Source organism: Salvelinus fontinalis, chromosome 8 (genome assembly GCF_029448725.1).
Source record: "Salvelinus fontinalis isolate EN_2023a chromosome 8, ASM2944872v1, whole genome shotgun sequence".
Lineage (NCBI taxonomy): Eukaryota > Metazoa > Chordata > Actinopteri > Salmoniformes > Salmonidae > Salvelinus > Salvelinus fontinalis.
Genome location: NC_074672.1, coordinates 24,866,555 through 24,927,502, shown reverse-complemented (window position 1 = coordinate 24,927,502; position 60,948 = coordinate 24,866,555). Strand labels below are relative to the sequence as shown.

The 60,948-nt window shown below is 44.2% G+C and overlaps 1 pseudogene; it reads right to left on the bottom strand.

Moving 5' to 3' along the window:
• Positions 1–6,744: 6,744 nt before the first annotated feature.
• LOC129861447 (polyhomeotic-like protein 2) lies at positions 6,745–44,485 on the bottom strand (annotated as a pseudogene).
• Between the last annotated feature and the right edge of the window lie 16,463 nt (positions 44,486–60,948).

The following is a 60,948-nucleotide window of genomic DNA, read 5'->3' as shown; positions in this document are numbered from 1 at the left end:
TCTGACTTGCCTAGTTAAATAAAGGTTAAATAAAAATGCCATGAGACTGCAAAGCTGTCATCAAAGCAAAGGGTGGCTTCTTTGAAGAATCTCAAATACAAAAAATATTTTGATTTGTTTAATACTTTTTTGGTTACTGCATGATACCATATGTGTTATTTCATAGTTTTGATGTCTTAACTATTATTCTACAATAGTAAAAATAAAGATGAGTAGGTGCGTCCAAACATTGACTGGTACTGTATATGTATAATGTTCTAGTCCTGCAAATGACTTACTTGTATAGGAAATTGAGAAAAGTCTTCTGGGAAAATACTCATCCAGTTAGAATACAGTTGGTGGGGATTTTAATATGGTTTATTCTAATGAGACATAGATTGCCCCATAGGCCTAACATTGGTGTGAACAAATTGGTGAATTTCTGTCAAAGCCTGGACTTAATTGACATATGGAGAGTTAAAAACCCTGGAGAGAAACAGTACACATGTAGTAATAGAGATTGTTCAGTACAATCAAGAATTTACTTATGGGTGATAACCTCTAGCCCTGAGCCCAACACTGTAGAGGTAAAAATACTGCCTGCAGTCCTGATGGATCATAACGTCATATGGCTGTCTGTAATAATGTACAGTAATGATGGTAAGAAATACTCTAGTTGTTATTGGAAATTGAATAACTTGTTGTTATTACATGATGATTTCTTAATGATGATTAAGAATATAATTTCTGTTTATTGGAAATTAGCTACCTCTAATGCAGAATATGGGAAATATTGGGAACTGCAGAAATGTAAAATCCGCTCAACCTGTATTACTTATGGGAAACAGTTTCCTTAATAAAAAGGAGATGTGAGGTAGCTGAGCTAATAATAAATAATAATAATAAATAAATAATAATAAATCTAATAAAATTGCTGATATCACAGAGATTGAGCATTTTAATCATAATGAGAAAGCTAAATTGAATGATTTACAAAAAGAACTAGATACATTTTATGAGGAAAAAGCTAGAGGAGCCTTCATAAGGTCCAGAAAGTCCAGTAAATACTTTTTTAAAGAGGAATTTAACACACTTTGGAAAATAAAGATTAATGGTGTAAACTCTGAGGATAGAGATTTGTTATCAGACTTTACCACTAAGTTTTATGAGAATCTTTGCTCCATAGATAACAGTTTCAGTGACTCTAAGGATCTCCTTGATTCTATAGAGAATGTTAACTCGGTTAGTAAATCATTCAATCGGTCTTGTTGTCAAGAGTTATCCATTATGGACATCTGTTACGTCCGTTGTTAGATGAATGAGACCAAAGCGCAGCGTGGAAAGTGTTCATGATTTTTAATACTGAACTCCGACAAAACAACAAAATACAAAACCGAAAGTAACGTTCTGCAGGGCTAGACAGCAACTATGCAAAAACAAGATCCCACAATCTAAGGTGGGAAAAAGGGCTGCCTAAGTATGATCCCCAATCAGAGACAACGATACACAGCTGCCTCTGATTGGGAACCATACTAGGCCAACAAAGAAATAGAAACATAGATTTGCTCACCCAAATCACACCCTGACCTAACCAAATAGAGAATAAAAAAGGCTCTCTAAGGTCAAGGCGTGACAGTACCCCCCCACCCCACCCCACCCCAAAGGTGAGGACTCCGGCCGCAAACCTGAACCTATAGGGGAGGGTCCAGGTGGGCATCTCATCTCGGTGGAGGCTCCGGTGCGGGACGCAGACCGGGCTCCGCTTGAGGCTCCCCCCACTTCGGTGGCGCCTCTGGTGCGGGGATCGTCGCCGGGGACTCCGGACCGTAGATCGTCGTCGTGGACTCCGGACCGTAGATCACTGCTGGAGGAACCGAACCACCGATCATCGCCGGAAGCTCTGGCCTGGGAGCCCTCGCTGGAGGCTCCGGACTTGGGACCGTCGCTGGAGGCTCCGGACTGGGGACCGTCGCTGGAGGCTACAGACTGGGAACCCTCGCAGGCGGCTCTGGACTTGGGAACCCCCGCTGGAGGCTCTAGACTGCAGACAGTCGCTGGAGACTCTGGACTGCATCATCACTGGAGGCTTCGGGCCATGGATCATCACTGGAGGCTTCGGGCCATGGATCATCACTGGAGGCTTCGGGCCATGGATCACCACTGGAGGCTTCGGGCCATGGATCATCACTGGAGGCCGGGTGCGTAGAGCTGGCACAGGACGCACCGGGCTGGAGAGACGCACTGGAGGCCTGGTGCGTGGAGCTGGCACAGGGCTTACCGGGCTGGGGAGACGCACTGGAGGCCTGGGGCGTGGAGCGGCGGGACAGGGCTTACCAGGCTGGGCAGACGTACAGGAGACCGGGTGCGTGGAGCTGGCACAGGATGTACTGGGCCGCGGAGACGCACCGGAGCTCTGGACCGCAGAGCTGGCACAACCCGTCCTGGCTGGATGCGCACCCTAGCCCAGCAACTGCGGGGCGCTGGCACAGGACGCACTGGGCTGTGAAGGCGCACCGGAGACACAGTGCGCAGAGCCGGCGCAGGATATCCTGGGGCGAGGAGGCGCACTGGAGGTCTGGAGCGTAGAGCTGGCACAACCCGTCCTGGCTGGATGCCCACTCTAGCACGGCAAATGCGGGGAGCTGGCACAGAGCGCACCGGGCTGTGGATGCGTACCGGAGACATAGTATGTGTAACCACAAAGCATGGGAAGGGTCACACGCTCCTCTCCACTGCCAACCACTCCTCGCTCAAACGCACCGATGACCACGTCATCTGCCCCCCCCAAAAAAAAAGATTTGGGGGCTGCCTCTCGGGTTTCCATCGTGTCCTCTCCTTCTGACCACGCTGCTTGGTCCGTTTGTGGTGGGATCTTCTGTTACGTCCGTACTTAGATGAATGAGACCAAAGCGCAGCGTGGAAAGTGTTCATGATTTTTAATACTGAACTCCGACAAAACAACAAAATACAAAACTGAACGTAACGTTCTGCAGGGCTAGACAGCAACTGTGCAAAAACAAGATCCCACAATCTAAGGTGAGAAAAAGAGCCGCCTAAGTATGATCCCCAATCAGAGACAACGATACACAGCTGCCTCTGATTGGGATAATGCATATTCTGGAACATATATTGTAAGCAATATCGAGGTGAATGGCATAGGTTTACTAGATAAGCAATTCAACAATTGTTTATTAAGGGATATTTTCTACAGGAATTCTATTCCATTTGCTATACTTTGTTGGGCTTCATCATTTGATGTGAAATGGTGCCGTGTTTGGCTCACTCCACACATATTTAAAGTGACCAATAAAGTAAAGGAGATCTACTTTAAGATTATCCATAGATTCTTCCCGTGTAATAGCTTGATTTCAAAATATATACCTGATGTTACCAGTGAATGCAGTTTTTGTGAACTAGAAACTGAATCTATTGAATACTTATTTTGTAGTTGTTTACATGGTGAGGTGTTCTGGACTGATGTGAAACTCTATCTTGGCAACAAAAGGTTTACAACCATTGAAATATCTAAGTTTGACATATTATTTTACAACACTGATTCCACAATTGAATGTCAGTATGTCATAAATCTCTTTATTTTATTAGGAAATATGTTCATACACAAATCAAAATGTATGAAAAAAATGCCCCTTTTTTTATTATCTGATTTGGAAAACCATTTATAATCATTAAAACGTATGCAAAACAAAATGTCAAGAAAATGTAATCCCTACATGTCTGTATTTGATTTGGTAATCCCTCTGGGTGTTCTGTTTTTTGTGTTTTGCATGTTACTGTTTAATAAAATTTAAGAAATAGTAGATTACCACTAGCTAACAGTGAATAAATCTGGTAGGTAGTCAAGGTAGCCAAAAGGCGCACAGAGCGTGAACAATGGCAGCAGCAAACCCTAAACCACCAGTGTTCGGTCAATATCGACAAAACCCCATATGGGATAATTTTGAGTACATTGATGTGAGAGACACAAGTAAATGTATTGTCGGGTTAGATGGTAGCCTGTGTGGTATAGAGTTCACCTGAACAGCGTCCACAAAGAAGCATTCAAATAATTAGAGGAAAAAGACTAAGTGAAACAGCCATCAGGTAGCTACATATCAACTATGCAAATGGTTACCTCTTCCCGCAGACAACAGAGCAGAAACCTGGAAACCTCAAATCAATGAGTATAGACAGTGCATTCGGAAAGTATTCAGACCCCTTGACTTTTACCACATTTTCTTACGATACAGCCTTATTCTAAAATGGATTAAATAGTTCCCACCCTCATCAATCTACACACAATACCCCATAATTACTAAGCAAAAACAGGTTTTGGGATTTTTTTGCAAATCTATAAAAAATAAATAAAATGGAAATATCACATTTACGTAAGTATTCAGACCCTTTACTCAGTACTTTGTTGAAGCACCTTTGTACAGCCTCGAGTCTTCTTGGGAATGACATTACAAGCTTGGCACACCTGTATTTGGGGAGTTTCTTCCATTCTTCTCTGCAGATCCTCTCAAGCTCTATCAGGTTGGATGGGGAGCTTCGCTGCACAGCTATTTTCAGGTCTCTCCAGAGATGTTCGATCGGGATCAAGTCTGGGCTCTGACTAGGCACTCAAGGACATTCACAGACTTGTCCTGAAGCCACTCCTGCGTTGTCTTGGTCGTGTGCTTAGAGTCGTTGTCCTGTTGGAAGGTGAACCTTCGCCCTAGTCTGAGCTACTGAGCACTCAGGAGCAGGTTTTCATCAAGGATCTCTCTGTACTCCGTTGACTAGTCTCCCAGTCCCTGCCGCTGAAAAACATCCCCACAGCATGATGCTGCCACAACCATGCTTCACCGTAAGGATGGTGCCAGGTTTCCTCCAGACGTGACGCTTGGAATTCAGTCCAAAGAGTTCGATCATGGAGAATCTTGTTTCTCATTGTCAGAGTCCTATAGATGCCTTTTGGCAAACTCCAAGCGGGCTGTCATATGCATTTTACTGAGGAGTGGCTTCCGTCTGGCCACTCTACCATAAGGGCCTGATTGGTGGAGTGCTGCAGAGATGGTTGTTCTTCTGGAAGGTTCTCCCATCTCCACAGAGGAACTCTGGAGCTCTGTCAGAGTGACCATTGGGTTCTTGGTCACCTCCCTGACCAAGGCCCTTCTCCCCCGATTGTTCAGTTTGGCCTGGGGGGGCAGCTCTAGGAAGTCTTGGTGATTTCAAACTTCTTCCATTTAAGCATGATGGAGGTCACTGTGTCCTTGCAGACCTTCAATGCTGCAGACATTTTTTGGTACCCTCCCCAGATCTGTGCCTCGACACAATCCTATCTCTGAGCTCTACGGACAATTCCTTCAACCTCATGGCTTGATTTTTGCTCTGACATGCACTGTCAACTGTGAGACCCTATATAGACAGGTGTGTGCCTTTCCAAATCATGTCAAATCAGTTGAATTTACCACAGGTGGACTCCAATCAAGTTGTAGAAACATCTCAAGGATGATCAATGGAAACAGGATGCACCTGAGCACATTATCGAGTCTCATAGCAAAGTGTCTGAGCGTTTACACAAATAATCTGTTTTTCATTTTTTATCAATTTGCAAAAAAATATAAAAACCGGTCTTTGCCTTGTCATTATTGGGTATTGTGTGTAGATGAGGAACATTTTAGAGTAAGGCTGTAACGTAAAATGTGAAAAAGTCAAGGGGTCTGAATACTTTCCAAATGCTTTGTATTTCTCTGTTGTGGTTTTTCCAAAAGCACTCCTAGAGAGTGAGCTGGGCACTACAATGCACATGGTGCCTAGCTGCTGCAATGATCCATTTTTGTATTCTATTTTCTCCATAGGAAGGAGACTTCATATTCTCTCTGGAAGTGAAGCGACCGTTAAGCAGAATCCTCGTTTGGTGCAGAATCCTCATTTGGCAAAGACCAACACAGTGGCTGTGTGTGCTAAGTCCTCTCTAACCGAAGAATTCATGCCTTTGTGCCAGGCTAGGTGAGTTGAAGCTGCACTCCATAACATTTTCCACTAGGGGCACTCATGACTGGATCAGGGATCCGCGGCTTGGGGTCCAGGTTGGGAACCATGCTAATTAGCAACTAAGCTCCCAGACTAATTTTAAAGGACGTTTGAGGGAGTCACGAGAAGAGGTAACCCGAGGATCGATTGGCTGAAAATATTGGTATTTTCACATTTCTCTTCAAAAGGATAATAGTGTTGTGTAGTCCATTTGCTGATGTGGATTCTTACTGTAATCTTGTGAGCACCGATAAATAGTGTATGCTTGTGTAAATACTTAAGAATATTCAGTGGTAATTTGAATGGTTGTGAACAACATTTGTGACTGCCCATCATGACTGATATTTGCATGTTTGCTGCTTGTACTGGCTGTTGAAATAGACAGCTGCCAACCTTAAGACATTCTAGATATATTTCATTTTTCTTTACAAATTGTCAGCTTCTTCCATAATATGTCTGATTGAAAAATATTAATCTTCAATTGCTGTTTTCTCAGGTCTTATTTTGATAAGCTTCGTACTCTTGTACATCGGTCATGGCTTTTCAAGTTTATACAGTAGAGGAGCATATTTGTGAAAGATGTTTCTATTTTTAAAATCAGCCAGTTGAATAGGTCTTATTAACTGATTAGTTGTATGGGATACACCACCCAAAATGTATTTCAATGAAACATTCACAAACAGTCAGATTTTTTCATTTGGATTTGTCACAATTGAATACATTTGTAATAAATGACAGTATGGTCTGGTGCAGAAGAGTAAACACAATAATTTAAATGTTTTATTTTTGAAGTACAAAATGTGGTATGAGAGAACTAGTTCCATAAATACAAATACTCAACCAACAAGTTTAGAACTTGAAAAACGCAATGTGAGTTTCTAATACTAAACATCAGATAAACATGATGATGCTTTGGTTTAAGCGTTACAACAGGCTTCAATAAAGTCTATAAATGCCTACTAGACATGTTGCAGTGATGACCAAAAAAACTAAATTCAGAGCGATTTAAATCTAATAACATCTGCTTTTCCTTGTGTGAACTAACCCTTTAATTCAATACTGAGTACCAAATGTTATTGGGAATGGTGATGGTCTGGTAAATCAATTCCTTTATCATTTTAACCCACCAATCTATTCAAAATGTCAGAGGTATTTCATCCACAACAGGTGAGAGAAACTGAACGTCCCTCCACAATGTTCCTGTCAAATTAAACCTCTAATAGTACATCACACAGAATAATTCAAAGTTGGAATGAGTCTGTAATTTTTATCATAGGTACACGTCAACTGTGAGAGACGGAATCTAAAACAAAAATCCAGAAAATCACATTGTATGATTTAAGTAATTAATTGGCATTTTATTGCATGACATAAGTATTTGATCACCTACCAACCAGTAAGCATTCCGGCTCTCACAGACCTGTTAGTTTTTCTTTAAGAAGCCCTCCTGTTCTCCGCTCATTACCTGTATTAACGGCACCTGTCCCCACACTCAATCAAACAGACTCCAACCTCTCCACAATGGCCAAGACCAGAGAGCTGTGTAAGGACATCAGGGATAAAATTGTAGACCTGCACAAGGCTGGGATGGGCTACAGGACAATAGGCAAGCAGCTTGGTGAGAAGGCAACAACTGTTGGCGCAATTATTAGAAAATGGAAGAAGTTCAAGATGACGGTCAATCACCCTCGGTCTGCGGCTCCATGCAAGATCTCACCTCGTGGGGCATCAATGATCATGAGGAAGGTGAGGGATCAGCCCAGAACTACACGGCAGGACCTGGTCAATTACCTGAAGAGAGCTGGGACCACAGTCTCAAAGAAAACCATTAGTAACACACTACGCAGTCATAGATTAAAATCCTGCAGCGCACTTAAGGTCCCCCTGCTCAAGCCAGCGCATGTCCAGGCCCGTCAGAAGTATGCCAATGACCATCTGGATGATCCAGAGGAGGAATGGGAGAAGGTCATGTGGTCTGATGAGACAAAAATAGAGCTTTTTGGTCTAAACTCTCCACCATCCCTACCGTGAAGCATGGAGGTGGAAACATCATTCTTTGGGGATGTTTTTCTGCAAAGGGGACAGGACGACTGCACCGTATTGAGGGGAGGATGGAAGGGGCCATGTATCGCGAGATCTTGGCCAACAACCTCCTTCCCTCAGTAAGAGCATTGAAGATGGGTCGTGGCTGGGTCTTCCAGCATGACAACAACCCGAAACACACAGCCAGGGCAACTAAGGAATGGCTCCGTAAGAAGCATCTCAAGGTCCTGGAGTGGCCTAGCCAGTCTCCAGACCTGCACCCAATAGAAAATCTTGAGGGAGCTGAAAGTCCGTATTGCCCAGCGACAGCCCCGAAACCTGAAGGATCTGGAGAAGGTCTGTATGGAGGAGTGGGCCAAAATCCCTGCTGCAGTGTGTGCAAACCTGGTCAAGAACTACAGGAAACGTATGATCTCTGTAATTGCAAACAAAGGTTTCTGTACCAAATATTAAGTTCTGCTTTTCTGATGTATCAAATACTTATGTCATGCAATAAAATGCCAATTAATTACTTAAAAATCATACAATGTGATTTTCTGGATTTTTGTTTTAGATTCCGTCTCTCACAGTTGACGTGTACCTATGATAATAATGACAGACCTCTACATGCTTTGTATGTAGGAAAACCTGCAAAATCAGCAGTGTATCAAATACTTGTTCTCCCCACTGTGTATGTGTTTATATATATATAATATATATAAAACATACTTAATTACAACATTTCAAGGCATGAACTGTAAAATACAGTCCTAGGCAGGTTTTCAATCACTTTCCACCAAGACCAATGCTCTAAACACCAACTTCCAGTCAAGAACCAAAAATATATTATCTATGGAAAAGTTATACGATGCAACTACCTCACAATTGTTAGAAACTGACTACTAGTAATGGCATTTCTGTACTTAAGTACCACGTTGTCCACTTAGAGTCTGGCTGGGTGAGCTACTTGTGCACAGTACAACATCCACAGTACAACTCATACAGTAGCTAACAGTTCCTGCATTGACATTGGAGACAGTCCAGAGTCAAAGCTCTAAAATTCAATAGCGCTGTCAATATCCTGTGGACCATCATCTTCTATGGGACAAACACAAGCTTCGTCCATCCGCCACCACCCTGGAACGCACCTGCAACAGCAGTAGGCTTGAGCATGGTCTGAGTTGAGGGGTCCAGAGAACATTGCAGGAAAAGACAGTGTGTAGCGACTCCAGAGAGGGGCTACGAGTCTCTCAGCACACTGATCTGGGCAAAGATCTTGAGCGCGGGCCCCAGTTTAATGTTCATTGTGCCCATAAGGTGGTCCTCTTTCAGCAGCAGCAAGGACTGGCCGTCTATCTCCTGCGAGCGGAACTCCTCGGCTATCGCCAGGCAACCTGGGAACAAATCAAACAGCCACTGCATTGCTGGGAAAGAGCTTGGAAGGAAGCATTTCACTCTGTTTTACACCTGCTGTATCATGTGCAAGATAAACGTTAACTTCAACCTCTAAATAAAGTTTGATTTCATTTTGATTTGAACTAAGTATGTTGGCTGAAGTAGTTGTTTTACTACAGGGCTAAAACAAAAGCCTGCACATCTCCAATACCAAAGTTGGTGACCACTGCTGTATGTGCCTGCTACTCTGCCATTTTGGCTGATATTAAGCATCTGTTGGGGTACGTGGAAAATGTGGCAGTGCCAACCTGGCAGGGAGCAGATGAACCCGTAGACGTCCTCCACGTTCCACTTGGATGGATTGCTGGGCAGGAAGTGCTGGGTGAGGGGCAGATTTTGTCCACAGCCTTCCACGTGCTCGGGCCCTCTACCCACCTGAGGCCTGTGAGCACCGGAGCTGGCAGCAGACAGAGGGGGCGAAGGAGGACCCTCATAGCTAGACATGTCCGAACACTGGCTGGACTCCCCGTGAGAGGGGTGGCTGGACGTCAACGATCCACCCCCAGTTTGTTGGCCAGTGGTGGGAGTCTGAAAACACAGGAAGGGTTTAGCTTTTAAGTGATCATATAGGACAGGTCTGCTTTCAACCTGCCTTGCAAAGAGGGCATCAATGGAAATCAGTTTTTAAAGTCATTATGCATTTATTCTCTATATTTTGAACAGTGCCATTTCACCCGTTTTTTGGTTTCTGAACTTGAGTTCTGTTGGTTTCCATCTGACATTCTTTGCTTCTTCAGTTTCTCCATGGTGGTTTGTCGATTTGGAAAGAGGCCCATTCGCTTTGTACACCCCACATTATACCTGCACAAAAATGAAATTGTGTGTGGGGGTGGAGAATGGACAATGTATCAACAAGTAGCTTGGGTAATCAAGTATGTCAGAAGCTAAGCAAGCCATTAAATTGTGGGTCTACATTTGTTCAGAGAAACAAATTATAGGCTAAAGTAAAGAACAAGCCATTTATTTGTTATTTCTGCACATATACATGTGTACTACTGCTATAATTACTACAGCAACAACTGCTGACAAACATGTCATTTAGAAAGCCTGAGTTGTATTATTTAGACCAGGGGTTCCCAAACTTTTTCACTCTAGGCCCCCCTTCCAGCATTGGAGAAAATCCTGCTTCCACCATGCACACACCATGTCTATTTCTATGGGCACAAGCACTGTTCATGACAACTTGTTGATGTTGAGATTTGGAAGTCTGAAGGTTATTTAGTGTAATTCTACACATTTTTCTTCTTGCAATTCTATACATTTTGCCAAGTCTATAGTTTATTCAACTGATACTGTATTTGAGTGACAAAAAAATAGACAAAAAAACAAGAAAAACAGCTGGCATGGGCTAGTTGATCTGGACATTTCTGATAAGTTAAATAGCTCTAACGTATACAATGACTAACATGACAAGAGGAAATGATGCAATAGCCAATTTTGAAATTGCACATTCTACTATTGCAACTTTCAAGAGTAAGTTTAAAGCTGGACTAAGGGGCACACCCCCTACAGTTTGTGAACCACTGCATTAGACCACACCGTAGCAAAATGTTTTACAATGGGAAAAGAAAATTGGTTCAAATAGTTCCTCCCTGTTGCAGTCTGTGTCCTTCCAGTTGGTGCCTAATGAATACACCTCAGATTTCAGTCCCAGCATGTTCTCTACCCAGGCCTTACCGTTTGGCACATACTGTGGAGCAGAACCTCTTGGATCTCTTGAAGTTGTAGGCAAAGTCCACTCTGCCACATAGCTCACACGTCAGGGTGGGCTCCTCCTGCTGCTTCAGCTCTGCCCAGCAAAACAGATACACATCAACAAATGGGAACCAGGGATGCAGTGGTAAAAAATACGGTTGGTATGAACACTGAATCCCAGTTGACATGGCAGGCAGTGAGTGGCATGGTTACATGGCTCAGACATTTGGCTGATTTGACACATAAATAAAAAAGGTATACAAGGCATTCGTACAGTATGTGCCAAATATCAAGGCACTTAAAGTGCCAATTTGTGCCAACAATGAGCCAATGAAATTCCAGCAAAAGTGAGATTATGAAGCCAGGTAGCCAATGACACTATGAGAAACTTGTAGTTCTGGGTTTAGAGTGGGCCAAGCAAGATGTCCTCCTTGGGCTGCACGATAAGGGCAAAATCATTATTATAAAAAAAAAGTAACAAAATATTGCAATCGGGATTTGACTTGCTGACGGGCCGCCCCCAGGTGGTGAAGGTAGGAAACATCTCCACTTCGCTGATGCCTAACACCGTGGGCCCCACAAGGATGAATGCTCAGCCTCCTCCTGTACTCCCTATTCACCCATGACTGCGTGGCCAACTCAATCCTCAAGTTCAGACGACAACAGTAATAGGCCTGATTACCAACAATGACGACAGCCTACAGGGGAGGTGAGAGCCCTGGCAGAGCGGTGCCAGGGAAAATAACCTCTCCCTCAACAAATTGAAGGAGCTGATCGTGGACTTCAGGAAACAGAGTAGGGAGCACCATATATATATATATATATCTCTTTTATATATATATATATATATATATATATATATATATCTTATATATATATATATATAAATATATAAGAGAGCGAGAGAGAGAGAGACGGGACCGCAGTGTAGGTGGAAAACTTCAAGTTCCTCAGCATACACGTCACTGAAAATCTGAAATGGTCCACACAGAGTGTGGTGAAGGCGCAACATTGCCAGGAGGCTGAAGAAATTTAGCTTGGCCCCCCAAGACCCTCAAACTTCTACAGAAGCACAATTGAGAGCATCCTGTCAGGCTGTATCACCACTTGGTACAGAAACCGCAGCGCTCTCCAGAGGGTGGTGCGGTCTGCCCAACGTATCCCCAGGGACACACTGCCTGCACTTCAAGACACCTACAGTACCGATGTCACAGGAAGGCCAAAAAGATCATCAACCACCCGGGCCACGGCCTGCTCACCTGCTATCATCCAGAAGGCGAGGTCAGTACAGGTGCATCAAAGCTGGGACAGAGACCAAAAAACAACTTCTCTCTCAAGGCCACCAGACTTAAATAGCCATCACTAGCCGGCTACCACCTGGTTACTCAACCCTTCACCTTAGAGGCTGCTACCCTATATACATGGAATCACTGTACACTTCAATAATGGAACACTAGTCACATTAATAAATGTTTACAAACTGCTTTACTCATCTGTATGTATTGTGTTCTATTCTACTGTATTTTAGTCAATGCCACGCCAACATTGCTAGTCCTAATATTTATACATTTCTTAATTACTTTATTTTACTTTTAGATTGGTGTATTGTTAGATACTTTGCACTGTTGGAGCTAGGAAAACAAGCATTTCGCTACACCCACAATAACATCTGGTAAATATATGTGTGACCAATACTTGGATGAACTGGAGTCATAAAAATAGCCATTTACATTAAAGCAAAATGTAGAATCGTTCTTGTTTGGGACAATCTGTTGACTGCATTTGACCTATAAGAACATCATGCAAATTTATAGTGAATCTAACAGCGAGGAAGAACTGCACTGCTTGAGTGACAGTGGGCAGGGCTTTGTATGTGTGGGAAGCAGCCGCAAGAAAAGGGAGAGACGACAAACGGAGTAAACAAAATATTGCATGCGATACGATCTTTCAATATGGATATTGCACATGTCAATATTGCAATTTTGATGTGAATTTGATTCATTGTGCAGCCCTATGTCCTCCAGGCGGCCCTTTACCTTGGTGTGATAAGTCCTCCATCTCAGAGTCTGTGGTGCTATTGGAGGAGGTATTTTTCTCGGAGTCGGAATGTGTTTGCTGTTTGTGTTTCTTCAGGTTCTCGATCAGCAACGACAACGGACGTTCCACCTGAAAGGACAGACACTTTAGACATGCTGCTTTACCCCATAGTAAAATGCTTAACAGTACAGAATGGAGGTTTTAGTCAAATGTTGTCCACTAGAGGGAAGTGCACTCCTTCTCGTGGACAGGGCTAACTGTGTCCTTATGGTTCAGTTGAAAGCCCACCTTACATATTTTGTGGGTTTCTGAACAGCCATGTGCCCAGTGGGTGGAAAGCTTCTTCATTATCCTACAACTTACTGGGAAAGGCTCGGCTCCCTCCTGGATCACAAATCCCTCAATGACGTGGGTGAGGATCTGGGGTTTCACTATTGCCTGGGGCGGTTTGCTCTCGCCATGAGGGGTGCTGCCGGTCACCGTGGGCGCATTGTTCCCATTCCCCGAGGTCATGACTGGAAGCGAGCCTGCACCTGGTTGCGCATTCAGCCCCTCGGCGTCTCCCTTACCTGCTGGGAATAATAATATTCGAACGCGAGTAAATACAATTATATATTGATATGTCAAATGACTGACATCATGCAAGAGTCGGTACTGATATATACAAAAATAAGATAGTTAAAAGTGAATGACCACTCATGTCGTTGATTAATCTGTTAACATTTTATGCAGTGGAGAATAATTTCAGCAGAATATCTGGACCACTTTGGAAATTGTTGATGTACTTTTCTTCCCACTTAATTCTACACCTAGGCCAACAAAAAAACAATTAGTTGTATTTCATACAATGAATGTGTACTGTAACAACTAAATGATTTTATGCAAGTTGATTATCCCAAATTCGTATTGTTAATCAATAACAAAAAGCAAATGTTTCATCGACATCTGCTTGAAGAGTAAATGTGACCACATTTGAACACTAATTTAAATTGAGAAACCTGCCACAAGAAATTACAAATAGGGGATCTGATAACTGATTCAAACGCCCTGACAATGGTCAACACGGAGCGAAAGAACACCCTTTTGTTCCACTGCTCCAAACAACCTTTCCTTTCATATCCTCTCTGCCTAGGCAGCATGAAGCAAACAAATCATGTGCTCAAAAACCTCAAATATTCCGTGGAAATACGCACCCGTTACATTAGTAGAAGTTACACAAGCAATGCAATCATTCCAACGTTTTAACGTGCTTTCTTCTGTTTGTTCGGTCGCTATATTACCCCTGCAGCAAATACACAGTACACTCTGTAATCCCTTTGTATGCGGGAAGTGAATAGGAAATAAAGCGCCCCCACCATTGGCCCGTGCTATTTGGAATGTGATCCAATGGCGGCGAGTATCTCAAACGGACTTCCTCTCTGATTGGTTGGACTGGCTGACTATTTTCACCTCCCACTCATTTCCAGTTTATTCTACCACATTATTTGAGAAATATAGTGGCAAAACAGAAGTGAAAGTCTATGTAAAAATACAGTTTTCCTTGATTTAGAGACAAATCATTGGAATGGGAAATGTTGAAATATGGATTTTCTCAACTTTTGAGCTATGGCCCTAGAGTTAGGGCCTCTAATGTTTTCATATCTTATCATTATATCAAAAAATGACATAAATGGTAAAGACAATGTTCATTGTATGTCAGACAAGCAGACATGCTGGCCCTTGAGAATTAGTCCAAGGCACCACTGGTCTTGCTAGATCAAGGCTATAATATGGACCACCTAATAATAACACTTAGAGGAGGAGTGCCCTGATCACATGGTGTTCTAACTCAAAGCAGCCAAGTGGCACTGTTGGACACTTCAGTATATGCTGAGTAACAGCCTCCTGGCCTCTTGAAAGTACTGTATATCACAGGAGGTTGGTGGCAAGTTTTGGGGAGGACAGGCTTGTGGTAATGGCTGGGGCAGTATAGGTGAAATGGTATCAAATACATGAAACATGGTTTCCATGTGTTTGATGCCATTCCATTTGCTCCGTTCCAGTCATTATTTTGAGCCATCCTCCCCTCAGAAGCCTCCACTGCTGTATATTATTCATGTTTGAATGTGGATGGGCCTTGCGCGTATACACCTGCCAGACATTACAAGTGCTCCTTTCTTCCCCCTAGCCCATGGGGAGAATGACAAAGCCCGGCCCCTCTCCCCTAATTATGGCTAAAGCTGTCGCGTTCCCCCAAGTGGCAGGGCAGAACAATGGACTTTGGGGCGTGACAGATTTAGTCTTCCGCTTGAGGGGAGTGCTGGAGTGGGGATGGCCATTGTGCCTGGGCTGCCTAGGCCTACAGACGGAGTGAGTCTGAGGGAGGGAGGGAGGGAGTGTGAACCCCTCTCTGCCATGTGGGTGGACCTTCACATTACTGTATCAAATTGAACAGCTTCAGGGCTTCTGGTCGTCCATAAGTCCAATGACTTTGAGATGCAACCTTATGTGAAATATAAAATATACAGTAATATCTACCTCCAGTGTGTGTGGTGTGGCTGCTGGGGTCTGATGGGTATTGCTCAGTAGTGATGACCTCAAGAGTACAAGGGGCTGTTGGCTGCTGTACGAGGGAAGTGAAACTGTTCTCCGTGACTACCTCAGATGTGGGCAGCTCTTTGCTGGCACTGTCCTGAACCAGCTGAGAGTCCGGGGCAGAAGCTGTTGGCTGGATTTGGAGGTTGACTGCAGCCAGCTTCCCTAGCTTAGCATTGGGCAGAGGGGCAGCCTGGGTCTGGCACATTGTGTGTAAGGATCTGGGAGCTGATAGTGGAGATAGTGGCCTGCTGGCTGGGAACAGGAGCATAAACAGGGGATTTGGACAACACAGGGACAGGGCCCTCTTGGGCTGGTGCTGGATAAACAGGGCCTGTAGCATCTGGGCTTGAGAGTGGCTGTAGGATGTGTACAGCACTAGGGCCTGGCCCCTCAGAGGAAGCTGCTGGGTCTGGTGATGCTGGAACAAACTGCTGCTGTTTATGCTGCTGCAGGATCTGGTATGTCTGGATTTATGTGTACTCTTTAAAAACAACACAAATCAACATTAGTCTTTGCTTTAAACTAAGAAATGTCAGGATTCTTTCACAAAATGAACTACAACCAGTCCTTGTACACAATTATAAGTTGAGCACATTGAGTTAGGATTTGGCCTCAAGTGTGTATTCCTATAAAGCCCCAGGTATATTGTACGATGGTTACCACAACAATAACTTCCCAAACAGACAGACACCCCAGGGCATGTTAAGTCTTGGCTTTAGTCGGTGAAGCCTGGACTGAGGCTTCCGCTCATAGAAACTGTTGTCTGTAGCTTGTGAGGTGTGGAAACACTTTGTTGCTTTTATGAATTTTGTTTGCTGCCTTTTGTTCTATGTTGCTCTGTCTTTATGCTATGTCTTGCTTGTCCTATGTTGCTCTGTGTAACGGCTGTCGTAGTCGTTCTCCTCCTCAGACGAGGAGGAGCATGGATCGGACCAAGATGCGGATTGGTAAGTATGCATTATTTAATGGAAAAACAACAAACACTACAAAATACAAAAACCAACAAACGTGACTAACCCGAAACAGTCCTGTGTGGCCCAAACACTGACACAGGAACAAACACCCACCAAACACAAGTGAAACCCTGGATGCCTTAGTATGATTCTCAATCAGGGACAACGATTGACAGCTGTCTCTGATTGAGAATCATACCAGGCCGAACACAAAATCCCAACATAGAAAATCAAACCTAGACCAATCCACCCAACTCACGCCCTGACCAACTAAAACAAATACATGACAAAGGAAAACAGGTCAGGAACGTGACACTCTGCTTGTGCTCACTGCTCAATGCTTGTCTATATTGTAATTGTTTTTAATAACCTGCCCAGGGACTGCGGTTGAAAATTAGCCGGCTGCCTGAAACCGTCACTTTTACTGAAATGTTGATTAATGTACACTGTCCCTGTAAAAATAAAATAAACTCAAACTCAAAGTGTTTATAAACCAAACAATAGAAGCCCTGAGGCCTAACACATTGTCATGGTCTATGGAACTTAACGAAAACAAACATCTGGGGATAAAGATTTAACTGCTTTTAATAAACTGATACTTCAGCTAGCAATATCCTTGTGTAGCCATCCAATGCCTTCTAACTACCCCCATCCTCGCATAGATTGCTGGGTAACGTAGTCTTCACATATGAACACATTTTCTCTCTAACTAAACATGTCACATATCAAATCTCACATTTGTTTACTCAACCTGCATAATATTTAATTTTCAATAACATACATTTCTTCCTTTTTCTTTTCAAAATCGCTCTCATCAATTAAGAGGAAATAAACATTTTTATTTTTCAACTAAACACATTCTGTCCAACAATACTCTATTGGGGCTCTATTTGTTTTCACATAAAGGAAAACATTCAGTCCAGGTGCTTTTTTATTTTTGAGCAATTCTCAATAAGCCTTTCTGGGGCTCAGACAGTCCTTTTTGGTTGTTCTGCTGAAGTGCATACTGAAACAGTTGGACAGTGGTCGTTGTCACACAGGGTTGTTCTGACTCTTTTCTCCATTGGTAAAGACACTTCAGCAGTATCCTCCTGATGATCCTCAGTCTCCTACGTGAATGGCTGAAGCCTTAGATCCACTCTGTTTCGTCTCAGTTGTGATCCATGCTCCGTTTGGATCTCATAGGATCGCAGTGCAACTTGTCTCTGCATGTGTCCTTGCTGCATTCAGGTTCCTGTAGTGATATCTCAGAGTCATACATGATCTCCAGGTTTCAGTTCAAAGAAATTTCTTGGACTGTTGTCATGTCGCTGTTTTTGTTTGTCTTTGTTTTTGTTTTTCACTTTGGGAGTGAAATGTGCCCCCCCCCCCCCCCCCCCACCTGTGAGTACCTCTGGGAGTTAGCATGTCCTCATGGATGGGTAGGTTGGTTCTGATGCAACGTCCCATCAACATTTGTCCGTTCTGCAGCTGTGCGCTGCGGTAGATCAGACTTTTTATTTTTACGATGGAAATTCTCCTTTCCATCGTGTGCCTTTTTCATCAGACCTTTGACAATTTTGACTGAACTCTCCGCTAAGCCGTTGGACCTTGGGTAGTTGGGGCTGGAGGTGTTGTGTTGGAATCCCCAGTCGTAAGCGAACGATCAGAATTAGGAACTTGAGAACTGCGGGCCATTGCATAATCCAGAATCACCAGGCTTTATTGGTGCCCTCGGATGCTCTTGGGTAGAGGTCCCACCAGGTCCATTGCGATCCTGCTGAAAGGGACTGAAATAATGGGTAGGAGAATTAAGGGGCTGATAAAGTGTGGTTTTAGAGACACCTGCTGGTACTCCAGGCAACTGCGGCAGTAATCTTCCACTGCTCTCTTCACACCTGGCCAGTAAAATCATGCCTTGATCTTGTCTAAGGTCTTCTCCACCCCTAGGTGAGGGCCAAGAAGGTGGGAGTGCGCCAACTGCAGGGCAGATTGTACAAAGGGACGGTGCACCAACTACAATGCCATACATTCGTCATTCTTCTTCATGACCTGATACAGCAATTTCTTGTTTTTTGAGAAATATGGGGCTAGGTGATCTGACTTACCCCCTCCATGGGCTTTCCATCCACTATGGCCACCTGCTGTAGAGCGCTGGCCAGGTTAGGATCCTCCAATTGGGCCGTGCCGAACCGGCCCGCTAGAGAGGTGGGCTCTGGCACCAACTCATGGTCCATCGGGAACATGTCTTCCAGACTCGCCACACCTTCCTCCAGTCTTGCTTCACCCGAGTCACCCTCCGAGAGGGGTTCTGTTGACGCCTGGGGGTAAACATCCGGGCATCCCTCATTCTGGCATCCCTCCCACCTCTCCGGCTTCCTCCTCCCTTCTGGTTCCCCACGTCTCCGGACATACTGGTCCACAGTTGGCGGAACATCAGGAAATCCCTCCCAATAAGGACCGGCACAGGCAGGTTCGGGGATGACTCCCACTGGCCCTGTGTGTTGTTCCTTAGTGGTCTGTAGATGGAGGAGTGTGGTAGGGTAGTCCTTGGTCTCACCGTGTATGCACGTGATGGCCACAGTGTCAGTCAGGTTTGATCAGGGTCACCATACTCCCGGAGTCCAAAAGTGCTGTGGTGTCCTTTCCGTTGGCTCTTACCGAGGTGACAGGGGAAGAACCACTCTCCTTAGCCCAGCATGCCATCAGCAAGCCGCAGAGACTCCCGGTGGCTACCTCAGTGGCTAAGGCATCGGGACATCGCGGTTTGGACAGTTCCAGGTGCTGTGTCCCGGCTCGCTACACTTGTAGTTCTTCCTCTTGTCCAGGTTCAGGAAGGGGCGTCGTCTCGGGGAGCTGGCTGTTGTTGGGGGTCCCGGCATGGTCTTTGGCCGGGGTCCCGCCGTTGTCCTCCGCACTTTTCCGCTCCATTGGGCGAGTGGAGGGTTCAGCCTTCCGTGGTTGTCCGCTGCGCAGGACCTCCAAAGCCACCTGTTGACCTTCCACCAGTTCCACCAGCTGATCTGCGCTCTGCGGGTTAGCTTGCTAACTTTTTAGCTTTGAACTGGATAGAGCATAGAAATGTATCTATGACCACTTTCTCAATGGGGGTGAGCGTCAGTGGTTCAGCAGTTAGCCAGCTCTTGGCCAGCCTAATTAGGGTGTAACCATACCGGCTCAGGATTTCCTTTTTCCCCTCGTAATGCATCACCTGGTCAGCCGTCAGATCCTGATAGGTCTTCTGTGCTGCGCCTGACAGGAAGGGTGCTAGCAGGCTGGCCCATTGCTCATGGGGCTATTTCTCCGTAGCCGCCATCCTCTCAAAGGCTTGGAGGTAAGCTTCGATGTCGTCAGCCTCTGCCAGCTTCAGTATAAACCTACTGGGTTTGGGACAAGAGACTACTGCGCCTGCAGCCATGCCAGCCTGGGCGGCTGTCAGCTGGCTGAGTTCAGCTCACAGGAGAGCGGTCTGCTGATGCTGTTCCTCCAGCAGCTACCAATGCATAGCCTGCTGCGCTAGGTTCACCTCCACCAGCTGTTTCACCAATGCTTCCATTGTGTTCCGTATCTGTTTAGTTATTGAGCTTGGTATGCCCGCATTCTCCACCACATGTAACAGGCTCAAGGGGGGTGGGGTTTCCACATTACCAAGTTCAATAACCAAAAATGCACACAAAGCACAACTAGAATACAAATAGGCAATTTATTAGGGAGATTTGCACACTGTAGGAAGGGGGGGAATTCAGCAACCAGTCCATAGTCTGTTGTCGTTGTCCGTTCCATTCTCCAGGGGTAATCCTAAAACTCGGATCCTCAGCCAAACCAGTTCGGTATACAGTGGGGGGGTAATTACACGGGTAATTACACAGCTAATTCTCTCTTCTCACACTCTCCATAACACTCTGAATCCTCTCCCAATAAGTGCAGCCCGCTTACTCTTTTATCCCCAAGCACTCCATGACTTAATGATGCACAGGCTTGCCTCGTTGGGTCAGGAAGTCCATATAAGGCACGAGGGTGGAGCCAGCGGGTTGCAAGATATCTCCCTTCAATCACCACTCCCTTCATCTCTCCCTGCCATATATTTAAAATCAAATACTTTTACTCAAGTAGAATTTTACTGGGTGACTTTCAACTTTTACTTGACGATTGGGTACTTTTTCCACCACTGATCGGCTGTAGCTGAGATTCTAACGTTAGCTAAATCCAACTCTTTGTTTTCGAATCCTCTTCTCTATATTCTGTTTGAATATAGAACATCAAAAAATAGTGATGCACCGATATGACATTTTTGGCCGATACCGATATCCGATATTTTTCTTGCCAAAAAAAAACAAAAACCTAATACCGATAACCGATATAAATTTTTTTTTGCATCCTTATAAGCATTCTATTACAGTTAAATAGTTAACACACTGTCATGACGTGCCCTGGGGGGAGGATCATAGCCCCCCCCCCTCTCTCTCTCGCTCCACAGTTTTATGACTTTACGACAGGTCATAAATACCTGGTAGAAACTGGCATGCAGCATTGAGAGAGTCTAAGAGAACAAAGACCCTCTCTTGGCCAAACTCCTAAACCCCAAAATGGGAGAATTAAACAATATTTCTACTTTTGAGAATGGTCCGTGAACACATAGGGGACAGTTATGACGAGTGTGTTTCATTTGGTGATCTCATGAAGGACAGGAAACACACATAACTGCATCTCTTCAAGTGTACATTTCCCAGCTGTTAGGTTTACATCTAAATTTTGTGAAACATATGTGATTAAACATGAAGCTATTTGTGAAAAGATGTAGTGTGATGTTAACGTTCTAAATGAGAGTATGGGGTTTCATATACGGTTAACCAAATCAATGGCCATGCCCACGTGAGCGTAGACATCAGGTTGAGAGCTTCAAATTCCTTGGTGTCCACAACAACAAACTAGAATTGTCCAAACACACCAAGACAGTCGTGAAGATGGCATGACAAAGCCTATTCCCCCTCAGGAAACTAAAAATTGTCAAAGACCTCACTCACCCCAGTCGTAGACTGTTCTCTCTACTACCGCATGGCAAGCGGTACCGGAGTGCCAAGTCTAGGACAAAAAAGCTTCTCAACAGTTTTTACCCCCAAGCCATAAGACTCCTGAACAGGTAACCAAATGGTTACCCGGGACTATTTGCATTGTGTGCCCCCCCCAACCACTCTTTTATGCTACTGCTACTCTCTGTTTATCTTATATGCAGTCACTAACTATACATTAATGCACATACTACCTCAATTGGTCCAACCAACCAGTGCTCCCGCACATTGGCTAACCGGGCTATCTGCATTGTGTCCCACCACCCGCCAACCCCTCTTTTTACGCTACTGCTACTCTCTGTTCATCATATATGCATAGTCACTTTAACCCAGTCCTTCTCAAATAGTGGGGCGCGCCCCCCTGGGGGGGCTCGGAGCGATGCCAGGGGGGGCGCGTGTGACCCCGGGGAACATGCTTTTTTTTTGCCGCATGACCCCGGGGAACATGCTTTTGTTTTGACGGAGTAGGTTTTTTTTGCACCGAACAAGAGCACACAGCAGAGCAGGAGATATGAAGTGCAGATAACAAACCCTTAAGAGACACCATGGAAAAATATTTAACAGGGATGAAAAGAAAGGCGGAGAGACGGAGATAATGAGACAAACGTAAGTCTCCCGAAAGCTAAGACGATGAAATATGACGACGCGTACATAGCGCTTGGCTTCTCTGTGACTACGGTGGGAGACGAGGAAAGACCGGTATGTTTACTGTGTCTAAAAATGTTGGCAGCGAACAGCATGAAGCCAAATAAATTAAGGCGTCACTTAAAGACATTACACCCCAATCACGCTGATAAGTCATTAAGGCATTTAAGGCATTTAAACAATGCCACCTAATATAATGTTTACATACCCTACATTACACATCTCTTATGTATATGTATATACCGTACTCTATACCATGTACTGCACCATTGCCTATGCCGTTCTGTACCATCACTCATTCATATATCTCTATGTACATATTCTTTATCCCTTTACACTTGCGTGTATAAGGTAGTAGTTGCGGAATTGTTAGGTTAGATTACTTGTTGTTATTACTGCATTGTCGGAAGTAGAAGCACAAGCATTTCGCTACACTCGCATTAACATCTGCTAACCATGTGTATGTGACTAATACAATTTGATTTGATTTGATTTGAAGTCGCTTGAGTTTTTTCAGCGAAAACGTGCCGAATATTGCCAACAATCGTCCCGCTTTGTGAATGCTACTTCAGTAAACCAGCGAGCACTGTTAGCATCATATAAGGTGGCTTACCAAATTGCTCAGTGCAAAAAACCACACTCCATAGCAGAGGAGCTGATACTGCCTGCCGCATTAGACATGGTCTCTGTCATGCTGGATGACGCAAGTGCTGCAAAAAGAAAAACTATCCCTCTGTCCAATGACACCGTCGCCAGACGTATAAATGACATTGCTAACGATCTTAAAGAACAGCTGGTAGATAAACTCAAAGACAAACGTTTTGCCTTACAGTTATATGAAGCAACTGACAGCAACAAAGACTGTTTGTTTATCGCTTATGTACGTTTTGACATGACAAACTCCCTGTGTGAGGATCTACTTTTTTGTAAATATGTCAGAGACAGAGCCACAGCTGAAGAGCTATTCAAAATGCTGGGCTGCTTCCTGACTGAGAATGGGCTAAAGTGGGAGAACTGCATTGGTGTTTGCAGTGATGGTGCACAGACCATGGCAGGGATGAGAAAAGGACTTTGGGCACTCATCAAGAAGGCCTCACCTAATGCTGAGTGGACACACTGTGTTATACACAGAGAAGCAATGGCATCAAGGAACCTTTCCTCTGAATTAAGTGAGGTTATGACTGACATTGTAGGTGTAGTCAATTTTATAAAGACCAGACCACTAAAAACAAGAGTCTTCTCTGCTATCTGTGAGGAGATGGGAGCTGAACATCAAGCTGTGCTGTTTCACAGTGAAGCAAGGTGGCTGTCACGAGGAAAAGTCTTGTCCAGAGTTTTTGAGCTCAGAGAGCAGATGAGAATGTTTTCGGAGCAGGAGCACAAGTATGACCTCACAGAAAAATGTAGTGATGAGAACTTCCTGGCAAAACTGGCCTACCTGTGTGACATATTTGGAAAGCTAAATGAACTAAATCTACAGCTTCAAGGGAAAGATAAACACCTCCCTCAGGTCACAGACAAGATCAGCTCTTTCACTCGAAAGCTTGCAATGTGGGGCAGGCGACTTGAAGGAAATACTGATTCATTCGAGAACCTGCATGAATTTGTTGACACTACTGACTATGATGCCACCTCAGTGATTCCATATATTAAGGAGCATATGTCATCACTGATGGGATTCTTTAAAAAGTAGTTCCCTGAAAACAGTTCCCAATATGACTGGGTGAGAGATCCTTTCAATGCACCAGCTCCAACTGGTTTCAGCTCTGCAGAGGAGGACCAGTTCATTGATATGACGTCTGACTCCACATTGAGACTGAGGTTCACATCACAGACACTGAGTAAATTCTGGCTGAGTGTAGAGGCAGTATCCACTCTTAGGGCAGAGGGCCATGGGCATTCTTCCTTTTGCAACATCTTATCTTTGTGAGACTGGCTTCTCTGCTGTTGCTGCATTGAAGACCAAGTACAGGTCCCAGCTAAACATTGAGCAGGAGCTGAGAGTTGCAGTATCATGCTTCAAACCCCGCTTCGAAAAGCTGTGCTCTGCAAAACGTGCTCATTGTAGCCATTAATCCTGACTTCCTCATTTTGATTTAAAAAAATCAGCACAAATTGTTTTATTCATTTTTGTTTTATAGGTCAAAGTGTTTCATATATTGTGCTCCTGAGTTTATGTTGCTGATCAATTTGAATTTATTATTATTTATTGATTATATTTTATTTTTCAGTATCAAATGGTCAAAAAATGTTTACAGTTTAAATAAGGCTTGAATTTTTTTTTACATTTCAGGCAAATTGATGCTCTTTAAGTCTTTTCTGTTACAGACTAAAAAACAATGTTAATAAAGTTATTCTTTGTTGTAAGTTGATCTATATTTCTTTATTTTTTATTATTTTTGTTTTCTTTAATGTTAATAAGGATACAATGTTATGCAGAGGTACTTATAACAATTTTATAGACAAATTATACTATTTACAGTCGCGGCAGAGTTGGGAGGCGCGAAATGTTTACTTCTTCCTATGGGGGGCGTAACAGAAAATAATTGAGAAGCACTGCTTTAACCATACCTACATGTACATACTACCTCAATAAGCCTGACTAACCGGTGACTGTATAAAGCATGCTACTCTTATTTTCAAATGTCTTTTTACTGTTGTTTTATTTCTTTACTTACCTACACACACACCTTTTTTTTCGCACTATTGGTTAGAGCCTGTAAATAAGCATTTCACTGTAAGGTTGTATTCGGCGCAAGTGACAAATAAACTTTGATTTGATTTGATTACGGAGGCGTCATGGAACCGGCCTTTTCTACTGAAGTGTATAAAACCCACTCCTGATGAAATTCACATTAGACTAGAAAACATGTAGCTGAAGCTACGTGTGAAATGGTTTAAAACTACAAGATCGGAGACCATACAGCTGTAGTTTGGAATGGATAAACTCTAAGACTATCGATCGCTACAGAATAAGAGCAAATCTTAGACGTAAATTACTAGTCTGCAGCTAGAAATTACGTAAATCTGGAACAAGAATACCGACAACCGCCGAAGCATCTATCTATTGGAACATTTCCGATTGGTACTCTGAAGCATCCATTCCAACCACCTACAACCACGAAAGCTATTGTGACTTTGTAAAGGCAGTCAATGTTGTTCTCCCCCTTAGACGAGAAGGAGCATGGATAGGACCAAGATGCGGATTGAGGGAAATAAGCCATCTTTTAATGACAACAGCAAACAAGACACTACAAAACAACAAATGTGACTAACCTTCAACCGTCCTGTGAGGACACAGGAACAAACACCCACAAAACCCCAGTGAAACCCTGGCTGCCTTAGTATGACTCTCAATTAGAGACAAACGATACACACCGGTCTCTAATTGAGAATCACACCAGGCCGAACACAAAACCCAACCTAGAAATACAAAACATAGACTGCCCACCCAAAACACACGCCCTGACCATAAACACATACCAAAACAACATAAAACAGGTCAGGACCGTTACAGAACCCCCCCCCTCAAGGTGCGAACGCCGGGCGCACCAGCACAAAGTCCAGGGGAGGGTCTGGGTGGGCAGTTGACCACGGTGGTGGCTCAGGCTCTGGACGCTGTCCCCACACCACCATAGTCACTCCCCGCTTCTGTCTTCCCCTCCCAATGACCACCCTAAAACTAACATCCCCTAAATGAGCGGCCAGCACCGGGACAAGGGGCAGCACCGGGACAAGGGGCAGCACCGGGACAAGGGGCAGCACCGGGATAAGGACCAGTACCGGGACAAGGGGCAGCACCGGGACAAGGGGCGGCAGGTCCTGGCTGAGGGACTCCGGCAGGTCCTGGCTGAGGGACTCCGGCAGGTCCTGGCTGAGGGACTCCGGCAGGTCCTGGCTGAGGGACTCCGGCAGGTCCTGGCTGAGGGACTCCGGCAGGTCCTGGCTGAGGGACTCCGGCAGGTCCTGGCTGAGGGACTCCGGCAGGTCCTGGCTGAGGGACTCCGGCAGGTCCTGGCTGAGGGACTCCGGCAGGTCCTGGCTGAGGGACTCCGGCAGGTCCTGGCTGAGGGACTCCGGCAGGTCCTGGTTTAGGGACTCCGGCAGGTCCTGGCTGGACGGCTCCGGCAGGTCCTGGCTGGACGGCTCTGGCAGGTCCTGGCTGGACGGCTCTGGCAGGTCCTGGCTGGACGGCTCTGGCAGGTCCTGGCTGGACGGCTCTGGCAGGTCCTGGCTGGACGGCTCTGGCAGGTCCTGGCTGGACGGCTCTGGCAGGTCATGGCAGGACGGCTCTGGCAGGTCATGGCAGGACGGCTCTGGCAGGTCATGGCAGGACGGCTCTGGCAGGTCATGGCAGGACGGCTCTGGCGCTAGGCAGACGGCAGACTCTGGCCGGCTGAGACGCACTATAGGCCTGGTGCGTGGTACCGGAACTGGAGGTACCGGGCTGAGGGCACGCACCTCAGGGCGAGTGCGGGGAACAGGAACTGGGCACACTGGACTCTCGTGGCGCACTCTAGGCCTGGTGCGTGGTACCGGAACTGGAGGTACCGGGCTGGAGACACGCACCATAGGGAGAGTGCGTGGAAGAGGAACAGGGCTCTGGAGATGCACTGGAAGCCTGGTGCGTGGTGTAGGCACTGGTGGTACTGAGCTGGGGTGGGAAGGTGGCGCCGGATATACCGGACCGTGAAGGAGGACACGTGCTCTTGAGCACCGAGCCTCCCCAACCTTACCAGGTTGAATGGTCCCCGTAGCCCTGCCAGTGCGGCGAGGTGGAATAGCCCGCACTGGGCTCTGCAGGCGAACCGGAGACACCACCTGTAAGGCTGGTGCCATGTACGCCGGCCCGAGGAGACGTACTGGAGACCAGATACGTTGGGCCGGCTTCATGGCACTCGGCTCGATGCCCAACCTAGCCCTCCCAGTGCGGCAAGGTGGAATAGCCCGCACTGGGCTAAGCACGCGTACTGGGGACACCGTGCGCTTTACCGCATAACACGGTGTCTGACCAGTACGACGCCCTCTTACTCCACGGCAAGCCCGGGGAGTTGGCTCAGGTATCCAACCCGGCTTCGCCACACTCCCCTTTAGCCCCCCCCCCCAAGAAATTTTTGGGTGAGCCTCTCGGGCTTCCAGCCTCTCCTATGTGCTGCCTCCTCATACCAGCGCTCCTGGGCTGTGGCTGCCTTCCTCTCCTCCCGAGAGCGGCGATTCTCTCCAACCCTTCCCCAGGGTCCCTTTCCGTCCATGATCTCCCAAGACCATTCCTCCTGTGTCCAGTGCTTTAGTTCCTTTTCTCTCTCCTCAATCCGCTTGGTCCTGTTATGTTGTGGGTGTTTCTGTAAAGGCAGTCAATGTTGTTCTCCCCCTTAGACGAGAAGGAGCATGGATAGGACCAAGATGCGGATTGAGGGAAATAAGCCATCTTTTAATGACAACAGCAAACAAGACACTACAAAACTACAAAACAACAAATGTGACTAACCTTCAACCGTCCTGTGAGGACACAGGAACAAACACCCACAAAACCCCAGTGAAACCCTGGCTGCCTTAGTATGACTCTCAATTAGAGACAAACGATACACACCTGTCTCTAATTGAGAATCACACCAGGCCGAACACAAAACCCAACCTAGAAATACAAAACATAGACTGCCCACCCAAAACACACGCCCTGACCATAAACACATACCAAAACAACATAAAACAGGTCAGGACCGTTACAGACTTCTGGGAAAGTTAACCAGAGACTCTGATGAACCCTACAGGATGATCGAGGATTCCAACAGAGAAGACAACAACGAGATACAAGCGTAAATATAGATACATTGCAATTATTCTCGAATGAGCGGCCGTTCATGTGCAAAGGATTAGCATTTCAATTAATATAATTAGAGACTGTGTGCAATGAATCCATTTGTTTTTTTCCGCTCTTTCTCAGTCCCCACCCCTTTCCTTTGACTAGCAAAGCCGTCATATCAGCTTAACCCACTAGGGACTTTTCTATCATTGTTCGTAACCAATACCTACTGTGTGTTTGTTATGTAATTCTGTGTGATTATTTAGTTAGTTAGTAAATAAATAATTAAGCCAATTTGTATATTGCTGATTCATTATGGAAACTAAGGTTTGTGCAGATAACCATGAATTTTCTGACGTTTGGAATGAGACTAATAGGGTAACGATTCAGAATTCATTAATAGAAGACTAATTGATCAGATATTAAAATATCTGAAGAGTTACACTCGGAAAATTATAACTTTGTAATCAACATTTTCCGTGGTGCCCCGACTTCCTAGTTAATGTTTAAATGATTAGTTTAATCACGTAATAATTAAACCTAGAGAACTGATTTGATATACAGTTGAAGTCGGAAGTTTACATACACCTTAGCCAAATACATTTAAACTCAGTTTCACAATTCCTGACATTTAATCCTAATAAAAATTCCCTGTCTTAGGTCAGTTAGGATCACCACTCACATAATTGAATAGATCATACTAAACGAAGTTGGAATGTTGTTATATAAAAATCAACAAAAGGCAATCATTTGTTAATTTGACAAAAATCTGTTGAAATCACACTGGATGTATTATACTTTAGAATTGCATTGGGGGCATACTTATTTCACTGTACAGCCTTACCTATGGATTTTAGATCAATGACATAGGGTATCAGTCTACTCAGTGACACCCATAGATCATTAGCATCGTTGCTCTTATTGTGGGACTCTGAAACAACTGAATTGAGCCACATTTATTGTCAACCTACTCTGTATATTGAACAGTATTCCAGAGGAAAAACAATACTACGTGGATGTTTTGAAGCCTGATAACTCTGAGGAGGACGTTGGGAAAAAAATATCTTGGGTTTTGAGTAGACTGTTACCCCATTTCATTGTTTCCCAATCCTTAGGTAAAGCTGTACAGTGCAATATGAATGTCAATACACACAATAGGCTGACTGGGGAGGTGATTTCACACAGTCACAGTCCCGCGATAAGAGCTACAACGCTAATATTTGCGTAAACTCTTCACAGTTGTGTTCTGTGGGTGTCACCGAGTATACTGATACCCCATTTCATTGCTTCACATTCCAACTTGTTTAACATTATCTAGTCTAAATATGGCATGATTCCACCAATTGTAACCTTCTGCATCACTTTCAAAGAGGTACTTTTATTTTGAAGGCAAACCGCAATTCCACTATTGTGCCTAATCCTTATTGTGGCTAGCTTCACAACACATAACCCGGTCAGGTCACTCCTCACTAGCCAGATGAAGCTAGCTGGCTGCTTATAACGTTAGCTTTGGACAACAGGGTTAAGTAGCTGCCTAGCTATTTATTTTTCATGAACTAAAGTTACATTTCAATTGGCAAACAACAAGTGGCTACCTAGCTAATACTTACTCAAAAGGATCCCTAAATCATTGCTAAGATTAGTGAAAATGACTGCAGTTTCTACTGGTCATTGTTTTCAGATTGGTTGTATTGGTGCTAGCTAGATACCAAGCTAAAGCTAGCTAGCTACCCCAGAAGTTGTGGTCAAACAAATAATGCTTCATTACCAACGCGGTATTGTAAACACATTGTTTGTGGCCGGCGTTTGCTTGTTTGCAGACTTTTTTGTACAGCTTTGACAGTGCTACTGACAGTAGTGGTGGGGCTTGGTCTGCACGTGCAAATTCAAAACACCCAACAATCTATCATATAACTGTTATTTGATGTGTCAAATTAAAAGTGAATTTAACACGTCAAATAGTGTTATTTTCAAATAGTGTTATTTGACATGTATCTTTTTTGATACACAAAGACCCAAATGGCGTTCCATAGTATGTCGTGAAGCTAATAGCAGTGAGCTATTACTGTAACTCCGGTAGGGCAAAATCTGAACAATAGCGCACTTGGTATCTAGTGTGTACCGGTGCTTAACCAGTCACGAAAGCCATCACCCACGACAGAACGGTTGATTGTCAAGGGCAATGAATTCCATTATCTTGGCATTAATGGATTTTGTCTTTGTTGTCTCACTGAAATGTTCTTACTCTTTCAAATGACTGCTCGACTTGTTGACTGCTCGATCCAGTACAGCAGACATTGTGGGCTAGGTTAGGAATACTGTGTTGCAGGTGCAGCGCAAAATTTTACGTGGCGTCATAATGTCATGTACCTACGTTATATATGTATGCATGTCAGCTTTGACATCGGTTTTTCACAACGGCGTTAAACTAGACATCGGCCGATACCGTTGTTGTCATTTTTAGCTAATATCGTCCGATTCCGATATGTTCACCAATATATCGTGCATCCCTATAAAAAAATGCTCCATGGTCGAATTCGTATTGATAAGAAGAACCACTTGAAGCCATTGCGTCTGGTCAGTTCTTTCAGTTTTGCCCAAACGATTTTGTTGTTAGTGTCCGCCTCCTTTTCAAAAAGGCCCGCCTTGGGGAAGGGATGGGGGCCAGACCACGAAGCACCGCCCAACAAGTTGTAGGCTTTCAGAGACTGGGGGAAAAATGGTCTGCTTGTATATTTAGCAATGAATCAGAATATCGCTGAAAGACGTCCAATGGCTCTATCGAACAAGGACAATCATATCTACATGCACAAAAAAGTATAGTGCAATTAGTATAACATAGAGCCTTCGCGAAATGCCATAAAGCAGGACTACATTTATTTTTAGATCTCATCCCCATCAATACACCCGAAGCCATCATCAGTGCACGAAGCCCAGACATACCTTCCTCTTGGGCAATTATGTGTGTAACACATTTCACTGTCCTACAAATAAATGCCCCAGACATGAAACAAGGCCAGATTCCCCCAGAGGGAAATTCCCCTTTAAGTTCGTAACATATCGTACGAATTGGATTCATAATGTATCATACGAATTGTAGCATATCATACGTAATGGATAACAAAGTACATAATTTTACAATTTTTGTGGACCATTTTTTCCTTGTGAGCACCACTTTCAAAACAACTGGCTGAAATTATCCAAAAGTTTGAGAGTACACCTTTAAGTGACAAAAGCACACCTTCAGACCAATATTCACATACCACTGTCTAGCTGCGGGCAGGCTGTTTTGCATCCAATTCAATATTGCGACTTTGGGTCCAGACCGCAGTCTACTTTTGGTTTTAAACATATCAATAAATAATAGAATCCAGCACACAATGTTCTGTACATGAACCAATTGAGCCTGTCAAAATAACCCACCAAATGCAACTAAATCAAAAGGAAATACCACCAAACGATTTTTAGCAAAACAGTAGCGCAACTATCGTGGCATGCATTTTTATCGAAAACAGAGGATCCTGCCTCTGATCTATTGATTTTGGTCGCTGAGATGGGGGGGGTTCCTGTGCGCACATGGTGGCAGAGAGGAAGATGTGCTGCGCTGAGTGGCGTGCACTCCCATCTGGGAGTAGCTGATTAGGAGTACCTTAGCTCGGTTGTGGAGACCCATGGGTCAGGCCTCCGCTGCAAGCTTGTCCTCCTCACCTTTGGCTTCAATACGGAAACAGTCTGGTTCTGCTTAGAGCTTCTTAAAGCTATACTGCTGCAGGAAGGAGGTGATTGTGTAAGACAGTGTTTGGGAGATCCCCTTTATCCCAACTTCTAATTAGATCCTCATGAGGAAAAAATTGAGCGGAGAGGTTCAGCACAGAACTGTCAACATTTCTAAAGAATTCTATCAATACCAAGATTGAAGGATGGAATTGGATCACTGTCTGCACATAGTGTTGCATACTGCACACAGGCAGTAGAGGTTGAATGTTGATGTTGATGGACTATTGGAAATCTAGTTATAGTCAAGGAACTCTTCATATTAAAATTATGCTGAGTGTACTGCTGCTGCTGCTGTGTTTTGAAGCTGTTATTACTCTTGCCATTAAGATACTTTTAAGACTCATCTCTGCCATGTTTGCTCAGTATAGGAGCTGTTACTGGGGTCTGGCTGAGGCTTTCTGTCTGATTAGGCCATTTCCCCTTTAAGTCCTGTAATAATAACCCATTTCCTCTGTTAGTGGGTTCACATGGATAGGGCTGTCTGTCTAATGAAGGGCTGGCCTACATTTACAGAAAAGCCTTTGGATAGGTCTGACAGACAGCCCTGTGACTCCCTGGTGATGTGGTTAGGAAATACTGTAGAACTCAAAAGGCCTTATAGTGGAGACGAGGTTATGAAAGTGCCTTTTGACAAAATGATGAAAGAACACGTCTTTAGACTTGCCCTAACTGGGTGTGAAATTCGATGTCTATATCACAAAAGTAAAAAATCAACAGCAGAATGATTCTCTTTTGAATGTGGACACTCATGTTGCTTAACACTTCTCCAAATATGTTCAGCATGGCACAGAAATAGCAGCTCTGGCTGCAGCTACATGCACTACAGTTATCATGTTTATGAAAACCTATGCTTCTCTGTTATGCTAACCTAATAATGCGTATGAGCATGGAAGTCATGACCAGGGTGCTTTGAATGTTATCTACCTGGGTTGACTGCTGACAGCCGTCAAACTGCGTCTCACGCTCACCAGGTGGGCACTCAGCTCCATGTGGCCCTCGCCCTTCTGCCCGCCCTCTGAAGGGGCCTACAGGGGCCCCAGCTGGGCTCCCTGTGGCCCCAGGGTGAGACTCCTGAGCTGGCCAGCCAGGGAGAGCTGGGCCTCTCCAGACATCTGTTTGAGATACAGGCCCTGGAGCTGAGGGGAGGAGGAGGGAGCCTCCTGCTGGCTACAGATGGCAAGGTTCTGCACCTGTGGGAATCAGGGGATTTAGAATGACATTATAGTGTCCATGGTATGTGTGTGGTGAGGATGTGTGTTGTGTGATAATGCGTGTGCCTGTGTCTGTGCATACAGTATGTGTGCTCATTGAGGTTGTGAGTGCACATGGATGTGCATGTTGTGGGGTGAATATTACCTGTGCACTATGAGACTGTTGGTTGATGGCGAACTGTACGGAGGCCTCTGATTGGATAGTGGCAACAGCTGCAGTTGGGGTGAAGATGAGCTGGGGGGACAAAGAACAACAAATATTGGCACTAACACTGCTCCAAATCAGGACCAGCTAAGCCCTCGGCCAAGGTTGTGTTATCCCACTGTGCTATGACAAAAAATAACAACAGTAACAAAGCTCTTTCAACTGGATCTCGCATTCCATGTACTACATGGCTAAGGCATTTTCTTCCATGGCAGCAATTTGATTTTGAATAAAGCCAGTCATCTGCAGCATTGTACCTATTGTGTTACTCTGATCTAAGATGGATATGGCGCTTGATGGTTTCAGATCGCAACGTTGTCAAAAAAAAAACCTTACTCCAAAAATCATACGAGGAACCTCAGTATTTTTACCAGAAAAAATATGACTGACACTCAAGTCTTGAGTTTTGTTTTTTCACCTAAATTAGCCTCTGCTGTGCCACAGTTCTATACCCTGGCCACATGAAGGAAAACATCATATTGAATCATATGGAAAACATAAACTAGATGGAGTAGACAGAGGAAGGAAAGTTTTCAGAAAATAAAGCCATATCCAAACTTTCCATCACTATTTAAGATGAAGGGTGCCCATCTAGTCATGTGGAGAGGAGATGACTATTGACCTAAGTGAAATAGGAATGAGAAATGTGGAGTGTGTGTGCATGTGTGACATTTCCTTACCATCTGAGTCCGCAGATACATCTGAGCTTGGCTGGTGGTGAGGGCAGTACTGGAGGCATTGCCCAGGAGCATGGCCTGCTGGAGGATACATGTGGGGACAGAGCTAACATTTTGGGCTTTGCTGATTAGCTGGGCTGCTGCTGGAGGCGTGGCCAGGTTTACCTGGGAGAGAAGGAAGGAAGTGTACTGTTATGACTATACTAACACAATTCCAAACATATTTCTTTTAGCACAATATGTTAATGTGATGAACGTTTTGTAAGATTGCCCCCTCATGAACATGCCCTATATATAAGAAGGGTTCCCATTCAGATTGTAGCGCTGTCGTCCTGCCACTATGGTAGCCTGGGAAATGTAGGAAATGAAATGGTTCCAATATCAAATCCATCAATAGATACTTTGTGCCACCCTGCAATATACTAAACATTCATTGATGTTGTCCCTTATAAGTAGGCCATGCTATAGATTAGCGTCCTGTCCAGAGAGTGTACTTGTAAGCTGCCTCAGGCCACAGAAACAGGACACGGGCTAATGCTCTATGGACTATTCTGGCTCTGAATGGCTCTACTTACTTTATTACTTATATTTGCCACTACGTAGGGAAAATCCAATACAGGCTAGAGTAATGGACAGTGTTAGCCTCCAAGTGTAGCCCACGCTTCTCTAATGGAATGTAAAGACCTTCATAAGATGTAAGATGAGTGTGCCACCAGGGAGGGACTAGCACGTCAGCCATCAAGAGCCCATGTTGACCAGCCAGGCCTCATACTGATGGAGAACCAATTCATGTTATGTTGGGGGAAACTATACGGGAGTCTTAACTTGGCTAGTTGTGAGCAACCACTAGTTCTCTTTAGCTATAGCTGTAATGGGGCTCATACATGCTTATAGCAAGTTATAAAGCATTATACCGCTGTGAAGTGTTACTGCTATAATGACTACTGCCAATGCTGGACTGTTCATTGTTTTAATCAATGTTGTTAGGAGGATAGATACGCGATTCACTGACCACTGATCAGAGAGGTTAACTATTAACCATCCCTACTGGGCACAAGCGGCCGGCGGCACCGTAGCCCTTTCCTTCTGTCAAATGACCATATTGCCCTCTAGTGGCCTCATGTGTGTAACGTTATTCATATTTTTCATAATTTCATAATTAATAAACATACAAATAAAAGAAGTGCTGAAAATCAAACGATTTTGTTAGATTTCAGTCTTCTGTGATATGTATAAATTGTAATGTTGAGATGCAAATGCTAAATGTAATACATTTCAACTCTATATCCGACATGGTAAAGGTTTCCTCTTTTTTTAAGCCCATAACCATGTGTGTGAGATGTATACCTTTGTTTCAAAGTAGATTTGTTTAAGACTACCAAGAAACTGTGACTCTAATTTAGCCCACTGCAGTAAAATGTTAATGGGGAGGACGACCTCATAGAAATGGCTGGAATGAAATAACTGGAATGGTATCGCACACATCAAACACATGTTTTACATGTGGTTGATACCATTCCATTTACTCCATTCCAGCCATTAGTATGAGCCGTCCTCCCTCAGCAGTCTCCTGTGCTATTAAGATATACTCTCAATTCAATGTCATCCTATTGAGGTCCATTTCTATGTCACTGTCATTTTTCACAGATTTCTAAACAAAAGTGGATGCCTTGAACCCCAGGATAGCGAGACAGAGACAGAGACACAGGCAAGGACATTGACTCCATTCAACTGATGTGTTTACTTGGACATACTGCGAGAGCTATCATCTCTGTGTGTTTAGGAAATGGCGACCTTTGTATTCCTGTTTCTGGACCTTCCCTCATTTCCCCAAACAAAACAAAACCCGTTCTTTCTGACAAGGTACTGTATATGACGTATGCTGTGTGCTGTGGGTCCCTTGACACTGGTATATGCCTTATAGTCTCCCAGGTATACATACATTCATCACTGTCAAAGCTCAGGAAGCCTGGGGGCGTTCTCAGAGAGAGAGAGAGGCACAGATGGCTCTCCATCCATCCACACGTTAGCCCCACATTAGCCCACAGGAAGCATCGCCATCGCAGGTAAAAATGGAGGGAAGGAAGGCAGCGTGGAGAAGTATTTTTGGCAGTCTGTCAGCTAGCAAGTCAATAGCGCACACCACCTATGCCTTGTTTTGAAATGTCCCTTAAAACCATAAATGCTATAAATGACACTGTTTCGCTACACTCGCATTAACATCTGCTAACCATGTGTATGTGACAAATCAAATTTGATTTGATTTGTTTTTGAATAGGTTTGTTTGGCTCAAAGGGCACCCCCTATTATTAAGGTCATTAATATGCACCCGATTTCTAATTAACTTCTTAACAACTAACGCTCCAACAAATACAGACAGACACACACACAAACACCTGCTGCACAGCGACTAGACTTTGGAGCTGAGCGTTGCTCAGTTGCTGCTGCTGTTGGAGGGCTGCTGTCTGTAACATGAAGTGTTGCTGCTGGACTGCGTACAACAGGTGTCTATGATGCGCCTGTTGCATCACCTGCAAAGAGAGAGGGATAGAAAGAGAGAGCGAGATAAACCGAAAGAAATAATGACAGATAAAGAATGAGGGGAGAGAAAGAAAAAACAAAAGAGAGAAAGAGATGGAGAAGGAGCAAAATAAATATGGAGGCAGGATTTTACATTACATTTAGCACATATCACAGTCGTAGTAAGGACATTACTCCTCAATAAAGAAGTTATCAGCAAAGTCAGTGCTAGTTGGGAAAGAGGAACAGTGCGGCAGATAGCTTAGGGATTAAGAGCATTGGGCCAGTAAACAATAGGTCACTGGTTCAAATCCCAGAGCCAACTAGATGGAAAATCTGTTGATGGCCCCTTGAGCAAGGCACTTAACCCTAATTACTCCTGTAAGTCGCACTGGATAAGAGCTTCTGCTAAATAACAAAATTATATGAAAGATGGATAATAAACATAGAGATATGAGTCCTCAACTGGCAGCTTCATTAAATAGTACCTGCAAAACACCAGTCTCAATGTCAACCGTGAAGAGGTGACTCTGGGATGCTGTCCTTCTAGGCAGAGTTGCAAAGAAAAAGACATATCTCAGACTGGCCAATAAAAAGAAAAGATTAAGATGGGAAAAAGAACACAGACACTGGACAGAGGAACTCTGCCTAGAAGGCCAGCATCCCGGAGTCACCTCTTCACTGTTGACATTGAGACTGGTGTTTTGCAGGTACTATTTAATGAAACAGTTGAGGACTTGTGAGGCGTCTGTTTCTCAAACTAGACACTCTAATGTACTTGTCCTCTTTGCGTTTATCGTCGAAGCAATGAGCGTTACATCGAGGCCTATACTCTGCAGCGGGATCGATTTGGAGGTGGAAGGTCCGTCATGGTCTGGGGCGGTGTGTCACAGCATCATCGGACTGAGCTTGTTGTCATTGCAGGCAATCTCAACGCTGTGCATTACAGGGAAGACATCCTCCTCCCTCATGTGGTACCCTTCCTGCAGGCTCATCCTGACATGACCCTCCAGCATGACAGTGTCACCAGCCATATTGCTCGTTCTGTGCGTGATTTCCTACAAGAGAGGAATGTCTGCCATGGCCAGCGAAGAGCCCGGATCTCAATCCCATTGAGCACATCTGGGTCCTGTTGGATCGGTGGGTGAGGGCTAGGGCCATTCCCCCCCTGAAATGTCCTGGAACTTCCAGGTGCCTTGGTGGAAGAGTGGGGTAACATCTCACAGCAAGAACTGGCAAATCTGGTGCAGTCCATGAGGAGGAGATGCACTGCAGTACTTAATGCAGCTGGTGGCCACACCAGATACTGACTGTTACTGTTACTTTTGATTTTGACCCCCCCTTTGTTCAGGGACACATTATTCATTTTCTGTTAGTCATGTCTGTGGAACTTGTTCAGTTTAGGTCTCAGTTGTTGAATCATGTTATGTTCATACAAATACTCACACATGTTAAGTTTTTTTATTAATTAATTAATTTTATTTCACCTTTATTTACCAGGTAGGCCAGTTGAGAACAAGTTCTCTTTTACAACTGCGACCTGGCCAAGATAAAGCAAAGCAGTGCGACAAAAACAACAACACAGAGTTACACATAAACAAACGTACAGTCAATAACACAAAATAAAAAAGGTGAGAAATCTATGTAAAGTCTGTGCAAATGTAGAAGAGTCGGGACGTAGGCAATAAATAGGCCCGAGAGGCAAAAATAATTACAATTTAGCATTAATACTGGAGTGATAGATGTGCAAGTAGAGATACTGGGGTGCAAAAGAGCAAGTGGGTAAGTAATAATATGGGGATGAGGTAGTCGGGTGTGCTATTTACAGATTGGCTGTGTACAGGTACAGTGACCAGTAAGCTGCTCAGACAGCTGATGCTTAAAGTTAGAGAGGGAGTTATAAGACTCCAGCTTCAGTGATTTTTGCAATTCGTTCCAGTCATAGGCAGCAGAGAACTGGAAGGAAAGGTGGCCAAAGGAAGTGTTGGCTTTGGGGATGACCAGTGCAATATACCTGCTGGAGCACGTGCTACGGCTGGGTGTTGCTATGGTGACCAGTGAGCTGAGATAAGGCGGGACTTTAGCTAGCAAAGACTTATAGATGACCTGGAGCCAGTGGATTTGGCGACGGATATGTAGTGAGGGCCAGCCAACGAGAGCATACAGGTCGCAGTGGTGGGGCTTTGGTAATAAAATGCATGGCACTGTGATAGACTGCATCCAGTTTGTTTGTAGAGTGTTGGGGGCTATTTTAGGATAGTCAGTTTTACGAGGGTATGTTTGGCGGCATGAGTGAAGGAGGCCTTGTTGCGAGATAGGAAGCAGATTCTAGATTTAATTTTGGATTGGAGATGCTTAATATGAGTCTGGAAGGAGAGTTTACAGTCTAACCAGACTCCTAGGTATTTGTAGTTGTCCACATATTCTAAGTCAGAACCGTCCAGAGTAGTGATGCTGGGCGGGCTGGCAGGTGCGGGCAGCGATCGGTTGAAGAGCATGCATTTAGTTTTACTTGCATTTAAGAGCAGTTGGAGGCCACGGAAGAAGAGTTGTATGGCATTGAAGCTCGTCTGGAGGTTAAGTGGTGTCCAAAGAAGGGCCAGATGTATACAGAATGGTGTCATCTGCGTAGAGATGGATCAGAGAATCATCAACAGCAAGAGCGACATCATTGATGTATACAGAAAAAAGAGTCGAGAATTGAAACCTGTGGCACCCCCATAGAGACTGCCAGAAGTCCGGACAACAGGCTATCCGATTTGACACACTGAACTCTGTCTGAGAAGTAGTTGGTGAGCCAGGCGAGGCAGTCATTTGAGAAGCCAAGGCTATTGAGTCTGCCGATAAGAATGTGGTGATTGACAGAGTTGAAAGCCTTGGCCAGGTCGATGAATACAGCTGCACAGTATTGTCTCTTATCGATGGCGGTTATGATATTGTTTAGGACCTTGAGCGTGGCTGAGGTGCACCCATGACCAGCTCGGAAACCAGATTGCATAGCGGAGAAGTTACGGTGGGATTCTAAATGGTCGGTGATCTGTTTGTTAACTTGGCTTTTGAAGACCTTAGAAAGGCAGGGTAGGATAGATATAGGTCTGTAACAGTTTGGGTCTAGAGTGTCTCCCCCTTTGAAGAGGGGGATGATCGCAGCAGCTTTCCATTCTTTGGGGATCTCAGACGATGAGCAATGTATTGTCTCTAGAGACACCATTTAAACCAGGTGAGGTCAATATATATGTGGGAGCTGGAACAAAAGGGTTAGCTAAGTCATATTGAGCAGGGCTGGAGGCTCTACAGTGAAACAAGACAATAATCACTAACCAAAACAGCAATGGACAAGGCATATTGACATTAGGGAGAGGCATGTGTAGCTGAGTGATCATGGGGTCTAGTGAGTAGCTAGGCGGGCTGGAGACACGGCGATTCAGACAGCTAGCAGGCCCGGGGCTAGCAGCAGGCTAGCAGATGGGCCTCAGGGGAAGGTCGCAACAGGAGAGTCTGTTGAAACCCCCTCGGACGGTTACGTTGGCAGACCAGTCGTGATGGATCGGCGGGGCTCCGTTTCGGCAGCAAAGGGCCCAGGCCAATTGGCAGAAGAGGTATTGACGGCCAGGAATTATCTGATGTAATTCTTCGGCTAGCCGGGAGAAGGGCCTAGCTCCAGGCTAGCTCCAGGCTAACTGGTCCTTGCTTCGGGACAGAAACCCCCTCGGGCGGTTACGTTGGTAGACCAGTCATGATGGATCGGCGGGGCTCCGTGGCGGCAGCAAAGGGTCCAGGCCAATTGGCAAAAGAGGTAATTGAAGCTCAGGGATTGCTTGATGGAATCTCTTCGGCTAGCCAGGAGATGGGCCTAGTTCGAGGCTAGCTCCAGCCTAACTGGTGCTTGCTTCGGGACAGAGACATTAGACGGAGTAAAGGTTCAGACCTTGCAGTAGGAATCCGGAGATGTGGTAGAGAAAAGCAGTCCGATATGCTCTGGGTAGATATCGCGCTGTGCAGGCTGGCAGGAGTTGCCTGGGCTGAGGCAGCCAGTCCGGGTTAACGGTGATGACCGCTAGCAGCGGCTAACTGACTACTAGCTAGTAGCTAGTTAGCTGGCTAGCAGGAGAGTATGTTCAGTCCGTAGATGGAAAATGAGATTAAAAAAATAATACAAATAATTACGAAGTATATACTTAGAAAAATGATGTATACAAGGGACGGGACAAGACAATCAAAACAGACATCCCCACTGCTATGCCATCTTGGATAAGTTTGCTGAAAATAAATGCAGTTGAGTTTATATATATATATATATATATACATGCAGTACCAGTCAAAAGTTTAGACACACCTACTCATTCAAGGGTTTTTATTTATTTTTACTATTTCTACATTGTAGAATAATAGGGATGATATCAAAACTATGGAAAAACACATATGGAATCATGTAGTAAAAAAAAAATTGTATGTGTTATACAGAAGATAGCCTTATTTGGTAAAAGACCAAGTCCATAATATGGCAAGAACAGCTCAAATAAGCAAAGAGAAATGACAGTCCATCGTTACTTTAAGACATGAATTCAATTCGGAAAATTTCAAGAACTTTTCATATTTCAAGTGCATTTGCAAAAACCATCAAGCGCTATGATGAAACTGGCTCTCATGAGGATCGCCGCAGGAAATTAAGACCCAGAGTTACCTTTGCTTCAGAGAATAAGTTAATTTCTGTTAACTGCACCTCAGATTGCAGCCCAAATAAATAATTCATAGAATTCAAGCAACAGACACATCTTAACATCAAGTGTTCAGAGGACACTGCGTGAATCATGTCTTCATGGTCGAATTGCTGCAAAGAATTCTAAAGGACACCAATAGGAAGAAGAGACTTGCTTGGTCCAAGAAACCCAAGCAATGGACATTAGACTGGTGCAAATCTGTCCTTTGGCCTGATGAGTCCAAATTTGCGATTTTTGGTTCCAACCACAGAGTCTTTGTGAGATGCAGAGTAGGTGAACGGATGATCTCCATAAGTGTGGTTCCCACCGTGAAGCAAGGAGGAGGAGGTGTGATGGTGTGGGGTGCTTTGCTAGTGGCACCGTCAGTGATTTATTTAGAATTCAAGGCACACAAACCAGCATGGCTACCACAGCATTTTGCAGCGATACGCCATCCCATCTGGTTTGCGGTTAGTGGGACTATCATTAGTTTTTCAACAGAACAATGGTCCAACACACCTCCAGGCTGTGTAAGGGCTATTTGACCAAGAAGGAGAGCAGCATCAGATGACCTGGCCTCCACAATCACCCGACCTCAACCCAGTTGAGATGGTTTGGGATGAGTTGGACCGCAGAGTGAACGAAAAGCCACCAACAAGTGCTGAGCATTTGTGGGAACTCCTTCAGGACGATTGGAAAAGCATTCCTCATGAAGCTGGTTGAGAGAATGCCAAGAGGGTGCAAAGCTGTCATCAAGGAAAAGGGTGGAGAAGAATCTCAAATCTAAAATATATTTTGATTTGTTTAACACTTTTTTGGTTACCACATTATTCCATATGTGTTATTTCATAGTTTTGATGTCTTCACTATTATTCTACAACGTAGAAAATAGTAAGAATAAAGAAAAACCTTTGAATGAGTAGTTGTGTCCAAACCATTGACTGGTACTGTATATATAGCTAAAGTCAAGTATTTTATTTCAGTTACTGATCTGGAGAAAGTTATATATGCTTTTATTTGCTCACACTTAGATTATGGTAACTCTTTGCATACATGTCTCAGTCAGAAATCACTCAATCATCTACAGTTAGTTAAAAAAAAGCTGCAGCTAGGATTTTAACAGGCACCATAAAATGTAACCATATCACACCTATTTTAGCTTCTCTCCACTGGCTACCAGTCATGTTTAAAATAGATTTTAAAATTGTACTAATCACGTTTAAGGCTTGGTTTAGCCCCATCCTATATCTCTGATTTTTATCTCTCTACGAGCCAGGACACAGCCTGAGATCTTCTGGCAGGGAAAGGTTGACCATTCCTAAGTCTAGGTTGAAAACTAAAGTAGACTGGGAATTTGCAATTAGGGCCCGTAGACTTTGGAATGGTCTACCAGAGGATATCAGGCTTGCAGCTTCAGTGCCTCTTTTAAAATCCCTGATGAAGACACACTTTTAGAAAGATGCTTTTAATGTACGATTTCAATGTATGATTTTAGTTCTCCTTCCTCCTCCTGTTAGTTTTTTTGTAGTACTTTTATATATGTTTTATTGTTTTATTATGTGAAGCACTTTTACCTGAAAAGTGCTGTACACAAAGTTATTATGATAAGGATGATGATGATGATGATTATTATTATTATTATCTTAACCTGTTCCCATGTTCTTTTTTTAACGGTTCTGATTCTATTCCTTGAAAAAAGTCTTTCTTTTCCAGTTTTTAGTTCTGTTCCCTAAACCGGTTCCAAGCGCTGCTTAATAACGCTCTTGTACGTTCCTCGCTTTTTTTCCAGTCCCACATAAAATATAACAAAGCGCCTATGCAAAGCCCTCCCTTTGTCAATCAGAAACCTCTTCCAGCGTCTGCCTGACAGCTGCAAATCTTTGCCAGTGTGTGTGCATGTATGCTACCTGCCCCTCCCCTCCAAAGCATAGCTGTAACCTACTGACATTACAAATGTGATTCAGAAGATAGGGAAAGAGATTTTTAATTAGAGAAGGATGGATTAACTTTTTCAGTGCTAATTATGGATACTATAGTTAGCACATTTCACATTGGATTTATTAACTACAAAAACGTAAGACGTGTTTTTAATTCTGGTGCCGCTTTGTACACACATGCTTCTTAGCTTGCTAGCTAGCTCTGGACCAGCGTTAAGCCAACTCTGAAGTCAAAGACATTCAAAGTTCTTCCAAAGAAGCCGCTCCTCCGTAGGTATAATTCTGTGGGCCTTATTCAGATAATGTATGTCATCACAAGATTCCCAGCGCTTCAAGCCAACCCTCCTCCTCCACCATCTCTCGCTCTTCTCCACACCAGAAAAGTTTCTGTTGCATCTCATGCCCTACACTTGTCTTTCCATCACCCAACTAAACAACTCACTGAGCTATACTTTGCCCGCTCCATAGCAAGCTGCTCTATCAGCACTACATGATTGGTGAAGTAATTTAATGTTGAGCTTAATGCAAAAACAATAATGATTTCAGAGGTTTAAAATATATATACTATATACTATATAAACCGGTAATTGTTTGGGATTCAAACTTTATTTTGCTGGTCGGACCAGAACGCAAAAAATAAGCATTCTTTTCAGAACGAAACGAATGGAAAATTAGTTCGCTTCCAACCCCTGATCTTAAGACTTAGGTCTTAAACTGGATACTAGATGGCTACTAAAGACTTGGCAAATTCAGATTGATCTGCACCACTGAGCAGGGCTGAGGATCAAATCCATTTCAAAACCATTTCATAACATTTTACAAACTCCTCCACCTATTACAACAGTGTTGCTTTCTGAAGACATTGGCAGCATTACATGTTTGAAAAGTCACTTTATTCCACAATCCTATTTTTGTTGATGTTGTGATGCAACAAAACATCCAAATTCACAAGCTGCAATGGTGAAGAAAACAACAGCAACTACCAGACAAAGGTTGAACTACCACCATACTGCACAGGCTTTTGAGAGATAGAAAAAAACATGCGTAGGCTACTAGTGTACCTGAAGAGTCTGTCTGTCTGGGATCCCAGTATAGACAGAGATGTAGGGTAGTGTTGGCCTCCCAGTTCTGCTCGTGGTGACCAGGCTGGTGGTGACACTGGTTTTACTGGGAGTCGTACTGCTGCTCCTGGCACTAGCGGCCACCGGGCCCTGGGCCTCATTTGGCATGGCGCCCTCCGCCTCCATTTTTCACAATCCACGGCGACTGCATAGCGGGGGGTGCAACCATACGGCTGCCAAATAGGAGTGCGTCAGGCAGAACATCTACTGATGTGTGACAAATACATCCACCTGCATGAGTACACACACACAGATGCTTACACACACACACACGTTGTGCATGCCGTACGGCACCTACAAACACACGGTTGTATCCTTGTACATCACACACATACAAACACACCCAGTGAAACAGAGGCCATGGACATGAATTTGTGAAATAAACGTATGGTACATCTAATGAACCCTCCACAAAAGCAGAGGTCTCCCAGCTGGTTAGCACATGCTCTGAGTAATCTGTCTGGCCCTGCAGCCTTGTGAATGTTTAAAGGTCTTACTCATATTGGCTACGGAGAGTGTGATCACACAGTCATCCGGAACAGCTGGTGCTCTCATGCATGGTTCAGTGTTGCCTGCCTCGAAGCAAGCATAGAAGGCATTTAGCTCAGCTGGTAGGCTCGCGTCACTGGGCAGCTCGTAGCTGGTTTTCCCTTTGTAATCCATGTATTGACGCTTTGCCTCTTAGGTGGTTCGTCGGAGGGAGTAGCGGGATTTCCTATAAGCGTCCCGATTAGTGTCTCGCTTCTTGAAAGCGGCATCTCTAGCTTTTAGCTCAGTGCGGATGTTTCCTGTAATCCATGGCTTCTGGATATGTACTGTACGTACAATCACCGCAGGGACAACGTCGTCGATGCACTTATTAATGAAGCCGTTGACTGATGTAATGAACTCCTCAATGCCATCGGATGAATACCGGAACATATTCCAGTCTGTGCTAGCGAAAGAACTACCATATATGCATATATGAGCGTGTCACTGGTAATTCCTGTTTGAGTTTTTGCTTGTAAGTAGGAATCAGGATGATAGAGCTTCATGGTCAGATTTGCCAAATGGAGGGGGAGCTTTTTATTCTTCTCTTTGTGCGGAGTAAAGATGAACTACAGTTTTTTAGACATTTAAACAGGTTAACACTCACAAGACTGCAGGGCCAGACGGATTACCTAGACACGTACTCAGAGCATGTGCTGATCAGCTGGGAGACCTCTGCTTTAATTAGACATACCGTACGTTTATTTCACTAATTCATGTCCAGTTGCACAGGTGACATGCTGGTAGAAATGAGGTACGACGGATTTCAGTTTTCCTGCATTAAAATCACCGGCCGCTTGGAGTGCTGCCTCTGGGTGAGCATTTTCTTGTTTGCTTATGGCCCTATACAGCCCGTTGAGTGTGGTCTTAGTGGCAGCATCAGTTTGTGGTGGTAAATAGACAGCTCCGACTAATATAGATGAAAGATTTCTTGGCAAATAGTATGGTCTACTGCTTATCATGAGGTATTCTGAGTCAGGGGAGCAAAACCTTGAGATCGCACACCAGCTGTTGTTAACAAAGAGACACACACCACCACTGAGCTTACCCGATGCTGCTGTTCTTTCCTACCGATGTATAGAAAAACTTAAGATCAGCGCAAAAAAATAAAAAATAAAATAAATAGCCCAATTGGTCAGGAGCCCGTAAAATGTCTGCTATTCCCTCCAGCTCCATTATTTTGAGCAGGCATTGACCAGCTGGCAAGTGTCTTCACTGACATTTTCAAATTCTCTCTGGCCCAGTCTGTAATACCTATATGTTTCAAGCAGATAACCACAGTCCCTGTGCCCAAGAACACCAAGGTAACCAGTCTAAATGACTATTGCTCCGCAACACCCACATCTGCAGCCAAGAAATGCTTTGAAAGGCTAGTCATGGCACACATCATTGCCATCATCCCAGACACCCTGGACCCACTCCAATTCATATACCACCCCAACAGATCCACAGATAATGCAATCTCTATTGCACTCCACTGCCCTTTCCCACCTGGACAAACGGATCACCTACGTGAGAATGCTGTTCATTGACTACAGCTCAGCGTTCAACACCATAGTGCCCTCCAAGCTCATCAACAAGCTACGGACCTTGGGATTAAACACCTCCCTCTGCAACTCGATCCTGGACTTCCTGATGGGCTGTAGGGTAGGCAACAACACATCCGCCACGCTGACCCTCAACACAGGACTTCTTAAGGGTGCGAGCTTAGTCCCCTCCTGTACTCCCCGTTCACCCATAACTGTGTGGCCGGGCACAACTCCAACACCATCATTATGTTTTCTTACGACACAACAGCGGTTGGCCTGATCACCAACGACGATGAAACAGCCTACAGGGAGGAGGTCAGCGACACGTGCCAGGACAACAACCTCTCTCTCAATGTCAGCAAGACAAAGGAGCTGATCGTGGACTACAGGAAATGGAGGGCCAAACACGCAATCATTCACATTGACGGGGCTGTAGTGGAGTGGGTTGAGAGCTTCAAATTTCTCGGGGCCCAGATCACTATGAATCTATCATGGACCAAACACACCAACACAGTTGTGAAGAATGCACGACAATGACTCTTCCCCCTCAGGAGGCAAAAAAAGATTTGTCATGGGCCCGCATATCCTCAAAACGTTCTACAGCTGCACCACTGAGAGCATCTTGACTGGCTATATCAGAGCTTGGTATAGCAGCTGCTTGGCTTTCGACCGCACGGCGCTACAGAGGCTGGTGAATATGGCCCAGTACATCACTGGGGCCGAGCTCCCTGCCTTCCATGACCTCTATACAAGGCGGTGTCAGAAGAAGGACCTAAAAAAATTTCACGTTTTACGATACTTGTGAGTACCAGAAGTCCTCACAAGAATTAGGGTTAGGTTTAGGGTTACAGGTTGAGGTTAGGTTGAGGGTTAGGGAAAATAGGATTTTGAATGGGAATCATTTGTTGGTCCCCAAGAAGTCCTTACAAATATAGTACGACATAATTGTGTGTGTGTGTGTGTATGTGTATGTGTACTTCAGAAAGTATTCAGACCCCTTGACTTTTTGCATATTTTGTTAGGTTACAGCCTTATTCTAAAATGTATTAAATTGTTTTTTCCCCTCATTAATCTACACACAATACCCCATAATGACTAAGCAAAAACAGGATTTTAGAAATTTGTGCAACTTTATATATATATATATAAATAAATAAAAATATCACATTTACATAAGTATTCAGACCCTTTACTCAGTACTTGGTTGAAGCACCTTTGGAAGCGATTACAGCCTCGAGTCTTCTTGGGTATGACGCTACAAGCTTGGCACACCTGTATTTGGGGAGTTTCTCCAATTCTCTCTGCAGATCCTCTCAAGCTCTATCAGGTTTGATGGGGAATGTTGCTGCACGGCTATTTTCAGGTCTCTCCAGAGATGTTCGGTCAGGCTCAAGTACGGGCTCTGACTGGGCCACTCCTGCGTTGTCTTGGCTGTGTGCTTAGGGTCGTTGTCCTGTTGGATGGTGAACATTCGCCCCAGTCTGAGGTCCTGAGCACTCTGGAGCAGGTTTTCATCAAGGATCTCTGTGTACTTTGCTCCGTTAATCTTTCCCTCATTACTGACTAGTCTCCCAGTCCCTGCCACTGAAAAACATCCCCACAGCATGTTGCTGCCACCACCATGCTTCACCGTAGGTATGGTGCCAGGTTTCCTCCAGACGTGACGCTTAGCATTCAGGCCAAAGAGTTCAATCTTGATTTCATCAGACCAAAGAATCTTGTTTCTCATGGTCTGAGAGTCTTAAGGTGCCTTTTGGCAAACTTCAGACGGGCTGTCATGTGCCTTTTACTGAGGAGTGGCTTCCGTCTGGCCACTCTACCATTAAGCCCTGATTGGTGGAGTGCTGCAGAGATGGTTGTCCTTCTGGAAGGTTTCTCGCATCTCCACAGAGGAACTCTAGAGCTCTGTCAGACCGACCATCGTGTTCTTGGTCACCTTCCTGACCAAGGCCCTTCTCCCGCGATTGCTCAGTTTGGCCGGGTGGCCAGCTCTAGGAAGAGTCTTGGTGGTTCCAAACTTCTTCCATTTAAGAATGATGGAGGCCGCTGTATTCTTGAGAACCTTCAAAATGTGTAGAATTGCAGGGAATTAGCTTTAAAATTGCCAAATGTTCACTCCGCCGCATGGCAAGATGTGTAGAATTTCAGGAAATCTGCTTTAATATTATTCTTGCCATTCTAATTCATCTGATAAGACAAGACATCTGAAAAAGTTTTTTGCTAACATATGATGGAGATCCCTGGGTCACCGGTTTGCCTGAGTGGGGGTTCCTGGGCAAGAAAAGTTTAAAACCCCTGCTTTACAGTATTGAGGAAAAATGTACTTACTATGACAGTGATATGTGTCACGTTCTGACCTTAGTTCCTTTTTTATGTCTTTATTTTAGTTGGTCAGGGCGTGAGTTGGGGTGGGCATTCTATGTTGTTTCTCTATGTTTTGTTCTGTTGTTATATTTCTATGTGTTTGGCCTAGTATGGATCTCAATCAGAGGCAGGTGTCAGTCGTGGTCTCTGATTGGGAGCCATATTTAGGTAGCCTGTTTTCTATTGTGTTTTGTGGGCGGTTGTTTCCTGTGTTAGTACCATACGGGACTGTTTCGGTTGTTTGTTTGTACTTTTGTTATTTTGTTCAGTGTTCTGTTGAGTTATTAAATATCTCATTATGGACACTTACCACGCTGCACATTGGTCCGATCCTTGCTACTCCTCCTCAGACGAAGAGGAAATCTGTAACGGCTTTCCTCCTCCTCTTCATCCGAAGAGGAGGAGCAGGGATTTGACCAAAACGCAGCGTTGTTATATGACATGATTTATTTAAACAAGACAAAAAAACGAACTACACTTGAATAATTAACAAAACAAATAAACGATGTAGACAGACCTGGACATAGAACTTACATAAATACACGAAGAACTCACGAACAGGAACAGACTACATAAACCGAGACAGTCCCGTGTGGCGCGACAAACACTGACACAGGAGACAACCACCCACAAACAAACAGTGTGAAAACACCTACCTTAATATGACTCTCAATCAGAGGAAATGAAAACCACCTGCCTCTAATTGAGAGCCATATCAGGTCACCCTTATACAAACATAGAAACACATAACATAGACTACCCACCCAAACTCACGCCCTGACCGTCAAACACATACAAAATAACAGAAAACCGGTCAGGAACGTGACAAAATCCGTTACAATATGTGCTTGTCTCAGATGAATGCGCTAAGTCGTTCTGGATAAGAGTGTCTACTACATGCTACATTATACTGTTGCTAAAAGGCCCAGCAATGGAACAGTAAAGTGAATAATTATTATGATCAAATTGAATCAATTATGCACATTGATACTAGAGATTGAGATCAAACATAATACTTTGGCTAGCTCAATATCTTTTTTTAACTACAGACTGGGAACAGGGACGTTTTCATAAATAAACTCAGCAAAAAAGGAAATGTCCTCTCACTGTCAACTGTGTTTATTTTCAGCAAACTTAACATGTGTAAATATTTGTATAAATATAACAAGATTCAACAACTGAGACATAAACTGAACAAGTTCCACAGACATGTGACTAACAGAAATGGAATAATGTGTCCCTGAACAAAGGGGGGGTCAAAATCAAAAGTAACAGTCAGTATCTGGTGTGGCCACCAGCTGCATTAAGTACTGCAATGCATCTCCTCCTCATGGACTGCACCAGATTTGCCAGTTCTTGCTGTGAGATGTTACCCCACTCTTCAACCAAGGCACCTGCAAGTTCCCGGACATTTCTGTGTGGAATGGCCCTAGCCCTCACCCTGCGATCCAACAGGTCCCAGATGTGCTCAATGGGAATTGAGATCCGGGCTCTTCGCTGGCCATGGCAGAACACTGACATTCCTGTATTGCAGGAAATCACGCACAGAACGAGCAGTATGGCTAGTGGCATTGTCATGCTGGAGGGTCATGTCAGGATGAGCCTGCAGGAAGGGTACCGGGAGGAGGATGTCTTCCCTGTAATGCATAGCGTTGAGATTGCCTGCAATGACAACAAGCTCAGTCCGATGATGCTGTGACACACCGCCCCAGGTCATGACGGACCCTCCACCTCCAAATCGATCCCGCTCCAGAGTACAGGCCTCGGTGTAACGCTCATTCCTTCGACGATAAACGCCAATCTGACTATCACCCCTGGTGAGACAAAACCGAGACTCGTCAGTGAAGAGCACTTTTTGCCAGTCCTGTCTGGTCCAGCAACGGTGGGTTTGTGCCCATAGGCGACGTTGTTGCCAGTGATGTCTGGTGAGGTCCTGCCTTACAACAGGCCTACAAGCCCTCTGTCCAGCCTCTCTCAGCCTATTGTGGACAGTCTGAGCACTGATGTAGGGATTGTGCATTCCTGGTGTAATTCGGGCAGTTGTTGTTGCCATCCTGTACCTGTCCCGCAGGTGTGATGTTCGGATGTACCGATCCTGTGCAGGTGTTATTACACGTGGTCTGCCACTGCGAGGACGATCAGCTGTCCGTCCTGTCTCCCTGTAGCGCTGTCTTAGCGCAGTACTGTCCTCACAGTACGGACATTGCAATTTATTGCCCTGACCCCATCTGCAGTCATCATACCTCCTTGCAGCATGCCTAAGGCACGTTCACGCAGATGAGCAGGAACCCTGGGCATTTTTCTTTGGTGTTTTTCAGAGTCATTAGAAAGGCCTATTTAGTGTCCTAAGTTTTCATAACTGTGACCTTAATTGCCTACCGTCTGTAAGCTGTTGGCGTCTTAACGACCGTTCCACAAGTGCATGTTCATTAATTGTTTATGGTTCATTGAAATAGCATGGGAAACAGTGTTTAAACCCTTTACAATGAAGATCTGTGAAGTTATTTGGATTTTTACGAATTATCTTTGAAAGACAGGGTCCTGAAAAAGGGACATTTCTTTTTTTGCTGAGTTTAGGTAATCACTATAGACAAAACATTAGCACACCTTGGAAAGAGGTGAGATGTCTACTACCAAACTGCATAGGACTTCATATTATACGTTTATTAAAAGCGGCATTATCCCATTTAATTTGCTTAGTGAATGATTGGTTTGAACAGTGCGGTCCAATAGGCTGTTTGCACAGCGGCCTGCAGTGTCAGTTGATGACAGAGGTGGTAGGTGATGAATGGGAGCTCTGACACACAAACACACACAGACCCTGTGGGATCCAGCCAGGATCAGCTGCCTCTGTCTCTCCCTGCTGCTGTACCACCACCGGCCCTTCAGCCCCTCAGCTTCCCTCCACTACCAGGTCCGTAGAACCAGAGGACCATGTCCACCACAGACGGGGTCAAGACCCCCATCCTTGGCCCCACAGAAGCCACCAGGCTGGTCAGGGGGCCAAGCCAAGAACAGGTAATGGCCCTTCCCGGGGATTCATTTAATCTCTTACAGCTTTTTCATATCATATCTTTTAGAAAATGCTGTGGGTGGTAACAAGCCAGAGTTTTTTGGTAGAAAGTGTTTTTATGTTTAAGTATTCCTAGGGGAATGATATTGTTGATGAGCTAGACTTTGATTGTTTGGGGGTTAGTAAAAATAATTTAAAGATCTTGGAGGAGTAATATTGTATTGCGTTACAGCGTGTATTTTGTGTAAGTAGTTGTGTTTTTGCAATACGAAGAAGATGGAGCAAAAATATTTCATGGCTACATATATACAGCTGTCTCGGTTGATATAGACCATAGCGCGGTAGATGGTGTGATTGTGGTATAATCTGATTACAGTATGGTACTACAAGTATGAAGCTGATGACTGAAATTAGGCATGCGCATACTGCGTAATCACGGTATAGCAGGCTAGTTATGACCTAGCTAGGACCTATTTGTAAAATGTATTATATTATGTGTATCCTATCTGCAGCTCTACACAAACTTTTTATCCGACTACAGCATAAAAGATATGGCTTGTAGCCTGGGACAATGCTGAGCAATATGTATTCTAATCGCAAGTATTTAGGCATTAGTGCCACTGAGATGTATTTGTCTGGGGGTCATATTGTTCTTACCTAAATCTGCTAATAGAATATAATTGTCACGCCCTGACCTTAGTTCCTTTTTTATGTCTCTATTTTGGTTTTGTCAGAGCGTGAGTTGTGGTGGGCATTTTATGTTTTTGTTCTATGTTTTCTATTTCTATGTGTTTGGCCGGGTGTGGTTCTCAATCAGAGGCAGCTGTCTATCGTTGTCTCTGATTGAGAACCATACTTAGGTATCCTTTTCCCACCTGTGTTTTGTGGGTAGTTGTTTTCTGTTTTGTGTTGCTGCACCACCTGTTTCGTTTTCATTCATTCTCTTTGTTATTTTTGTTTAGTGTTCTGTTTTAATAAAAATATAGCATGAACACTTACCGCGCTGTGCTTTGGTCTGATGATTTCTCATCTTCAGACGACGAACGTTACAATAATCAATTTTTGTATAGCCTCCGATGGATGAAATATTTTGAAGTCAATGTCATGACAGAATTTTGGATGAGAAAAGGTAATCTATACTGAATAAAAATGTAAACCCAACATGTAAAGTGTTGGTCCCATATTTCATGAGCTGAAATAAAAGAAATCTTCCATATGCACAAAAAGCTTAGTTCTCTCAAATGTTGTGCATTAATTTGCTTACATCCCTATTAGTGAGTATTTCTCCTTTGCCAAGATAATTAATCTACCTGACAGGTGTGGCATATCAAGAAGCTGATTAAACAGCATTACCATTACAAAGGTGCACCTTGTGCTGGGGAAAATAAAAGGCCACTCTAAAATGTGCAGTTTTGTCACACAACACAATGCCACAGATGTTGCAAGTTTTGAGGGAGCACAATTGGCATGCCTACTTCAGGAATGTCCACCAGAGCTGTTGCCAGATAATTTAATGTTAATTTATCTACCATAAGCCGCCTCCAACATTGTTTTAGAATATTTGGCAGTGTGTCCAACCGGCCTCAGAACCACAGACCATGTGTATTCATGACAGCCCAGGACCTCCACATCTGGCTTCTTCACCTGTGGGATAGTCTGAGACCAGTCACCCAGACAGCTGATGAAACTGAGGAGTATTTCAGTCTGTAATAAAAAGAAATTGTAGGGAAAACTCATTCTGATTGACTGGGCCTGGCTCCATTCTCCCATGTTAATTCTACAATTTAGACATTTTCTGCAATTCCATTTCACCTACTCTTAATATTTAGGAACATTGAACAAATCGTGTTTCCTATAGCCTTGTGTTGATTTGTCATCATGTGATAGAGCTGTGAGCGTTAAAGGGAAGTATTTGATTTGGCATCACAGTAATGGGGAGTTGCTGATAGGCTGATTGGAGGATTTTTGCTTCATAATCTGGTAAAGATAACAGAAGAAGGGGGAGTGTGTGTGTGAACAGTGACCTACTGTCAAGCATGGAATCATACACCACTACATGCTGAGTACCACTCACTGGCCATGTTGCTCCGCCTGTTGCTCCATTCCCTAAATGCACTGACTCTTATCCTGACCTGATACAGCCAAACCTATTTATTGTCCTTAAAAACACATTTCTTTCATTGTATGTAGCTTATTATGCAAAGCATGTTTTTGAGTTTCTAATCATCTGAAATTAGATTGAATCGAATATATAAGGAAGGTAAATGTTCAATTACCTAATTTTACTTACTACTGTGACAAGATCATATGTTCACATGCAAATTAGTTTTATGGCAAACTAAATTTGCAACAACTTGTGATCTTCTGGAAAACAATTATTGGAAACATTCTATTCGCTGCAAACTCAGCATGAATATGCAAATTAGATCCGGTTTTTGGTTACTGCGTGTTAAACATTTAAATGTATCTACATAAACCAAATCACATGAACTTACTTCAGAGAAGAAAATGTACATCCTACATGTGGTAAACATACTAAACATGTATTCAATGTCTTCAACAGAAAAATAGATCCAATACAACTTGAAATCATCAGCATGGTAATAAAGAAAATAGCAAAGACTGGATATTTCCCAAATAAATTGTTTATTATTTTTGTGTAGCTACAACATTTACATGAGAGAAATGTTCACAGTACGGAGATGTTGACTTTAGGATGTTTAAAGGGACAACTACTTAATTATTTACATGAGCCAAGTGACAACTGAACAATAGATTAACCAATGGAAGTTTAAAAGAATTACAACAAAAACTAAATCAAACCCAGTTCAGCACTATTGCCTTTTTAAGTGAACTTTGGAGATGGCGGCCCTATGGAAGTCCTTCATCCAAAGCTTGCTGAATGTATGGACTGAAACAATCAGAAAACTAAATTAGGATACTGTAAACAATTTATATTTTGGCATCTTAAAATGTAGAAATTCAGTTATGTTTAATATGGCAATTCATATTTTCTTTCCAAAATGAATTATTGTTACTCTAAAAAATGCTGTGATAAAAATAACTACATTTGGGAAAATTTCGACAACCCAGCGTTGGGTCAATATTGGACAAGCACAGCATTGGGTTAATTCAACCCAGCGTTGGGTCAATATTGGGCAAGCACAGCATTGGGTTAATTCAACCCAGCGTTGGGTCAATATTGGACAAGCACAGCATTGGGTTAATTCAACCCAGCGTTGGGTCAATATTGGACAAGCACAGCATTGGGTTAATTCAACCCAGCGTTGGGTCAATATTGGACAAGCACAGCATTGGGTTAATTCAACCCAGCGTTGGGTCAATATTGGACAAGCACAGCATTGGGTTAATTCAACCCAGCGTTGGGTCAATATTGGACAAGCACAGCATTGGGTTAATTCAACCCAGCGTTGGGTCAATATTGGACAAGCACAGCATTGGGTTACTTCAACCCAGCGTTGGGTCAATATTGGACAAGCACAGCATTGGGTTAATTCAACCCAGCGTTGGGTCAATATTGGACAAGCACAGCATTGGGTTAATTCAACCCATTGGGTTTGGGTTGTGCATCAATAATGTGTAATTGTTCAATTAAAAAAATATCTGATCCTATAAAATGTGTTGGGTTTATATTACTTTTACAAATAAAAATGTGATAAACAAATCTAAACTAACACATGTCAAATGATATTTCTCGCCGAGATGGCCAGTCAATTTGAGTAACATTATTGTGCATTCTACTCCCTCTACGACTCGGGAAAGCATGCAGTTTATTAGGCTACAGATTACATACATTTTGAACTTCACAGGTTGGTGGATGCTCCTTTCCAATAAACATTGAGGGTTTATTCTGGTGACATGATGGGCAACCCTTGGCTGCCGTTTGACAAATACTATTGTTTTTCTCCATAATCTCACAATGTGGATAGCCTACCCCCACTGTATGTGAGAGCTGTTGGCTAAAGTGCATGTGACAAGACCAGAGTGGGCACATTTGCAACATAACGCAACAGTTTGTGACACAATCATCAGTACAGATGAAAACGCGATGATAAACCCATTTAAGAAATGCATTCGATATTTAATGGCAAAAGTTATTTTTATGTGCACTACATCATCACACAGCCTTTTATCCGCTAAAAGTATGTTTACTCAACATCTCCGGTGAGAGAATGCAGTTTTATGCAGACTAAAATATTCACATAAATCTGTCACAAATTGGATGGAAACCTTCCTAATGTCTTGGAGTGTGCAGTTATGCCTTACCAATTTTGGAATGCTGTTCCTTTCATTCAAGGTTTACAAAATGCCATCTAATTTCCTATCCACTATGCCTATCCACTATTAAATTTACAGGCAGCTCGTCAATCTTTCTCATCTCATTGAAGCTGGGCCGGAATGCCTTCCTGCCTATCTTGTAGACTGGTGTTGGGAGGACCACTGGCAGAAGTCTTAAAGCGATGTCACTTTGTGTATCTGGAGTATGGTTGACCCCAATTAGTCGAGCAGTAGCAAATATATACACTGCTCAAAAAAATAAAGGGAACACTAAAATAACACATCCTAGATCTGAATGAAATATTCTTATTAAATACTTTTTTCTTTACATAGTTGAATGTGCTGACAACAAAATCACACAAATTATCAATGGAAATCAAATTTATCAACCCATGGAGGTCTGGATTTGGAGTCACACTCAAAATTACAGTGGAAAACCACACTACAGGCTGATCCAACTTTGATGTAATGTCCTTAAAACAAGTCAAAATGAGGCTCAGTAGTGTGTGTGGCCTCCACGTGCCTGTATGACCTCCCTACAACACCTAGGCATGCTCCTGATGAGGTGGCGGATGGTCTCCTGCGGGATCTCCTCCCAGACCTGGACTAAAGCATCCGCCAACTCCTGGACAGTCTGTGGTGTGGCGTTGGATGGAGCGAGACATGATGTCCCAGATGTGCTCAATTGGATTCAGGTCCATAGCATCAATGCCTTCCTCTTGCAGGAACTGCTGACACACTCCAGCCACATGAGGTCTAGCATTGTCTTGCATTAGGAGGAACCCAGGGCCAACTGCACCAGCATATGGTCTCACAAGGGGTCTGAGGATCTCATCTCGGTACCTAATGGCAGTCAGGCTACCTCTGGCGAGCACATGGAGGGCTGTGCGGCCCCCCCCAAAGAAATGCCACCCCACACCATGACTGACCCACCGCCAAACCGGTCATGCTGGAGGATGTTGCAGGCAGCAGAACGTTCTCCACGGCGTCTCCAGACTCTGTCACGTCTGTCACATGTGCTCAGTGTGAACCTGCTTTCATCTGTGAAGAGCACAGGACGCCAGTGGCGAATTTGCCAATCTTGGTGTTCTCTGGCAAATGCCAAACGTCCTGCACGGTGTTGGGCTGTAAGCACAACCCCCACCTGTGGACGTCGGACCCTCATACCACCCTCATTGAGTCTGTTTCTGACCGTTTGAGCAGACACATGCACATTTGTGGCCTGCTGGAGGTCATTTTGCAGGGCTCTGGCAGTGCTCCTCCTTGCACAAAGGCGGAGGTAGCGGTCCTGCTGCTGGGTTGTTGCCCTCCTACGGCCTCCTCCACGTCTCCTGATGTACTGGCCTGTCTCCTGGTAGCGCCTCCATGCTCTGGACACTACGCTGACAGACACAGCAAACCTTCTTGCCACAGCTCGCATTGATGTGCCATCCTGGATGAGCTGCACTACCTGAGCCACTTGTGTGGGTTGTAGACTCCGTCTCATGCTACCACTAGAGTGAAAGTACCGCCAGCATTCAAAAGTGACCAAAACATCAGCCAGGAAGCATAGGAACTGAGAAGTGGTCTGTGGTCACCACCTGCAGAATCACTCCTTTATTGGGGGTGTCTTGCTAATTGCCTATAATTTCCACCTTTTGTCTATTCCATTTGCACAACAGCATGTGAAATTTATTGTCAATCAGTGTTGCTTCCTAAGTGGACAGTTTGATTTCACAGAAGTGTGATTGACTTGGAGTTACATTGTGTTGTTTAAGTGTTCCCTTTATTTTTTTGAGCAGTATGTGTGTGTATATATATAAATAAATTATGGCACAGGAGTACCTGTCTAACTCGCTTAACCCGGAAGCCAGCCGCACCAATGTGTCGGAGGAAACACCGTACACCTGGCTACCGTGTCAGCATGCATGCGCCCGGGCCCGCCACAGTAGTCGCTAGAGCGTGATGGGACAAAGACATCCCAGCCGGCCAAACCCTCCCCTAACCTGGACGACGCTGGGCCAATTGTGCTCCGCCCCATGGGTCTCCCGGTTGCGGCCGGCTGCGACAGAGCCTGGACTCGAACCAGGATCTCTAGTGGCACAGCACCTTAGACCATTGCGCCACTCGGGAGGCCCACCAGGGACATGGCTTTTAATCTTATTCCCATTAAGCTTTTCCATTTTCAGAATCTTCTCTTGCTGAGTCTGGCTTTCACAAATGTTAACAATTTACCATTTCCAATGAACCAAGCTAATTTGACTAACCCCTACCTCTTTATCGGCTGCATTAGTTGGATAGGGTGTAAAGGAGGCTCTGTGGTCTCATCAAACACAATCACCACTTTCTACTCCAACACATTATTACTCTTGCTTCCTACCTTGGCCCTCTTTATGCTTTCTTTACTAGACACTTCACTGCTTTCTGTATCATGATCTCTTCCTCCTGTGTCTTTCCACCACTGACCATTCTGGTCCTCGACCATCCTCCTCCTGCTCCATAACATCAGAACTGACACCCATATTGTTCACATTCCAGCACAGCTGTTGCTTCACTGACTTTTTCTCCATTTACTCGCCGCCATTTCCCCTTAACAGCTCACGGAATCTCTGCCAGTTCTTTTGTGTCCCTGACCTGTATGAAGCTACCCAAAATAAGGATTAGCTTCTGGTAAATTGTTTGCCACTAGTGGCAATAAATGTTGCTGCCACAGATTCAAATAGAATCTCGAGAGAATTGTCTGCCACAAAAAAAAACTCGGGTGAACTGTTTGCCACTAGTGGCAGTAAATATTGTTGTTGCCAAAGGTTTGCCGCAGATTCACCACTAGTGGCAAACATTTGCAAACTTCTGGCAACATTTTTGGCACACGTTTTAGTTTGCAGCAAATTTGCCACAGACTTGCGGGAAGTTTGCATCAACAAATGTATTTTTGTAAGGGTTGGCTATAGATATAGTTGCATGACTATTTATACAGTCAAATTAATTGTTATTTCACCATAATGGGTTGTTGTAGCTTTCCAATATTGTTTGAATAGCTCAATGTTAATATATTCTTATTTTCTGTATTAAATTGCCAGTGTATGTGGCAATATTGTATGTATGTGCAAGACGTATTCTCTACAATGGCTTTCTGTTCTATTCTATGGTGTTCTGTTGGGCCAGTATTTGGTCCTGCTTTCCTGTGCTCAAAGTTATGGGTGCTATTCTCCACAAGATGGCAGCAGCATACAGTACTGCCAAGAGGAACCTGCTACCAGGTTTCCCTAATAGCTCTGCATAAGTCTATGGAAGGTTGCTGGGGTGCTGTATAAGGGGCCTGTGTTCAAACTCTTAAAGGCCAAACATTTTCTCACATTGAAAGCAAAGTATCACTTGCTGTGTTCCGACAATGCTTTGTTAAACATCTATTTTCATCTACAGCCCTCAAACACAATGACTTCAAAGAGATATGCAAACGCCCCATTTGCTGATATGCAAAACTCACCACCTTTCTTTTCACATCCCCTTTAGAGCAGCTTCCTGTTGTTTTATAGGGGCTTGACCAACGTTTTCGATCTTTTCATCTAGGAACCATTTGAAGAACATTAAGGATTGTTCTGAACTTTCACTCTCCTGGGTGGGATTTCATCTCCCAGAAAATGTTCGATAACTTTCGAGAGATCCTTCAAGGCTGGAACAAGTTATTTTACTGTCTCTGTCACATGTAGATTTCCAGTTGCTGGTGTCAGTCATTAAAATTCCCATGCTGATGAAGCAGATTCTCCAATTCATTACATAGATTGGTCAGCACATTTACCAGCTTGTCCCTAGCTATGACTCATCATTGCACTGAATGACTGGTCAAATTCAGGGTGACAGCCTGTTCTCCTATGTGTGCCAGTGACAGGAAACAAAGAGGCAAAGTTGTCCTAATTGTGCAAAGGGAATAATGGCCCTACAGTATTTCGCCAATGGAGCAAACAGAGAGTACTCTTGCCACATAATTGTGGCTTGAAGCTGCATGCACTGTGCTGATGTCATGTCACCATCTTTGTGGGAGTGATGAGTTCCATTTGACACCCCGCTTTCATGCTGTGCAACGAGCCTTTCAACAGTGTCAACCTCTATTACAAAATGGTACCCTTGATGACAGGGACAAGAACAGGAGAGAAAGTGAATGTGGGGGTACTTGTTTTGGGTACACTGGTCAGTCTTTTGCCACCATCCACCTCCGGATCAGGTTTTGATCTTCCTGTTTGAACTCAGTGAACTGGCAGATCCCATTCAACTTTACAGTAGGTCCAGGACAGAGAGAGAATGTCAGAAAGGATGGCAGGCAAGGCTACACAGTAAGAAGTTAAAATTGCCACTACTGTACAATATGCTTGCTAGGCACTGGTTTAAAATGGTGAATACCAGTAGTTGTTTTGAGGGAAAATGTCCTTGCGCCAGCCTTCCTCAATATTTGATCTCTGCCATGCCACCTATACATCTTCCTTGACTGTTCTACCCATGGCCTTGTGTGTATTTACTAGGCCTAGTTCCATGATTTATTAATTGTGCATAGTGTCTCTCAAAGCACTTATACCATGTGTCTTTTCTCTGTACTCTGGATTGGCCAGTTTGGATGTCTGTCTCCTGTGCTGTGCTGGGTTTGGAGGATGGAGGCAGGATGCTGGATTAGGCAGCGGGAGCAGGTGGGTGTCAAGAGCAGGCAGGTGGGGAGGGGATCAGGTTCCCGTCATGTGAAGTTGAGTCATCCTGGAGGCAGAGAATATTCCCATGAGCCAGAAGCACTATGGAGGTCACATGACTGCCTGGATTAGGTGTCATGATTTTACCCAAGCTCATCTTCTCTCAAGGGAAGTCGAGGTGGC